At 42.9% G+C, this 72,089-nt stretch overlaps 1 protein-coding gene and 1 long non-coding RNA gene across 2 annotated transcripts; one reads left to right on the top strand and one right to left on the bottom strand.

Moving 5' to 3' along the window:
- Window positions 1-18,213: 18,213 nt before the first annotated feature.
- LOC143986736 (extracellular calcium-sensing receptor-like) lies at window positions 18,214-58,517 on the bottom strand. Its single transcript, XM_077485144.1, has 7 exons — window positions 58,277-58,517; window positions 45,643-45,974; window positions 39,065-39,891; window positions 37,796-37,853; window positions 36,701-36,931; window positions 31,294-31,417; window positions 18,214-19,387 (listed from the first exon to the last, which is right to left on the bottom strand). Exons 1-7 carry the CDS (start codon window positions 58,515-58,517, stop codon window positions 18,477-18,479), a joined length of 2,724 nt encoding a protein of 907 aa, XP_077341270.1. The 3' UTR covers window positions 18,214-18,476.
- LOC143988492 (uncharacterized) lies at window positions 22,368-23,898 on the top strand. The gene is made up of 5 exons (XR_013276873.1): window positions 22,368-22,496; window positions 22,641-22,771; window positions 22,936-23,027; window positions 23,174-23,268; window positions 23,420-23,898. It is a non-coding gene; the product is annotated as an uncharacterized LOC143988492 (long non-coding RNA).
- Window positions 58,518-72,089: the final 13,572 nt, after the last annotated feature.

A 72,089-nucleotide genomic window follows, 5' to 3' on the forward strand; every position in this document is an offset into this window, starting at 1 on the left:
GGCGAAAGCAGAGATCATCTGGGCTGGACAGCTTAAGTAGGCAGGACTGACGAGCAGGATATCATCAACAGGCGTGTCACTGTGGAGAGATAGGAGCTGGCAATTAGCCAACAGCCGAGCAGCTAGCTCAGAGAAGGAAGGGCTGAGCCCAGCCCTGACAACAGGTTAATTAATACAGAAATATTAGCCTCACCTACGGCCATTGACTTACACCATAATAAGGCCAAACCTCAATAAACTTAAACATTAGTAAGAACTGCATCAACACTGAAAGCATTAATGGCACAAAGAAAAAGTCTCATTGTAAAAGGTGTTTCTGAGTGCACTCAGTCCTAAAGTCAGTGGGTGTATGTGTTCCTACCAAAGTGGTACCCCTGGAAGTGACCTTGGGCCTAACTGTCAGTGTTGGCCGACTTTCATTGGGGCCCTTCTTTAGGTGGTGCAAATGTAGCGGTCCCTTTAAGACTGTACACAAGGGATGGCTGATGAGCTGTTAAGTAAGTGTGAGTCTCAGTTGGCATTAACTGTGGGCAGCATGCAAGGGTTTGATAGTTCCGCACATTGTTCTTTGTATGCAATGGATCAGGTCCAATACATTTGGTGGGTAGTTGTCCCATAGGTCTCAGCCCTTAAAGGGATTGTAAAGTTAAAAAATGTTTTTTTTTTTTTAAATAACAAACATGTTATACTTACCTCCACTGTGCAGCTCGTTTTGCACAGAGTGGCCCCGAACCTGCTCTTCTGGGGTCCCTCGGCGGCTGTCTCTGCTTCCTCCCGCAGGTGCTTCTCACGTTCATGCGAGCTCCCTCGCATGGTGAGAAGCATCTGCAGGCGCGCTCCTGTGATACAGCCGGCGGCTATAGTCGCTCGCTGTATCACAGGCCCCGCCGCCCGGCGCTCCGCGTCAGTGGATGTGATTGACAGCAGCGCGAGCCAATGGCTGCGCTGCTTTCCATCCATCCACTCCAGCCAATCAGCGGCCAGGCTGAGTGGTGAAGAGGAAGTCGAGGACGAGCGCAGGACTTTCAAGGGGTGAGGTAAGTAAAACGGGGGGACTGGGGGCGCCGCCACTGTCAGATGTTTTTTCACCTTAATGCATAGAATGCATTAAGGTGAAAAAACATTTACCTTTACAACCCCTTTAAGATCAGGTCCTCACAAGGCTCAGTCTGTCTGCTCCAGTCCCAACACACAAGCAAATTATCTCTCTGCAGCACAGTCTTCAGGCTCCCATGGATACAGAAAAAGCATCCAATTTTTGTACAGACTCTATCCTCTCTGACACAGTGCACAGACCCCAGCAACATGTCTTTACTATATTGTTCTCCATGCTGGTCTGCCAAAATCTCTGGTTATTTGCCTGGGAAAACTGTGTATCTCTCCTCTTCTTGATACAGGGAATCCTGCTTATGGTAGTTCTGCAGTCATTCGCTTGTGTTGTACAGTGCCGCTTTAAGACTACAGTTACCATGATCCTCAGTGTCTGCATAGAAATCCCTCTCTATGCCTTTGATTGGGGGGGGGGGGGTGAGCAGGAGTGAGCAGGGGATGACAGAGCTGCTTCAATGCATTGCCCACACAGCAGGAAAGCTAAGGGTGAGGTGCAGCTTCTGCATCACAGTGACCATGGAGAGAAGGAAGTGAAGTGAGAGGCATATGAAGTTGGCAGCAAACCCGGCTAGTTATAGAAGTGATCATTTCTATGTAAAAGCTGGCAGCATGGAGTAAGACATTTAAACAAACTTATTTACATTTCCTGTGCTGCCTCTGACATAATAGTTACAATGGTGGCAGCAAAAGGATTACAGCCTGGCTTTGAATTGAGACATATTTTTAATTCTTTCTTTCGCACCATTAGGGAGCTTTTTCCGCACTTCCTACCCCTGCACTACCGATACAACAAATGGGGGGATGGAAAAGTCAGCAAAAAAAAAAAAAAAACATTGTTAGGAGTTGTAATGTTTCCTTACTCAACTAAAAATATGTATTTGTTGTTAATTTCTCCGTTGGAGAGATTTCCCATCACTTTCTGCCCTGACAGATCAGGATGAGGGTAGACGTGTTTTATCTATATTTATTTATTAAATGGACTGCGCTAAAGACAAAAGGCAACCGGGATCAAGATCGTACATTTGTCCATGAGCAATTTTAAAGCAAATAAAAAAGTGATATACTGTACAAGCAATTTCCAGTGTCATGTTCAATGCCTCACTTAATGAGGGGAGTAAGAGGGAGGGTAAGGTAGAGTACCGGATAGCAGGAAGATGATGAGAAAGGGAAGGAAGGGGAGGGGGAAGCAGTTTAAGATCAATGAAATAAGGTCCGGTTTTGTGGAAGGGGTCTCCTTTAGTCAAGCAGATAAGTAATGGAAGGGGCAGACGGTATAGTCCACTAAGGCAGCGAGCAGCCACTTGTACCTTCTGGATCAGAGGGTTTCAAGGTTAGAGTGGTGTCATTTTGGAGTGTTATAGTTAAGCCAGGAGGCCTAGATGGTCATATTGGTTTTTAAATGATGCTACTCCAATCAGTTCTGGTTGGTGCCTTAGTTTATTTCCAAAAAGGGGGGGGGGGGGGGGTCAGCTGTTTTATTGTTTTTTTGTGTAAGTATTGATTGTTTTGTAGTCTAATGTCCTACCAGAAAGGGCACATCTGGGGCAATCCATACAAAAATGCAATAGAGACCTCATAGTCTCAGCAGCATAGTAGGGAGAGAGATGGTAGCCAAAAGGGAGGGGACTGATCAATGCGTATAGAGTTTGTAGCAGGTTTCAAAGAATTTTGAGTTGGCTTGATCATTTGTGATATAAACGTTATTCTGAAAAGCTAAGGCTGAAAGGCCTTAACCCAAGTTTTTTTCCCATTCTTTAATGAAGGGTAAGAATCTATTGGGTTTAGCATTGAGGAATATTTTGTACATAAGAGATACTGTCCTAAGAAAAAGGGCCTGATATAGCGGTACTCTTGGCTGCTGTAATCTGTATACCGAGGTTGATACTAAAACTGAAGAGTGCGAAAAGAGTGCGAAATTACAGTGGTACAGCTCTGAATAGAAACCAATCAGCTTCCAGGTTTATTTTGTCAAAGTTTAATCCAACAAAGCTGAAGTTAGAAGCTAATTGGCTGCCATGTAGGGATGAGCCGAACACCCCCCGGTTCGGTTCGCACCAGAACTTGCGAACGACCCCCGCGTTCGGTACGAACGTTAGAACCCCATTGAAGTCTATGGGACTCGAACGTTCGAATTGGAAAGTGCTAATTTTAACGGCTAATATGCAAGATAGTGTCCTAAAAAGGGTTTGGCGACCTGCCTCCTGCCTCAGGGGACATGGGTCACTGCAAAAAAAAGTTTTAAAAACTACCGTTTTGGTGGGAGTACTGATTTTAATGACGATTAAAGTGAAAAAAAAAAAGTGAAATATTCCTTTAAATATGGTGCCTGGTGGGTGTCTGTAGTATGCCTGTGAAGTGCCACGTGTTTCCCGTGTTTAGAACAGTCCCTGCACAAAATGACATTAAGCGGAAATAACACCATTTAAAACTGCTTGCGGTTTTAATGTTATATCTGGTTCCTGCAATATGGTTGAAAATCATTCAGAAAAATGGCATGGGTAGCCCTCCCTGCCCATTACCAGCCTATTTGGGTCTTGTACGCATATTAAGGGGAACCCTGTACCCATATTAAAAAAAGGAAATGCGTGTGGCCCCCAGGCCCTATATACTCAGAACAGCAGTATACAGGCGGTGCAAACAAGACTGGGACTGTGTAGGTTTGTTGTGTTAAGTTGAATCTGTTTGTAATTTTCAACTGGTACATTTTTAAAGTGTAGCTCCAGTCAAAAAAAATATTTTTAAGCTTTTTGGAAAACATAGGGAAGGGTTATCACCCCTGTATAATTTGTTTTGTCGTCCATCTTTTTTCATCTCACTTGCTGTTGTCTCCTTCCGTTTGCAAGTAGGAGATGTTTGTAAGTTGGATGTTTGAAAGTAGGGGCCTGCCCTATATGCTCTGCAGAACAAGGTGTTGGTTTTGCAACAACATTGTAAGCCCTCAAAGTGACTCTTGGTGGGCGCTGGAGCGCCCTGCTGTGAACGATTATATCAAGAATTGTAATTACATGCCATTGTTGAACAGTGGTAGAAAAATTGACCTTTGGTGGTTGTGGTGCTGGTGCCACAACACTATAAGTCCTCACAGTTACTCTGGGTGGGCACAGGAAGGGGCCCTCCTGTGAAATATTATATCAAGAATTGTAATTACATGTCCCTGTTAAACAGGGGCAGAAAAATTGGGCCTTAGGCACTGGTGCCATCACACTGCAACCTCTGCCATACACTCTAGTTTTATTGCAGGAATTAGCCCTGCTGCAAAGCATTGCATCAAAAATTTTACTTAAACGCCCCTGTTAAACAGGGGCAGAAAAATTGGGCCTTAGGCACTGGTGCCATCACACTGCAACCTCTGCCATACACTCTAGTTTTATTGCAGGAATTAGCCCTGCTGCAAAGCATTGCATCAAAAATTTTACTTAAACGCCCCTGTTAAACAGGGGCAGAAAAATTGGGCCTTAGGCACTGGTGCCATCACACTGCAACCTCTGCCATACACTCTAGTTTTATTGCAGGAATTAGCCCTGCTGCAAAGCATTGCATCAAAAATTGTACTTAAACGCCCCTGTTAAACAGGGGCAGAAAAATTGGGCCTTAGGCACTGGTGCCATCACACTGCAACCTCTGCCATACACTCTAGTTTTTTTGCAGGAATTAGCCCTGCTGCAAAGCATTGCATCAAAAATTGTACTTAAACGCCCCTGTTAAACAGGGGCAGAAAAATTGGGCCTTAGGCACTGGTGCCATCACACTGCAACCTCTGCCATACACTCTAGTTTTTTTGCAGGAATTAGCCCTGCTGCAAAGCATTGCATCAAAAATTGTACTTAAACGCCCCTGTTAAACAGGGGCAGAAAAATTGGGCCTTAGGCACTGGTGCCATCACACTGCAACCTCTGCCATACACTCTAGTTTTTTTGCAGGAATTAGCCCTGCTGCAAAGCATTGCATCAAAAATTTTACTTAAACGCCCCTGTTAAACAGGGGCAGAAAAATTGGGCCTTAGGCACTGGTGCCATCACACTGCAACCTCTGCCATACACTCTAGTTTTATTGCAGGAATTAGCCCTGCTGCAAAGCATTGCATCAAAAATTGTACTTAAACGCCCCTGTTAAACAGGGGCAGAAAAATTGGGCCTTAGGCAATGGTGCCATCACACTGCAACCTCTGCCATACACTCTAGTTTTTTTGCAGGAATTAGCCCTGCTGCAAAGCATTGCATCAAAAATTGTACTTAAACGCCCCTGTTAAACAGGGGCAGAAAAATTGGGCCTTAGGCACTGGTGCCATCACACTGCAACCTCTGCCATACACTCTAGTTTTTTTGCAGGAATTAGCCCTGCTGCAAAGCATTGCATCAAAAATTGTACTTAAACGCCCCTGTTAAACAGGGGCAGAAAAATTGGGCCTTAGGCACTGGTGCCATCACACTGCAACCTCTGCCATACACTCTAGTTTTATTGCAGGAATTAGCCCTGCTGCAAAGCATTGCATCAAAAATTTTACTTAAACGCCCCTGTTAAACAGGGGCAGAAAAATTGGGCCTTAGGCACTGGTGCCATCACACTGCAACCTCTGCCATACACTCTAGTTTTATTGCAGGAATTAGCCCTGCTGCAAAGCATTGCATCAAAAATTTTACTTAAACGCCCCTGTTAAACAGGGGCAGAAAAATTGGGCCTTAGGCACTGGTGCCATCACACTGCAACCTCTGCCATACACTCTAGTTTTATTGCAGGAATTAGCCCTGCTGCAAAGCATTGCATCAAAAATTTTACTTAAACGCCCCTGTTAAACAGGGGCAGAAAAATTGGGCCTTAGGCACTGGTGCCATCACACTGCAACCTCTGCCATACACTCTAGTTTTTTTGCAGGAATTAGCCCTGCTGCAAAGCATTGCATCAAAAATTGTACTTAAACGCCCCTGTTAAACAGGGGCAGAAAAATTGGGCCTTAGGCACTGGTGCCATCACACTGCAACCTCTGCCATACACTCTAGTTTTATTGCAGGAATTAGCCCCGCTGCAAAGCATTGCATCAAAAATTGTACTTAAACGCCCCTGTTAAACAGGGGCAGAAAAATTGGGCCTTAGGCACTGGTGCCATCACACTGCAACCTCTGCCATACACTCTAGTTTTTTTGCAGGAATTAGCCCTGCTGCAAAGCATTGCATCAAAAATTGTACTTAAACGCCCCTGTTAAACAGGGGCAGAAAAATTGGGCCTTAGGCACTGGTGCCATCACACTGCAACCTCTGCCATACACTCTAGTTTTTTTGCAGGAATTAGCCCTGCTGCAAAGCATTGCATCAAAAATTTTACTTAAACGCCCCTGTTAAACAGGGGCAGAAAAATTGGGCCTTAGGCACTGGTGCCATCACACTGCAACCTCTGCCATACACTCTAGTTTTTTTGCAGGAATTAGCCCTGCTGCAAAGCATTGCATCAAAAATTGTACTTAAACGCCCCTGTTAAACAGGGGCAGAAAAATTGGGCCTTAGGCACTGGTGCCATCACACTGCAACCTCTGCCATACACTCTAGTTTTTTTGCAGGAATTAGCCCTGCTGCAAAGCATTGCATCAAAAATTGTACTTAAACGCCCCTGTTAAACAGGGGCAGAAAAATTGGGCCTTAGGCACTGGTGCCATCACACTGCAACCTCTGCCATACACTCTAGTTTTTTTGCAGGAATTAGCCCTGCTGCAAAGCATTGCATCAAAAATTGTACTTAAACGCCCCTGTTAAACAGGGGCAGAAAAATTGGGCCTTAGGCACTGGTGCCATCACACTGCAACCTCTGCCATACACTCTAGTTTTTTTGCAGGAATTAGCCCTGCTGCAAAGCATTGCATCAAAAATTGTACTTAAACGCCCCTGTTAAACAGGGGCAGAAAAATTGGGCCTTAGGCACTGGTGCCATCACACTGCAACCTCTGCCATACACTCTAGTTTTTTTGCAGGAATTAGCCCTGCTGCAAAGCATTGCATCAAAAATTGTACTTAAACGCCCCTGTTAAACAGGGGCAGAAAAATTGGGCCTTAGGCACTGGTGCCATCACACTGCAACCTCTGCCATACACTCTAGTTTTTTTGCAGGAATTAGCCCTGCTGCAAAGCATTGCATCAAAAATTGTACTTAAACGCCCCTGTTAAACAGGGGCAGAAAAATTGGGCCTTAGGCACTGGTGCCATCACACTGCAACCTCTGCCATACACTCTAGTTTTTTTGCAGGAATTAGCCCTGCTGCAAAGCATTGCATCAAAAATTGTACTTAAACGCCCCTGTTAAACAGGGGCAGAAAAATTGGGCCTTAGGCACTGGTGCCATCTCACTGCAACCTCTGCCATACACTCTAGTTTTATTGCAGGAATTAGCCCTGCTGCAAAGCATTGCATCAAAAATTTTACTTAAACGCCCCTGTTAAACAGGGGCAGAAAAATTGGGCCTTAGGCACTGGTGCCATCACACTGCAACCTCTGCCATACACTCTAGTTTTATTGCAGGAATTAGCCCTGCTGCAAAGCATTGCATCAAAAATTTTACTTAAACGCCCCTGTTAAACAGGGGCAGAAAAATTGGGCCTTAGGCACTGGTGCCATCACACTGCAACCTCTGCCATACACTCTAGTTTTATTGCAGGAATTAGCCCTGCTGCAAAGCATTGCATCAAAAATTGTACTTAAACGCCCCTGTTAAACAGGGGCAGAAAAATTGGGCCTTAGGCACTGGTGCCATCACACTGCAACCTCTGCCATACACTCTAGTTTTTTTGCAGGAATTAGCCCTGCTGCAAAGCATTGCATCAAAAATTGTACTTAAACGCCCCTGTTAAACAGGGGCAGAAAAATTGGGCCTTAGGCACTGGTGCCATCACACTGCAACCTCTGCCATACACTCTAGTTTTATTGCAGGAATTAGCCCTGCTGCAAAGCATTGCATCAAAAATTTTACTTAAACGCCCCTGTTAAACAGGGGCAGAAAAATTGGGCCTTAGGCACTGGTGCCATCACACTGCAACCTCTGCCATACACTCTATTTTTATTGCAGGAATTAGCCCTGCTGCAAAGCATTGCATCAAAAATTTTACTTAAACGCCCCTGTTAAACAGGGGCAGAAAAATTGGGCCTTAGGCACTGGTGCCATCACACTGCAACCTCTGCCATACACTCTAGTTTTTTTGCAGGAATTAGCCCTGCTGCAAAGCATTGCATCAAAAATTGTACTTAAACGCCCCTGTTAAACAGGGGCAGAAAAATTGGGCCTTAGGCACTGGTGCTGGTGCCACCACACTGCAACCTCTGCCATATACTCTAGTTTTATTGCAGGAATTAGCCCTGCTGCAAAGCATTGCATCAAAAATTGTAATTAAACGCCCCTGTTAAACAGGGGCAGAAAAATTGGGCTGCTGGCATCACCCAGAACCAAAAATGTTCTTCCAACATATCAGCGGAGGAGGAAGAGGATAGACAATCAACATAACAGGACAGTCACTCAGCATCAGCATAGGCAGTCTTGAAGGGATGTGGTATTTCAAAAAAAATTATTCGGTTACATCAGCTTCAGGTGCTTGGTAGCTGTGGGTGATCCAAGACTGATTCATCTTGATGAAGGTCAGTCGATCAACTGATTCGGTGGACAGGCGCACCCTGTGATCGGTAACGAAGCCACCAGCAGCACTGAAGGTGCGTTCCGAAAGAACGCTGGATGCAGGACAGGCCAGTAGCTCAATTGCATACTGTGCAAGCTCTGGCCAGTGATCCATCCTCAAGACCCAGTAAGCCAGAGGATTTTCAGCGGGAAAGGTGTCCAAGTCTGACCTTGCCCCTAGGTATTCCTGCACCATGTAAATTAGACGCTGGCGATGGGTGCTGGAACCAATCATACCTTGGGGCTGCGGACTAAAAAATTGTCTGAAAGCATCAGTCAGACGGCCACCTTCTCCACCGCTCCTTCTGACTGATGCCTCAGCAACACGTTGTCCAGGACCAGGAGTTTGTGACCTCCCAGTCTCTGGGAACGCGTTGCACAGAGCTTTCTGCAAGGCCTCCCGGAGATGTCTCATCCTCTGCTCCCTCTGCGATGGCAAGATAAGGTCGGCAACCTTACCCTTGTACCGTGGATCAAGGAGAGTGGCCAGCCAGTAATGGTCCCTCTCCTTGATCCGAAGAATACGAGGATCCTTCCGCAGGCTTTGCAGGATCAGGGAGGCCATGCAGCGTAGGTTAGCTGAGGCATTCGGTCCGGAGTCCTCTGGGTCACTAAGGACAACATGATCCGCAGCTACCTCCTCCCAGCCACGTACAAGTCCACGTGTTTCTTGGTACTGTAAATCATCCCTATAAGACTGCTGCTGCTGATGCTGAGTGCCAGCCTCCACCTCCATGCTGACACAATCATCCTCCTCCTCCTCTTCCTCCTCCTCACCCTCTTCCTGTGTGATGGGTGGCACAGCAGGAACACTGTCTGGATAAAGGGGGCCTTGAGAGGCAAGGAAGTCCTCCTCTTCCTGCCTCTGTTCTGCCTCAAGTGCCCTGTCCATTATTCCACGCAGCGTATGCTCCAAGAGGTGGACAAGAGGTATAGTGTCACTGATGCATGCACTGTCACTGCTCACCATCCTTGTGGCCTCCTCAAACGGTGACAGGACAGTGCATGCATCCCTGATCATGCCCCACTGGCGTGGTGAGAAAAAACCAAGCTCCCCTGACCCTGTCCTGGTGCCGTAGTCGCACAGGTACTCATTGATGGCCCTCTGCTGCGTGTGCAGCCGCTGCAGCATGGCCAACGTGGAGTTCCACCTGGTGGGCATGTCACATATAAGGCGGTTCTTGGGCAGGTTCAACTCCTTTTGGAGCTCAGCCAGCCGAGCACAGGCATTAAATGATCGGCGGAAATGCACACAGACTCTCCTGGCCTGTTTCAGGACATCCTGTAAGCCGGGGTACCTGCCCAAGAACCGCTGCACCACCAGGTTAAGGACGTGAGCTACACAGGGCACATGGGTCAGTTGTCCCTGTCGGAGGGCGGAGAGGAGGTTGGTGCCATTGTCGCAAACCACCATTCCTGGCTTAAGCTGGCGTGGCGTCAACCACCTCTCGGCCTGCCCCTGCAGAGCTGACAAAACATCCGCCCCAGTGTGGCTCCTGTCCCCCAAACAAACCAGCGCAAGCACGGCATGGCATCGTTTTGCCTGCGTACTTGCGTAGCCCCTGCAACGCCTACGGAGCACCGCTGGTTCTGAGGACAGAGCACTGGAAGAGGCCATGGAGGAAGAAGAAGAGGAGGGGGTGGAGGAGAGAGGTGTGTCACAACCAATAGTAGCATTTTGGAGGCGTGGTGGCGGAACAACCTCCAATACTACTGCACCTTGTCCTGCATCCTTCCCAGCAGCCAGAAGAGTGACCCAATGGGCCGTGAAAGACAGGTAACGTCCCTGTCCATGCCTGCTGGACCATGAGTCAGCGGTAATATGCACCTTACCGCTGACCGCCCTGTCCAGCGAGGCAAGGACATTGCCTTCCACATGCCGGTAGAGAGCCGGAATTGCCTTCCGTGAGAAAAAGTGGCGTTTGGGGACCTGCCACTGAGGAACCGCACATTGTACAAACTCACGGAAGGGGGCCGAGTCTACCAACTGAAAAGGCAGCAGTTGAAGTGCTAGCAATTTAGCCAAGCTAGCATTCAACCGCTGGGCATGTGGATGGCTGGGAGTAAATTTCTTCCGCCGGTCCAGCAGCTGGGGCAGGGACATTTGTCTGCTATAATCGGACGTGGATGTACCACTAGCAGAGTTCCCGGAAGCACTTGGCTGTGACACACCTAATTCTACACCTTCATTCCTCTCAGAGCAGGTTTCAGAGAGGACTGAAGGTCTAGTGGGGTTGGAGATGCCAGCTGATGAGGAGCAAGGAGAGGTCCGCTTTGTTCTTTGGTGTGGGTCTTTGAGGTATGCTTGCCAACGAGCTGCATGGCAGGTCAACATATGTCTGGTCAAGCATGTGGTGCCCAAGCGGCTGATGTTTTGGCCACGTGAGATACGCTTGAGACATATGTTGCAAATAGCAGCGGTGCGATCTGATGCACTCGTCTCAAAAAAGGCCCACACCAAAGAACTTTTAGAATAACGCGCAGAGGAAGCGCTCTGCGCAGAGGAAGCGCTCTGCGCAGGCGGAGCTCTGCGGTATGATTCAGTCGGTGTGCTGCCCCTAAGCTGGCCCCCGGAGGGCATCCTGCCTCGTTGGACATGTGCCTCCTCCTCCTCCTCCTCCTCCTCCTCCTCCCTCCTTCCAGGCACCCACGTGGAGTCAGTGCCCTCATCATCCCCTCCCTCTTCATCGCTGTAGCAAACCTGGCAGTATGCTGCAGCTTGTGGAACATGACTGCCAGATTGCTGTGCTTCTTGAGCATCCCCTCTCTCTGTGCTCACGCTACTGCCTTCCTCTAGCTGAGTGTCATCATCAGAGCCCACCAAACACTGGGCATCCTCCTGGAGCATGTACCCAACACTGTGCTCAAAGAGTTCAGGAGACTCCTCAGGAGGACGTGGTGGGTCTAGGGAAGGAGTCACTGATGATGACATTGAGAGGAGGGACGACGATGTGTTGGCAGCTGCTTTTCTACTACCCTGAGACTGGGTGAGAGAGGATGAGGAGGATGAAGAGGGCTTGGTCATCCACTCTACCAAGTCGTTGGCATGTTGCGGTTCAACATGTCCAGCTGCAGAAAAGAAGGACAAGCATGTCCCATGGCCACGTGCTGATGACAATGCACCGCGTCCACGACCAGCACTGTTGTCTCTAGACACAGAGCCTGCTTGCCCTCTTTTATCGGCTCGCGCCTGTCTGCCTCTCCTTGCTGGCCTTCCAGACATGGTAATGGCCTGAAGGGAGTTGGGTAAAACAGTAGTTGGGTAGTTTATATTGTGCTGGAGGCACACAACACCCACTAACTCCTGCAGATGCCTTTTTTATAGAACAGCAGAGTTAAAGGGGTATATACAGATGTATACTGTGCTGTGCTGGAAGCACACACAACTTCCAATAACTCCAGCAGATGCCAATCGGTCCCAAATAGAGAACAGCTATGTAGGTGGATAATAGCGGTATGTACTGGGTACAGAGCAGGCACACAGCACGCACTATCTCCTGAGTGACACTGCTGACTGCAAGCTCTATTGTTAAAGATGGACCACTAGCTATATAGGTGAGGTGAATATCACGGTGTATACTGCGGTCAGGGCACGCAGACAATAACAAGAAAACAGCAGAGTTAAAGGGGTATATACAGATGTATACTGTGCTGTGCTGGAAGCACACACAACTTCCAATAACTCCAGCAGATGTCAATCGGGCCCAAATAGAGAACAGCTATGTAGGTGGATAATAGCGGTATGTACTGGGTACAGAGCAGGCACACAGCACGCACTATCTCCTGAGTGACACTACTGACTGCAAGCTCTATTGTTAAAGATAGACCACTAGCTATATAGGTGAGGTGAATATCACAGTGTATACTGCGGTCAGGGCACGCAGACAATAACAAGAAAACAGCAGAGTTAAAGGGGTATATACAGATGTATACTGTGCTGTGCTGGAAGCACACACAACTTCCAATAACTCCAGCAGATGTCAATCGGGCCCAAATAGAGAACAGCTATGTAGGTGGATAATAGCGGTATGTACTGGGTACAGAGCAGGCACACAGCACGCACTATCTCCTGAGTGACACTGCTGACTGCAAGCTCTATTGTTAAAGATGGACCACTAGCTATATAGGTGAGGTGAATATCACGGTGTATACTGCGGTCAGGGCACGCAGACAATAACAAGAAAACAGCAGAGTTAAAGGGGTATATACAGATGTATACTGTGCTGTGCTGGAAGCACACACAACTTCCAATAACTCCAGCAGATGTCAATCGGGCCCAAATAGAGAACAGCTATGTAGGTGGATAATAGCGGTATGTACTGGGTACAGAGCAGGCACACAGCACGCACTATCTCCTGAGTGACACTGCTGACTGCAAGCTCTATTGTTAAAGATGGACCACTAGCTATATAGGTGAGGTGAATATCACGGTGTATACTGCGGTCAGGGCACGCAGACAATAACAAGAAAACAGCAGAGTTAAAGGGGTATATACAGATGTATACTGTGCTGTGCTGGAGGCACACACAACTTCCAATAACTCCAGCAAATGACAATCGGGCTCAAATAGAGAACAGCTTTGTAGGTGTATATAGTGGTATGTACTGGGTACAGAGCACGCAGACAGCACGCACTAACACTACTGACTGCAAGCTCTATTATTAAAGCTAGATCACTAGCTATATAGGTGAGGTGAATATAGTGGTGTATACTGCGGTCAGGGCACAGACAGTAACCACTACACAAGAGCAAAATAGTAAATCAGCCAAAAACGATTGGTGTGTAACTGTGTTGAAGGTACACAGAACACCCACTGCTTCAGATGCTAACAAACACTACACGAGGCCGCCTGAAAGGCAGCTTTATATAGTGTGGGGCATGCACTACACAGTCTGAGCTATGATTGGCCACAGGCAGGATGCCTGTGGCCAACCATTGCTCTCCTCGCTACTGGCGCTGCGATTGGCCAAGCATGCGGGGTCACAGTGCATGCTTGGCCAATCGTGAGACAGCAATGCATTGCGCCATCGCAGTGCATTGTGGGCCACACGAATTTTGCCGCGAACGGCCCAAACGTTCGGAATTCGGCGAACGCACGAACGACCGATGTTCGAGTCGAACATGCGTTTGACTCGAACACGAAGCTCATCCCTACTGCCATGCACAACTGCACCAGATTTTGCACTCTCCAGTTTTAGTAAACTAGATACTGTGTATATTTGATGGGAAGATACTTCCTTGTGAAAGCATACAGAGGAACTTGTTTCTTTTTTCTTTTATTCATACCATTTACAGTGCAGCATTGGGGATTAGTGAGAACCTGTCTTGAATTTTCTGAGCCTGTGGTGGGGCATGTGTATGCCTCATTTCTGACTATTAATGGACACAAGGTTTTGTATTACACAATAGTGATCATAATTTTGGCATGATCAGTAGATAGCACTCAGCACTTTATATATTGTAATTTTTATTCCATATATTGCACTTTTACTATCAGAGAATTTGAGGTTTGAGAATGTTTTGCAAGACAAGCAACATTTTTAAATACATTAAATACATTTTGACTTGATATACTAGTGATGTATCCCAACTGAGTATAAAAGAGAAGAGAGCCGCCTCTAAGTGTAGCAATATGGTTACATTTATTGATTGTACAACATTTAGCAACTCACATGGTTGATGATTACAAGAGGCACATCTAAGTATGCAGGCATCCGGGGTAAACACATAGACCATCCCCCACACCACCATTGATGTCTTCCCTTCCAAGCTGCACTCCACAAGCGGTTCAAGCCACGCTTTCAGATCGCTCTACTGTAGGGTACGATTGCAGAATGACAGCGGTGAGAGACGGTGGTGCGGGGGATGGTCTATGTGGACAGCTTTTCCCCAGGATGCCTACATACTTAGATGTGCCTCTTTTAATGATCAACCATGTAAGTTGCTAAATGTTGGACCTTCATTAAATGTAACCATATTGCTACACTTAGAGGCACCTCTTTTCTCTTTTTTACTCTGTAGCTCCTGCTGGATTTTGCTTCAGATCCCGTTGTGGATGGACATTTTATGGTTACACAACCTATAAGATTGCTATAATCTTTTTTTATATGGACTATAAACTGAAGTATTTATAAATAAATGGTTGTGGAACAAATCATTTGAGTTTTCATTATTTCTTATAGGAAAATTTGCTTTGATATAAGAGTGCTTTGGATTACAAGCATGTTTCTGGAACTAATTATGTTCGCAATCCAAGGTTTTACTGTATTGGCTTTAAAAACTTTCACTATTTAGCCTTTGGTATTATACATATGATATAAATCAACTCCACCAGAGGGAGCTCCAACCGTGTATTACCTGCTACAGGGCATTGTAATGAGCTTGTGTAAATCGCTCTTCTTTCTCCTTTATTCAAAGGTGTAGACACATAAAATGTGACTTAATTATATTCAAATAAATATTTATTTATAATAAGTTATATTTATAGCTGTGGCGCCAACTACATATTTCAGATTTGTTTAAAATAATGATGATTTTTCATTTTTATAAATTATTTTTATTTTAATAAGGAGTATATTTTTTGCTTAGTTTGTTGAAGCTGTATTTATGTCAACATCTAATCTTGTGCAGAGGAAATGCCTATTCTTTTTAACCCCTTAGAGATGGACAGTAAAACAAATGTTAATGCCTGAACACAATTTTGCAACTTTGACACGTGTTATTAAATCTGTACATATCATCACAATGACTTTAAGTATCCAGGTGAATTATACCTTGTTTTTTTTTTCAGGACAAATTGGGCCTTCTTTTTGTAGTAGATGGTAACAGATATGTCCTGATTTTTTTATATCAAAAGAAAACTGGCCTAAAATAGTAAAAAAAAAATTTTTTTTTTTTACATTTGGCTGTATGTTTCTTGCTATTACCACAACTAACCATCACCAATAAACAATTCTTCTGTTCCTGATGATCGCAGCGATACCACAAATTTCTCTCCCCCATCTGCTGCAGCAAAAAAAATGCAGTCACTGCCACCCACATGCCCAGCATCTAAATTCAAGCTTGTCAAAGCTGCTGGCTTTACAACTCTTGCCTTTCCCTCTGGTGGATTCTGCCCCTTTCGTGATTTTGCAGAATGTGCTGTACCACAATGACAGGTTCCCAGTCACTATTTCTTTTCACGTAAGGTTATTCCAGCTCTGTACCATTCGCGTGGAAGGCAAAGTTGTGGCATCGTTGGGCAAGGCACTCAGCCACAAGGTCCACATTACTGCTGACATGTGGTCCAGCAAGCATGATCAGGGACGCTATATTTTGTTCATAGCACACTCTGCTTGCAACTCAGAAGAATGCAGGATAGGGCTCAGTGCTGCAGCTTGTTGTACCACCACATCACCATACAGCTACTGGTGATGATGACAGATTTGTCAGCTCCACCCCATCCTCCTCCTCCTCTTCCATGCCCTCCTCTGCCTGCAGGGAAATTTTATTTTTTGGTTTTATAAACTTCATTATTTCTGCAGCAGGTCCTATACACAGTGCAGATGTACCACTTTACAGGCAGACTAAAGGGATTATATGTTTTATAGCAGAAAACAAAATTATAATTTTTAACATTTTCTGTCTTTTTTATTTATATTGCAAGAAATAAAAAACCCAGTGGTGAGCAAATACCACGAAATTAAATCTCTATTTGTGTGGAAAAAAACGTAATATTTATTTGTGTACAGTGTTGCATGACCAAGCAATTGCCAAATTAGGGCATTGCTGAATAGCAAAAAATGCTCTGTTCATGAAGGGGGTAAAATTTTCCGGAGGTCATGTGGTTAATGTTAGATTCTTCACATGACCGCAGTCTCCCCCTGGTCCTGGGCATTGATGAATATGCTCTGTGTGAGTGTTACTCCACATGCACGGGCTAGTAGGCCCTACCCACAAGTATGGCTAGCTTTAGCATAGAGAAAGTAATGGGTTGACCTGTGTGAGCTCCACCAATCAGCAGAAGCCATTGAGAGTATACTGTTTATACGTATCACTACATATTACAATGTATTACCTGGAGTATGTTTTTCTTTCTCAACAAAAGTAGAACTTGGTTTTAATGGCTATATTAAAATATTGATCAGTGTCATGGAGCCCATTCTTGTGTGGCAACCTTTGAGCTACTCAAAAAGCATTGAAGCGAAAGACAGCCAGGCAGCTACCATTTTTTAAAAGGTGTCAGCATGATAGCCCATAGGTTTTTTTCAATACAGGTTTTGTTTAAGTTGGTGGACTTAAACACGCAGCCTGATACATGCAAATGTAACCATTTTGCATATTGCTTGTGATAATCTGGCAATATAAGGTTAAGCTCTAGAGCAGGGGCGTCAAACCCAATTTCATCCTGGGAACACATCAGCATTATGTATCTGTAAGACTAGATATGCAGAGCACCCCAACTCCTCTTACATCAGAGATCAAGAGTCCCTACCATCAGAAGTTAGGAGTCCCCCACCCTCCCTTTCCATCACAGTGCACCCCTTACCTTGTGCTGCTGCCGGAAAAAAAGCTAGGAAACAGAAAGTGCAGGGTCTGGAAGAGCACCACATGGGGGCTGGAGTCAGCTTCCGGAGTCTGCTGAATGCTGAGACCAGGAGAGAGGGAGGTGAAGGGGTGTTGCGGCTGCACAGAGAGGCACAGGGTCTGTAGGAATTCTGTCTTTCTCTTTGCTGCCAACTGCTGGGGGGTCAGAAACGAGCCTCTCTGCAGCTGCGCAGAGAAGGGCAGTATCTGGAGGAGGAGTTCTGTCTTCCTCTCTGCTGCCGACGGCTAAGACAAAGTAGGGGCAGAGACGAGGGAGGCACAGCTGCAGGAGAGATGAAAGGGCCACATTAAGGCTGGATTCACACCTTTGCATTTTTAGTGCTTTTCGCATTTTGCAGATTTGCACTACAGAAATTGTTCCATAGGAAATAATGTTCAATGTTCTGTAGTGCAAATCTGCCAAATGCAAAAAGCACTAAAACTGCATAGGTGTGAATCCAGCCTAACTGGCTCGATGGACCGAATTCAGCCCGTGGTCCTTGCGTTTGACACAAATGCTTTAGAGCAATCAAAGAAAGTGCTATTGTACAACCTTTTGGCAAATATGTCTGAATGTTTAGCAGATGTTCCCCTCTTCTCCATAGCAAAGGAAATGACAATTCAGACTTTGTAACATCAACCATGTAGGAAGGAAAATAGCAGAGGAAAAAACAAAGGTACATACCGTACCTGCTCATGTGTGACCATCACAGTTAGGTCTGTCTAAGCTGCTGGAAGTTTTCTGACAGATTTTAGGAGTTACTGATTTTTGCTCTTTGTATTGATATTATATACTATTAATATAGGTTTTACAATAGAAAAGGGCAAGATATCACACTTTTTACGTAAGCTAAAATCTTTTATTTTTTTGGAAAAGAAGAATATGGTCCTAAATGTACACAAACATATTGCATGTTTTTCTTATTTATGTGAATTTCTATACATATATATTTATTTTTATTTTTTGAGGTGGGGCTTGTTTGTAGTTTACCTAATAATGATAAAGATCATAATCATGATATGCCTATACACTGAAGTCATGTGATATTCTTTCTAAAAATGTGAGTATATGATGACATACAGAAATATATAAATTCTTTATCTGCCATAGATCCAAGACTTATGTATGCTAAAACATTTTCAATATCCTGTATTATTTTTTAAGGTAGGAATGTCCAATGAGGTTTTTCTTAGAGTTCCTAGATGGTTGGAGCAGTATAATGTAACACTTAGGGAAGAAAATACAGACAAGCAGGCCAGTAGCAGATGAGAGGATAGCAAATATCTCCACAGCAGTGACATATTTTCCACTGGTACTCAAATAACCAGGTATGAAGCACACCCAGACCATGACAAAGACCAACAAGCTGAATGTAATAAATTTTGCTTCATTAAAATTGTCAGGAAGATTCCTAGCCAGGAAGGCCAGGGCGAAACAAACCACTGCCAGGAGCCCGATATATCCAATAGCCGTAAGAAATGCCAGTTCAGATTCCTGGTTGCATTCTAGAATTATTTTCGTTATTACAGCATCCCTGTTCTTCTTTATAATAAATGATGTAGATGATAAGAACCCAACACAGATTGCAATCTGAACAGAAGTGGTCAGGCCCACCAGTGCCCTCTGATGAAAGGGCTGGAAGAATTTAATCAAACTCTGGTTGGGCTTTGTTGTTGTGAAGGCAATGATGACAACTAATGTCTTAACTAATATACATGAAATATCCAGGACAAAGCTGATAGCAAACACCATTTGTCTGAGCACACATAAGGTGGTGGAGGGTTCCCCAATGAATGTAAAGGTTCCAATAAAAGACAGCAATAGTGAGATAAGAAGAAGGAAGCTCATTTCTAAGTTCTGGGCTCTCACTATTGGAGTATTCTTGTATTTGATGAACACCAGTGTAACTATAATGGTTTGAAAGATCCCCAGAGTGGCTGCTGTGGAGAATGTGATTGCAAGAGTTTCCCCAAAAGATAGGTAATCCACTTCTTTAGGAATACAAGCAGTTTTATTGTTATTGGACCAGAAGTCTTGGTCACATTTTATACATTCAGTGAAATCTAAAACAAGAAGATATGGGGGGCACACAATATCCATTAATTATGCAAAATATGTATATTTTACTCAAATCATATGTATATTTTAGTAATACAGGTGTTGTATACTATGAATAAAACGAAAAGCTATATGTGAAAAAGTAAGAAAATAATTATCAGCTGTAATATAACAGAATATGTACTTAGCTTCTAGTATGCAGCACGATAGATAGATAGATAGATAGATAGATAGATAGATAGATAGATAGATAGATAGATAGATAGATAGATAGATAGATCCCAGTCTGGGATGACATGTACATGCCATCCAGGTCAGGACCGTTTGTGTGGATAAAGTTTAACTAAAGGCAAAACTTTTTCCTTGTGCCTCCATGGCAGTATACATGTGACAGCAGCGCCGCCTACTTACACCCACAGGACCAGTGCATAGCTATAAAAAGTTTATATTTTGCCACAAGTTTTGGGAAAATTACAATATTTTTTTTTCAGAAAGTAGCCAATAAATGATATATTGCTCAAACATGCCATGGGCATGTGTGAAATTACACCCCAAAATACAATGCTTTTGCTTAGTATGGGGATACCACATGTGTGGGACTTTTTGGCAGTCTAGCTGCATACAGGACCCTGAAAAACAATCACCGCCTTTAGACTTACTAAGGGTGTAAATTCTTGATTTCACTTCTCACTACCTATCACAGTTTCTGAGGCTATGAAATGCCCAGATAGCACAAACCCCCTCCCCCCAAATTACCCAATTTTGGAAACTAGACACCCCAAGCTATTTGCTGAGAGGCATGTTAAATCCATGGAATATTTTATATTTTGCCACAAGTTTCAGGAAAATTACAATACTTTTTTTTTTTTTCACAGAGTTGTCCCTAAATTATATATTGCTCAAACATGCAATGGGAATATGTAAAATATACCCCAAAATACATTCTGCTGCTTCTCCTGTGTACATGGATACCACATGTGTGAGACTTTTTGGCAGTCTAGCCCCGAAATGTGTTTTGACCTGTCCTGGTATTTTATGCACAACATTAGAAGCTTATGCCACATGTCACCCACTCTTCTAACCACTTGATGACAAAGCCCTTTCTGACACTTTTTGTTTACATGGAAAATTATTATTTTTTTAGAACATTACTCTGAACCCCCAAACATTATATATATATATTTTTTTTTTAAAGCAAAGACCCTACAGATTAAAATGGTGGGTGTTTTTTCACACAGTATTTGCACAGCAATTTTTCAAATTTTTGGGAATTTTAATGCACTAAAACACACTATATTGCCCAAATATTTGATCAACTATAAAATATGATCTTATGCTGAGTACATAGATACCAAACATGACATGTTTTAAAATTGCACACAACCATGCACCGGCGACAAACTACATACATTTTTAAAATCCTTCAAAAGCCTATACAGGTTATCACTTTAGACTTACTGGGGTTTTTTTATGATTTATTTTGCTTTTTTATTTTATTTTTAGACTGTTCCTTTCATATTTTTTTTTTTAGTTATTTTTTGTTATCACAGAGAATGTAATGATGGGCATGCATGCACCGTTTTTTGTTTTTTTAACTGTGGTAGTGAAATTACCTCTTACAGCGATGGAGTCGCTGATTTATGTATCGTGGGAGCAAACACTGTTGCTGTCAAGATAAATAAATCAGTGCTGCAGCTGAATGGCATACCTGAAAACAATAAAACACAGTAAACAGTAAAGTATAAAATAATTACATACCTGAAAACAAACATGATAAAACATATTAAACATAGTAAAAAGAGGAGAACAATAGAGAGGGGACAATAGAAAGAGAATAGAGAGAGAGCAATAAAACGACAACTATTTTTGGCTTTTTTATTAAATTTTTTTTTTTTACCCTTTTATTTGTAACTGTAACGGGTTCCAGGTTTGGGTCTCTCAAAATGCGATGGCTTCTTTGGAGACCCTGTGAATGGCTATATCCACGCTTGCTACAGACACGACATCTTCTTTGGGGTGATCGTTGGGTAGGGGTACCAGGGAGAACATACGGAAAATGCCTCTCGTGCAGCTGGCTCACTGCATTTGTGAAGAAAAGAGGGAGGTAAATGGGATTATTGCGGTGCTAATAGTAGTGAAAAGAATAATGTATTTATAAAAAAAAAATATTTTATTAAATATACTAAAAACAACCACGGAGGTACAGTGAGTTCAAAATTTTGAAACTACAAATATTAATATCCATACAGACAGTGTTCACGATCCATCAGTTAGTTTAAATAACAAAATTCTTGGCTATTCAGATGAAATCCCGACATGTTTCGCCTACACAGAGGCTTCTTCAGGGGAGCCAATAATTGATGGAGGAAAATTTTAAAACAACAGATGAGAAAGAAGATTCACTGTGAATAGAGTACAACAAAATTAGTGGATCCGGTTAAAATGAGAAAGCACAGCCCAGACCCTTAACGACGCCCACTTAACTCCAAAGGTTAATAGGTTAAAAGAAGGCCAATGATGTGTGTCATTATGGTGACGCCTACTTGTCTCATAAATAAATAATACAAAAAATCTAGTAAATAGCCGTTTAAATTGTGAGCTGCCAATTTGTATACCAGCTCCAATTGGTTCTGTTACATTATTATCGTTTTTTTCGTTGTTTTTAAGTCCGCCCCTTCAGTGGAGACCCCTTTGGGAGAGCGCGCCTGTTCCCTCCATCTCCGACTATGGTGCCTGTACGGACGCATGGGTCAAGCTATGTGGAAGCTAGACCTATAAATATGCGGACTGTAGTACCAGCATATGCACCCCGCTGTGGCCTTGGATCGGCAGTATCTTGGAGGGTTCTTCTGAACCCCCCTACTGTCCTTCCCACAGTCCCCGCATATGCCTGAGACGGCATTTCAGTCTCCGTGGTTACGGAGACGCCGCCGCAGTGCACTGTGGGGGTTGTAGGCTAACCCGTTCGGGACGCATGCGCAGTCTCGCATTTGTTGTCCGCTCACACCCGGCGTCACTGACGTGACGCCGGATATGTGAGGGAGATAAAAGGCACACTCACAGTGCAGGTGTGTCGGCCCTGCAGAGCATGATTGCGTTGATTCCGCCGTGAAGGTTAGTCTTTAGAGGAGTACATGGTCTGTCCACACAGCCCATGCTTCTTCTCCTACCTTTCAGTTATATCTAGCTTTATCCTCATGATTTACTGGGATCTGTCCGGTTTGTTTTTTTTTTTTTTTTTTTTTTTTTATACTTTAGATCAATCTCTTTAGCTGCTGCACCTGTTGTCCGATCGGTCCACCTGCTGCAGCCTTTTGCCATACAGTGACCCTATGCCTCTATCAGTAAAGCATAGCAACAATTGTTTCTGCTCTCTCTTTGTGCTTATGGTAAGCATCTTTCAGTGACCAAAAAAAACTTTTTTGAGCAAATTGCTATTTTATATTAAAGTGAATCTCTTTTCATCTTTCATCAACACGTTTTATTTATTTACTTTGATATTACCTATCTGCCTCATTCTGAGGAATTCTCTAATTGTCTTATTATAACCTAGGTTATCATATTAACATCAAAACATCCCAAGGACCTGTGTATTTGTAAACTTTAGTTTCTCTTACGTGACATACTCTACACTAAATTGTTCAGGTAGGTTTCCCTCATTTCCAAATTCTACATTTCACCGAAATGAATTTTTCATTCTTTATTTAATGAATAGGTTTATGGGAGCCTTCCTTGGCCCCATGATTCTTTATGAAAATGGACCTTTTGTTTGTTCCATTTGTCTCCTGCAGTCACCTTCTTTGGGGGTCTCGGGGCCCGGCTTGCTCTCCAGGCTTGAGGGGTGTCTTCACTCTAGTGTGCAGGCGGGGCTCTTTTTCAGAGACTGGTAGGTACTATTGTTCATCACCATAATGACACACATCATTGGCCTTCTTTTAACCTATTAACCTTTGGAGATAAGTGGGCGTCGTTAAGGGTCTGGGCTGTGCTTTCTCATTTTGACCGGATCCACTAATTTTGTTGTACTCTATTCACAGTGAATCTTCTTTCTCATCTGTTGTTTTAAAATTTTCCTCCATCAATTATTGGCTCCCCTGAAGAAGCCTCTGTGTAGGCGAAACATGTCGGGATTTCATCTGAATAGCCAAGAATTTTGTTATTTAAACTAACTGATGGATCGTGAACACTGTCTGTATGGATATTAATATTTGTAGTTTCAAAATTTTGAACTCACTGTACCTCCGTGGTTGTTTTTAGTATATTTAATAAAATAATTTTTTTTTATAAATACATTATTCTTTTCACTACTATTAGCACCGCAATAATCCCATTTACCTCCCTCTTTTCTTCTCCGTATTTGTTACAACTGGGATGAGGTGCGCTGTTAGATCCTTGCCTGACCTGGTTCTTTTCACCTCACTGCATTTGTGTTGGGAAGGTGGGGCACAGCACCATCTGGAAACAGAAGGGCTGTGACGATCTCTTCCTGGAATTTAAGGAAGGATCCAGTTCATCCTGAAGCACATAGGCGTTCAGCAGAGCCAATTGGCATAAGTATACAGACACTTTTTTTGTACCAGCATCTGGCCTTACGGGCAATTAGGTACGGTGTCAACAACTGGTCATTGAAGTTATATTTGTGGATACAGAGGGGTTTCTCCACCAATCGCCATAGGAATTTGGACTGTCGTATCTGCGTGAAGGGAGGACAGAACAAAAATATTCAGTGAATCCCTCCATTTCACTGCGAGCAAATTATTACTTCTCAAGCAGGCTCTCTTCTCCAGCCTAAGACTGCAATCTACAAGCCGCTGAGTAAGCCCCGGCAATTAAATTGCACAGTGCCATATGCGCCAATTCCATGATCAAACAAGTGACTAAAAAGTGCCATGCTTGTGTAATAATTGTCCATGTACGAGTGGTACCCCTTTCTGAATAAGGGTGACACCAATTCCCACACAATCTTACCAGAGCTCGCTATGTAGTTTGGGCATTTCTCCAGTTCCACATGATTATCTTTTCTCTAGTAAACCATAAAACTATATGTATAGTCTGTTGCCCTGTCACAGAGCTTATACATCTTGACCCCATATCTGGCACGCTTGCTGGGAAGATACTGTTTGAATGACAAGCGGCCAGAAAACTTAATCAGGGACTCATTAACGCAGACAACTTGATCAAGAGTAAACAAGGCTGCAGACTGTTGGTTGAAGTGGTTTACGAGGGGCCAAATTTTGTGGAGCCAATCATATTCAGAGTCACCCCAAGGACGACAGAGTTGATTGCCATTGAAATGCATGAACTGCAAGATCTGTCGTATCTAGCCCTGGTCATAGAGGCAGAGATTACGGGCATATGGTGAATTGGGTCAGTGGACCAATATGACCTCAACTCACTTTTAAGTTATGCCCATGAGGAGGGATAGGTCCAGAAAGGTCTTAAATTCGGAGACCGTGATAGGTCTCCAATCTCTGACAAGGGTCAACTGGGGATTAGCAGCAATGAATTGACCAGCATACAAATTGCTTTGGTCCTCAATAGATCTATAGAGATCTTTCGTGAAAAACAGCGAATAAAAATCAAGTCATGTAAAATCAACTGTTTCCACCTGAATTCCTATTGGTCAGTGAATGGGGGAAGTACGGTTGCTGCAGAAGTGGTAGGCTCCCAATTAGGATTGGCAAATGCAGCAGGAAGGGCACTATGGGCTCAACAGGCCTGTGTTTGTCTTCTTCTTGGTGGCTGTGGGACACTAGTTGTTCTAGCCACCTCACCAGCTTGAACCGCACTTATGGGACTCACCACGTCACCACGTGATACTGCAGTGCTGGTTTGACTATGACCAGGATGTACTAAGCGCTGGTGCTTGCCAGTTCACCAGAAGGATGACCGGCACTAGTACTGGCTCTCTGCTCTATATGAGACCCCTGTGGTTCTTGCACCTCAACAACAGAAGAAGAACAGGGTCGGGTACGCCTGACCTTAGTAGGGACCACTAATCCGTCATCAGAGCTAACTGTCAGGGTGTGGCTGCTGTCTCCTGGATTGTATTCTGAGCCTGAATCTGACAGATGGGTCACTCTCATCTGTCATGCTTAGAAACGTATATGCCTCCTCACTAGTGTACATTCGATTGGACATTATGGCCTCTAAATTTACTGGTACAACTAGTGAAACTCACAAGAAAAAAGAGCACCTGACTGTCAGCGACTGCTTCAATCGCTACCAAAAAACTGTTAGCGTTTGCAGGAATCAGGCCTGTCTCTGCAAATGCTGCAGTTATGTGTTTTGTAAGTGACAGTAATCGATTGATACTGTACTTGGGTGGGCTGGGCTGGGCGGAGGGGCTAAACGCAGGTGCTAGCAGGTATCTGGGCTGATCCCGCTAACACTGCTTTTTATGAACCCTAAACTACTGGGGACACTAGTATAGATCGGATCAGATCAAAGATAATGATCCGTTCAGATACTATACCACTAAGGGAGGTGTATGGTGCATGCGTGGGTGTTAGCACTAATCTCATACTGCCTGGGGCTACGCAGACCCTAACGGACGCTAAAACCCAACAAGTGATCAGGGGGTTAAACCTTTATTAGGTAATATATGGCATGTACCCTGACACTATAAAAAAACTAACTAACCATCATCACACGTGACACTAATACGGAGATCACTGGTGACAGGGGGTGAAAGGGTTAACTAGGGGGCAATCAGGGGGTTAATTAGGTAATATATGGGGTTACCTGATTCTATAAAAACCTGACGGTGAAAATAATCAACTAACTGGCTAATTAGCATCACCTGTGACACTAATGCCGCGATCAGAAAAAATATCTATTTGTGACACTGAGACAGGGGTAAAAGGGTTAACTGGGGTGTGATCAAGGGAGTAAACCTAACTAACTATACTAACACTGATTAGAGTCACAAATGACACCAATGCAGTGATCAGTGAAAAATTGGAAAACTGCCATTGGTGATACAGTGACAGGGAGTGCAGGGGTTAGCTGGGGGGGGGGGATCGGGGTGTGATAAGTGTGCCTATGTGTACTGTGTCAGTGTAGTATTGGTGCAACTCACTGTAAGACGTCCTCTCTCCTCTCTCTGGAACGGAAAAGAATTACAGGAAGGGGAAGCATTTTCATTCGCCAGAACCGATCAGCAGGTCCAAGCCAGAAATCATTGGCCTGGACCAGAAGACTGATCGGTTCTGCAACAAATCCGATTGCCACAGGCACATACAGGTACGTGGTTTTGCGCAACCGTGCCACTTTGCCAATGTATATCGGCGTGAGTCGGTCGGCAAGTGGTTAAGGGGGTAAATCCTTCTGCGGCTGAAGTGGTTAAGGGCTTGTTCACACTTGACTAAATTTCAAACTCCTAATAAACACTTCCTTAGCATTAATGCACTTTAGTATAGGCGTTAGACTGGCGTTAATGCTCTTTAGTATGGGAGTAAGACTGGTGTTTTACAAGCATTATGCCCTATGCGTGGTTTCGACGCATTTGATGCACGTTAAGACTGCTCCACAAGTGACATTACTGGAAATAAACAATTTGAAGGGTGACTTATCATGCTGAATGTTTCCTGTACATACTCCTTTAGCAGGGAAGGCAGCAGCATGGATTCCTTTACTTTGCTTTATCTCATGTTTGGCTGCCTGCAGATGATGCTGATGTATGAGCAATTGGCTGGGCAGAGGCACATTGATCTCAAACCAGCGTCAAACAGCACAAACAGGAAGTGCTTACAGGACACTCTATCATTACAGAGCATTGTGGGACTAATTATACCGTGCCATAAGCGCCTGCCAATGCGTTTATGGAGTGTTACCATAGATTTGAATAGGAGGTGTTAAAAGGCTGCACACAACATTGGTGTCACTCACGATTCCATATGTACGGAATTCGAAAATCTCCTTTTGCTATGTGTTTACACCCATTATTTAAGGTTGTTCAAGATAAGCCTCTCATGTAAACCTTGTCTTATGTTTTCTGCAGCTCACAGTCATTCATGCTAAGGTACTTTTTTGTATTGACTTTATTTTTGGAACCTGTATGACTTGTTTGTACCTCCCTCGTTATACCCTTTTGTTTGTATGGTTGTACCCCAACGATTTGTATACTCATTTATGTCAAATAAAATTCTTGAATGGAAAAAAAAAAAAAAAAAAAAAAAAAAAAAAAAAAAAAAAAAAAAAAAGGCTGCACACTCCTCCAGACTTGGTATGAGGCTTCAATTTTGAAGCAATGCAGCGCTAACGCTTCATGTTTTGATAATGTGAACACCACTGAGTGCTGTCCATAGTATAATTTGCATATACATTTGAGGGGTGTTAAAAATACCCCTCAAACTCCTGCTTTCAAAGCCAGTGTGAACTTAGCCTAATATTGAGGCTGTGTTCACGCTATCTTCGCTTGCAGCTCACAGCAGGGGTCTCTGTTCACCGTTTTTTGGGCTGAATTCTGACCTGAAACGGACCAAAAGACGCACAGGGCTCCTGTGCAAATCCGCAGTGGAGCCGTAGCAGAGATATGTGAACTGGCTCCATAAGGAACTGGTCAAAATCTCCTGCTATTGCGAATTGGATGCAGGGAACTTGCATCCAATTCCCAATAGTGTGAATCCAGCCTAAAGCTGCAGTCCAAATGTATTGCAACTCTAGAATAACCATCATCACATACACTGCCATGTATGTCAGTGGCATTATATAACCCACTCTCAGGTAAAATATATTCAAAGCATTCTATATTATGGGCCTACATTTAAGCCTTTTCAAGCCCAAATACTGGTTGGATATGAAGAGACACAAAAAAGACCAAATAATGTAAACTAGCTTTCAACAAACTTGCCTGCATCCAACCAGTGCAATCAGGATATACCTGTAGGAGGCATACGCAGACAAAATTTAGGCTGAGTTCACACTAGTGCAAATTGGATGTGGGTTTCTCCGCATTCAATTTGCATGTCAGGAGACTGTGATCGGCTCTCAATAGAGTCGGTTCACACAGCTCCAGGATGGCTGCGGAGCGGTTTGCAGAAGAGCCCTGTGCTTTTTTTTGGTTTGTTTCAACCAAAAATTTCGGTCCTGATTCGTCCCCGAAATGGAGAATGGGGACGCACCGGATACCTGCTGTGAACTACTCCACACAGCAGTGTGAACCGAGCCTTAACGTGAATCAATTAAAGAAAAACACCTGAGAGGTGAAGGGAAATAAGGTGAACAGGAGAAAGTATAGGAAAAGTCCCCTAACAAGCAAAGCCTTATATAGCCATTAGAACAAAGCTTCCACCTCTCTTAACTCCCACCTGTATCTCAAGGTAGAACAAAGGTATATACATAGCCAACATCCTTATACTTCAAAGTCCATCTATTATAGAACATTTTTTTAAAAACTAGCTCAATCATAATATTCAGTTGCAATCTATCCCAATGTATTATTGGCTTATAAAGCTACAGAACCCCACGCTGCTTTTTTGGGCCTGGGTGCCCATAAACATCCTGACAAAACCAGTCTAAATACACCAGTGTCCAAAAAAGATGCTCCTTACTTTGTTTTTGCATTCCAATATGCTGGAAATGGACACCTTCAGTCACCATGACAATGTCAGGTGATTAAAACGCATGGTGCACCTTGTAATTTCATCTGGTAAGCAGGTGCAGCAGTCACAGAGTGGATCCGTAGGACTTCTTGAACAATCCAAAGGCAGACAGGGGAAAATACTTCAGAGGCTTCTGTGGTGGCTCATGTTCCCAAGAAGCTCTCTGAGCTAGGCCCATAAACTAGGGTTGCCACCTCATCCTTTTAAACCCGAAACACATTCATTTCACATAATAAGTCACCAAATGATTTTAATTACCACCTTAATCAGCCACAGAACCTATGTAATTAATATGTGTTCGGTTTTAAAGGGATGAGGTGGCAACCCTACCATAAACCCACCTTAAAGTGTTTGTACACCCTGTACAACCACTTTTACCTACAGGTAAGCCTATATTAAGGCTTACCTGTAGGTGCTGGAAATATCTCCTAAACCACAGAGGTTTATTTACAAAAAAGCAGAGCGCCAATGACTACAGCGCATGCGCACTTTAGAAAGGGCACATGGTGCCGTTTCTAATAGGGGTCGTGTCGTGACTGGTGGCTCATGTGACGTCACATGACTCCAGCCAGTCACAGAGCCAGAGTTCGCGGCCCCGAAAGGAAGAGGGGCGAAGATGGACACTCCCTGCTAGTGGGGGCAATGGTGACATCGCAGGCTTCGGTTTCAGGTAAGTGACACATAATGGGCTACTATTCGATGCATAGTAGCCCATTATGCTTTACCTTTGCAGGGAGATAAAGAGGAAGTAAAACCCACCAGGGTTTACTTCATCTTTAAAGCTGGAGCTTTCTACCCAGAAGATACCTCCAGCAGGTCAGATTTAGGACCAAATAAAACATGGCTGGAGGAGGTGAGAGTGCGGGGTGGCTTATATTCTTCTCTGTTGGTTTCCTGTACGGGTCAGGTGGGAGGAGTAGTCTCTCGGTTGGCTGTCCTAAGAGGAGAGAAGAGGGGAGGAAGAAATTTGGGGCTTCTAGCCAACTATAATTTCCAGAAGCAGAGTTCAGCAATGGCTGCTTCCACATTCTCTAAGTATGGGTTTTATAGTTTGCCTGGTAGAAAAAAAAAGAGGAAATAGGTGCTGAGAACTTCCTCTGCTGGCTTGGAAAAATAAATATGAATATCCCTAAGCAATATTTTTATTTTTTCTGAATTAAAAAAATAATATACATTTCCATTAAAGGGAAATTTAAAGTAATAATATATATATATATATATATATATATATATATATATATATTTATTAAAATGTTATACTTACCTGCTCTGTGCAATGGTTTTGCTATGGGGGAACTGGTGCGTGATCGCTTCCGAGCCTTGTTCTATGGATCAATAAGACACCTAGAGCTGCAGCTCAGTTATGCCCCCTGCTCTCTACTCATTGGCTCACAGGCTGTGATTGAGAGCAGTGAGGGAGAAACTGGACAGCCGAGGCTCTCGTACACATCGCTAGATCGGGATTGGGCTCAGGTGAGTATTAGGGGGGTGGGGAAGAGTGGCACACAGAAGGTTTTTTACCTTCATGCATTCTATGACTGACCAGTCTTTACAACCACTTTAAGTGCCAAAATGAGCAAATTGCTAGGAGTTAGAATTGTTTGGCGGGAGAGACATGCATAGTTCCTTTTTATTTAAAAACATTTTCTCCATGTTTCTAGCAATTGTTTATTTTCTATGTACACTACATGTGCAGAGTACACTGCCATAAAATCCCTGAGATGGAGCAGGGTGCTGGTGACAATGTAGATCAAGTTCAGGAGCTGCATCATCAGAGGCCATCCAATGGCCTGGACATAGCAGCATGAGATATAGCTACAACTGCAAGTCTGGACCTGTCATCACTAAGAGGACACACTAACACTGCTCAGTTACAAAAATGTAGCAAAAATACATATTCATTTTTACTGCGATGTGTTGCGTTTTTATGCATGTTTAATGCATTTATGCTGCATTTTCTTTGCGTTTTTACACTGGACATGTGACTGGACAAAGCATTTCCCACAGATGTGTTGCAATAGTTAGGTGTGTTTTTGCTCTTTTTTATTTACTGCGTGAAAAATGCAATTGAAACGCAATGTACAAATTGAAGAGTTCCATGGGATTTAAAGGGATGCATTTTTCTTCCGCTTTTAATAACTGAAATACTTCTCAAATACTGACCAGTGTGAAACGGCCCTTCATGTGTTGTGCATACTTGCACATTATAGCAAGAGCTTACTCCCACTCAGGAGATTTTAGTTCTGCTCTATGTAATAATATATGTCTATGAATGTCATTTAAGTCACTAAAATTAAGGATATTACCTGTTTCATTCGAGATTTCTCCATCTGGACATGGAATACATGAGAAGCAGCAAGCTGGCTGACCCTGTATTATACTCTTCCTGAATCCAGGCTTACAGCTGGCACTGCACACTGAGACTGGAGGCTGACAGAGATTTGGTTAGTCATGTAATATTTATACACTCAGCACACTCAATTTTGGTATGGTACATTCAACGTCTCCATTATACTTCAATGTATTCTTATATGTCACAAGAAGCATTGTTAGCATACCTCCCAACATTTGGAGAAGGGAATGAGGGACACCAACTAGCAAACGTATGTAGGCATAGGACACACCCCCCGCCACAACCCCTTAAAGGAGAATTAACCAAAACAAAAGGTTAATTAAATCCACAAGTGCTTTTTTTTAACCACTACTATTCCTTTATATTGGCTTTTAAAATTTACACATGCAACAATTTAGAATTTGGATGAAAGGTTTAGCACTGGGAACACTTTTTGAAAGATAAAAGGTGCATTTTATATACAACTATATGGATCAGACCAAAATGAGAGACAAATGAGGAGGAATGAGGGACAGAGGGACATTGCTCCAAATCACGGAGTCCCTCGAAATCAGGGACAGTTGGGAGCTATGTGTTTGTGTTTTCAAAAATAGCAATTGCTGGAGACCTAACAATCATAGAGACAATATTATATCTTCTACAAGCAGAGAAGCCAGGAGTATAAACAATTGGGGCCCTTTTACAGTTTAAACCTCAGTCTTATAAAATCAAAACCTTTTATCGTGAAGAGCGTTTCTGTTAAGATCAGACCGGTTTGATTTTAATGGTCATGTAATGTGGGATTATTTTGTAGATAACAGGTTCCTCATTACTGTTTGGTATCAACAATTTGAAAGGAATCAGTCCCTATCTTTTACATTGCAATCTACCTTACATATTCCCTGAAGAAGTCAGTTGAAAGAAATTGGAACGGATTTTCTATAGATGAATGGATCATTAATCTGGGGGTGAATTTCAACATAGGTATGTTGAGGACATTGGTAAAAATATCTTTTAGCAGATAGCTGTTTCCTAACATCCAGATGCTATGGTATCCAGCAAATAAATGGTAATGTACAGGATTCATAAAAGACAGGTCATATCTCATAAACATGATCAGGATAAAAAACAGATTGATGTAATATATTTTGGATTTTGAAAAAGAATTTGGCTATCAATCCTAATAATGAACTGGAACAAAAGGGTTTCAAGTACTACTAGAGTAAAATGTATGTATGCTGGTAAGGAAAAGGTTAAAGAACAGAAGATAAAGCGTGATGGCCAATGGGACAAATATTCTTTATCTTTTTTTTTGATTATTAAGTAGCTTTTGCTCATCATATATACAATGTCTCTAGTCATAATCACAGGATATGTTATATCCTGATAGAGGCCAGATATATCAGATCATATACAGATGTTTATATTGCGTACATGCACTATTTTTTCTCTTTTGCTTCAGAACACCCTTTGCCTGAAGCATTCAGCAAAACATAAGTTAGGACCCTGGGTGATAACCCTTACAACTTGAGCTCCACTTGTGATTTTCACAGACTCTCTCATTTTTAAATGAAGAGAAGGACAAGAAAAAGAGTTGGGCCCTATAAGACTAAGTTTACAGTGTACCCAAAAGACAAATAAGATAAGGAATATCTGTTCAGAACATTGGCATCTCCTGAGGAAACATACTGTCCAGATACCCACAGTTAGTGTACAGAAGGGCGTGCTTACTTAACGACCTTCTGGTACACAGTGTTATCTCTTGGAGACCCCCCTCAGCTCTCTATAGGTACGGGCATGACCTGCTGTGGGAGCTGTGAGTTCTGCCCCTACATTTTAGAGGGTATTTCTCCACAGCTACCCACAGGGAGACTTTTGAAATGCAGACAAAAGGCCAATTGTTGCACATAGGGGGTAGTATATCTAATCATCTGCTCCTGTAATTAGTTTTATGTGGGCAAGACGATTAGACCTCTACGCAAACAGTTTTAAGAATACATTTATGAAATCAAGACTTACTATCTTAAGGCCCCACTAGCTAGACATGTATGCCTACTGCATGATAGGGACCCTGTAAATGTTGGATTCTCAAAGTTATCCACCAAGACAAAAGGGGGGTAAGTTTGACCAATGGGTCCTCCAGCATGAGGCCCGTTGGATCTGGGAGTTGGAGGCAACAAAGGCCCCTGGTCAAAACGACAGTTCAAGTTTTGTCCCTTTTCTCAAATGTTTATACCTGGGGTTATAATATTTTTTCCCCCTACACAGCTTGCTGTGCATACCTTTGTTTCTAATTTCAGTTCATATCATTTATTGTTCTTTGAAATTTATTCATAAGAATGGGTCCTGTGGCTTCAATGGGATTGTTGGTTTAAGTGGATATGTTCTAACATTTATCTCCCCCCTGTGGACACTTCAAATACATTTTTTCTTTTTCTTTTTCATTCATTGTAAAATGATCCACTGTGTCTGCGTCCCCATGCTTAATGCGGGATGACGCCGTCCAATGTGGGACGTGGTGATGCGGCTATGCACACACTAGCAGGGTCGATGAGTATGTGATATGCCGCAACGCAGGTGTGACGTGCAAGTAAGCACTTACTAGCAGCCATTTAAAGCCCAGGGTCAACCCATGGAGACAGGACCGTTCTCGATTGAGCCTCTGAAGCAGCCGGCGGACACCAGCAAAGCCGGTCAGGCCAACCCATTGACCACCTCCAATGTCGTGACTTTGTCAGCCACACTCTGACACCAATGAATTGACAAACCCTACTAAGAACACTAATTAAGGACATTGACATACCACAGGATCAGATAAGTACTTTTCATACTTTACATATGGAACTGTCTTCTCTTACATGCAATCTTACCCTGGATTACAAAAGGGCCCTGTGGGACCAGACCCAATAACTTTTCATTGTGCCATTAGTTGTGAATCAACCTTACAGTGCAAGGGAGGTAGCTCCAGACACAAAGTGCTTTTCAGCTGACCATGTGGATCCATGTATCCTATGCCATTTAATTCTACTCTTGCTGTCTGCACCTCCTCTGGACCACTGCTACAACTCTCAACACACCTGGTTGTCTCCCCATACGCTTTTGGGCCCTCACATCGTTTACATTGCATGCGCATTTGGGAAGCCAGAATTCAGTCTTCAATCCTTTTAAACACAGGATGCCTGATGCACTCATCTCCTTTGCAGGATTAACTGCCATACACTATGGTGTCACTTCTACCAGTGTTAATTTTGTCGACTAAGAGGACTAAAACATTTTAGTCGACCAAATGAATACTATTTTAGTCTACTAAAATACAACTAAAACTAAAACAATTGAGATGACTAAAATATGACTAAAGCTAAAAGCCATTTTAGTCAAAAGACTATGATTGCAACTAAATTGCAATTACTGAAATGTACTGGATATTTTAGTCGACTAAAACGTAGGACATTTTAGCTGACTAAAATGTACTGGAGATTTAGTTGACTAAATACGACTAACTAAAACTAAAACAATTGCAGAAGACTAAAATGGGACTAAAACTAAAATACCATTTTAGTCCTAAGACTAAAATTAACACTGACTTCTACACACATATATTTGCCCCCCACATGATCCATGTGAGCGAAGAGGCAGTTTAATCTATGTCATTTTGACTATTGCCTTCTTGTTTGATCCACACATCTTTAGGAGATGGTAATGGTGTTTTATCTAAACAATTGCTATTTGGAATGTACAGCGAGCTGTGGTAATTTGTTTATTTAACAGGGATAGTTGAGCTAAATAAGGTTTTTTATTTTTGAGTTGCAAAATCACAATAACTCTTCCACAGCCTACCCTTTCAACCATTTTGTTGTGAGTGAAATATTGGGTGCATGGTTGCCAATCAGCTTATAAATTCAGCTTTTTCAATTAAGTTTTCACAAAAAAATAAAAAAGGAAGCTGACTGGTTGTTATGAAGAGCTGCACCAGATTTTGCACTTTCCAGTTTTAGTAAATCAACCCCACAATGTATATGATTGTTATACATCTGGGTGGCCATATCTATGACTGTTTCCAGAGTAGACAAATGTGACTTATTCTTATGCTGTGGATGGGTCTATATCGGTGGGGTTCTGTTCACAGAGACTAAATGCCATTTATATGCTTTTATTATTTTCTTTGTATTTTAATGCGACCAACCTGATGTCTGGTTAAGTTGTACTAATAATCTTTGGATTTTAATACATTTAATGTACCGTATGTTGATTCTTTGACAGGTGATACACCCTACAAAGTCTCATAAACTCTTTTGCTGTCTTGCAGGACAGATGTGGATTTCTAATAATGACAGGATGTCAAGACTGGTATCTTTGATTGAACCATTGGTAGTGAATGATATAATTCCAAGGAGTTCACATACTGTATATTCCAATCATTAGATGTGGTGGCTGTATTAGTTTTATTTTTTTTTATCCTTTTCCCTCTCTTTTTCCACCTAGTGATTTGGCCAGTAACATACCTCCTGTATTAGAGTGCTCTCACACTGAATAAAGGAGCACAGGGCTCAACCTTGGTCAGCAGCCTTGTCTGTCTGGGGCGTGGCGGGGAGTGTTAGCTCTAATAGCAGATTTAGATACACTAATAAATTGAAGCCAGTCTCCTGCTAACACTATAAGCCCTCATGTACACTGCTGCTGGTAAACGGATGTTCAAAGGCAGTTGGATGTTTTTTTTCAGCTGCCCCTGAACTCATCCAATCTTATCTTATGTGTACATGTACACAGGTTTGTTTAATGGCATTTTTAGAAAGCCAAAAAATGAGTTCAGACGCTAAGTTTAGAGGCATTTCAAGAGCCAAGCGCTTCTAAACGTGATAACTCGTGTTTAGCCGCATTTCGTTAATAGGCATTTTTCATTTTTGGCTATTTAAAAAAAAAAATTTGACTTTTTATGCGTGGGTTACTATCTGTCAAGTTAAATCATTCAGGAAAGGTTTTACTTAAATAAACAAATAAAAGCTGACTACTGTAAGCACCCCTTTCAGCGGTAAATTGTAACCGGTAACTGCTATATATGCAGATCGGCTTGTTCTTTTGTATAACAACAGACTTACTGGCAGGACAACCAGGTTAAAATAAAAGAAAGCAAGCCTAAAAAAGAAACAAATGCAGCCATCACATGGAATTTTAAGATGCAATATAGTAAATGTTTGCTTTTGGGTTTAATACTGCTTTAAGTATAAAAGCAAAAATGTCAAAAACAGAATATGTTGTCATTTTGCCTCTGCTAAAAGTTTTCTATCCTTATTTAATAAATAGTGCCATTTTGAATTAAATTATTTTAAAACTATGACTAGCTAGGCTAGGGATGAGTATACTTTGTATTTTTTAGCACTAACCTGAGACTTGTCTCCATTCCATAAGGTGGTTTCATGTTCGTCCATCAGTAGTTGGTGCCTGTCTGGTGTACTGCCGCTGTAGCTCCCCACCTTTTTATACTGGAGCAGGCCATCATTTCCCATCTGCCAGTTTAACACATCATACATTGGCATTGGATCCCCGTTCTGGTCAAAGTAATGTCGATTTCCACTGTGGTCTGTGAAATTCACTCTTTTTAATGCTCTTACTAACTGCAATTTGGAATGAAATTATGAGATCAATACTGCTGACAATGTTATGCAAACTTTACAATCGGTCACTCGCAATGATAAGGGGCACATAAAATTACGCATGTGCTTTTTATTTAAATATGAAATACAGTTAGTATAGAATGCAGACCATATGAATGATGAGAATAATATCAATGATTTTAATTATTGTTATTTTTATACATCTCTTATCACAGTATTTTAGATTAAATGTAAAGGCACTTGCAAAGTTACAAAATTGTTCTTGCAATGCACAGTCATGGCCTTTGCATCCTCTGGTTCTGACTTTATAGCATAGGAAGTCTTAAGCTAGTCATACATGGATCAAAATTCATGCAGTTCAGCAGGGAACGGTTGAATCTTGATCCATGTATGGGATAGCTAATTATACACAAGTCAATCTACTTATGTACAACTAGCCTATCGGGTTTTTCCCAAATGATCAATGTCACCTGCTATAGCTGGCAAACTGGATCATTGTATTCTGCTGTCAGGGAATCCCCGCTGCCAGCAGAATACAATAGCTCAGTTGGAGTGATTCCCCCATCCACTAAGACCCTTAGCCATAAGGAAAATGAAACCATTTCAAATACCACGTGTATCTAATTTATGAACATCAGGAACATAACAGAATGTCATAGAAAGGTATGCAGTATCTTATGCCAGCCAGTCATAAACTATCATTCATTAGAAAAATTAAGAGTTGCTATATTGTTAACCATGGCACATAAACTGATAGTACCATGTTCTTAAAGCGGAACTCGAGGAATTAAGTCTTTTGCATACTTACATTGGTCCAGCTTGCATCAATATATGTATCCATATCCAATATTCAGATATAAATACAAGGTATTCTCTGTTTGGACGAAATTTAATTTCTGAATTCACCTTCGCTCCTCTTAACCTTGTTCAATTAGAAAATGCTTTATACAAGGCATTCTATGAATGTTATAGATACCAACCACGTGGTTAGTGTGCAGAGGGGAGACCATTCCCAAAGGGTCCATAAGATCATGGCTCTCACTATATGTAGTGGTGACTACTAAATTTACAACATCCCAGCAGCCCTCTATGTATCAGATATGGATACTTATATCGAGCCAAGCTGGCCCAATGTAAGTATGCAAAAATTATAATTCTTGGACTTTGAAGTTAAAATTGAATTTTGGCTTACAGCCCTGGCCGCTCAGTGTTAGCTACTTGTCATGTTTGTAAATGTTCACTTTGCAAAGTAAGTGTTAGTGAATAGGGTGAAGCTATGTTCACTTTCTATAGCCAATCATTTGCTAGAAATCATGTTTTTTTTTTTATTATTTACCTTACTCTTTAAAGTTGAACTCCAGACTCCAATTAAAAAGTCCTAGATCAATTTTCCAATGCACATGAACACTACTGTACAATTTCTGTAATTATTGTCTTAGTTGTGAGAATGTAATGTTTTTATTGTTTGTGATGTCATTAGCTACATCTTAAAATTCTACATTTTCAGGCACTAGGGAGAGGATCCATGCAGGTGAATTAGTGGGACTGCTCTGATGTGGAGGGCATTTATAGGCAAAGGGCTTTCTTTTCTTAATGGCAAATGCTCACATAACCAGCCTCACACCTATGGGCTGGTTGTGACTAGGTGCTGTGCAGTCATACACATCCACAGAAGGAAGCATGGCATAAACACATCACTGTTCTCCTTCTGTTCTCCCAGAGGAAACATACAGTATATATATATCATACATGATGAAAGCACCTGTTGGTACTTAAAGTAGAACTATAGGCAAAACATTTTTTTTTAGATGTTGGATAGAGTAAGGGAGGGTCATAACACCTACCAGTTTATTTTTTGCAGAGATTTCCCTTCACTTCCTATCCCTTAGCCAAAACAAGAAGTGAGAGGAATCTCTTTGGGTCCCCCAGGTTACCAAAACTAGTGTCCCGATTGCAAGATTTCCACTGTATTACTTTTCTGGGGACATCCAAAATTGTGGGTATTTCCTTTACTTTCACTTGCAATAATAATGGTAAGAGCACAAATTGAGAGGATGAATCTCGCTAATGGGGGCACAGACAGCAATAAAAATCTTACAGGGGTTCTAATCCCTCTCCACTCTTTAACCCAACCTGGATTTGAACTCTGAAATGGACATTACCTGCCAAGGCTCTATATCGTGTACTTCTGTGCATGGTTCATTTCTACAGGAAATTAGGCTTTGGAGGGCATTGGCGATGGCATATACAGCATGGTAAACATTACAAGTGATCCTTAGTTGAGACACATCTGTATATGTGTTATTCACAGATGACAAGTCCTCATTGCCAGTACAGATGTTTGTATTGTCCAGGGATTGAGAACGATTAGGCCAGGAACACCTGAACGTGTTTTCCCAGAACAACCTTATTATAGGATCTTCAGGTTCCAGTAGTGGATTCGCCTGAAAGAGAAACTCTTTCAGACCGGAGATTCTTCCTGTGGGTATTGCAAGTCCAAGAGTACCGATAAAAAAATGACTTTGATCTTTTGATAACACAAAAGCAGATGTGCTCCAGCCTTCACTTGCTATCCATGTCCTGCCACTAATGTTCTGTTTGACTACTTCCCAAATTAATGGTATCAAGTTAGTGTCTCCAGAGACCACAATTATAACTTTCGCTGAGGAACGTTTTATTGTGTAAGCAATCTGTTCATATTTTGTTTTGGAGTAAGCTAGAGGAATTGTCTCTGAAAATGCTATGCAGACACCAAGCCGTACAATCTGTTCAGTGAAAAGCTGCACTCCCAGATGTCCATAGTCATTGTCTTCAGCTAAAGTGCCCACCCAAGTCCAACCAAAGTGTTTCACCATGGCAGCCAAAGCGGTGGTTTGAAAGGTATCACTTGGTATGGTCCGGAAAAATGAAGGAAAATCCTGCTTATTACTTAAGATGTTGATAGAGGAAAAATAACTCACCTTAGAAAAAAAAATGGTAATTATAAGCAGATATAAATAAAGTAGCTTGACAAGCTTAATAACCTAAATTAAATGTAGCTAAGTGTGGTATGGGTATTATAATAATTAGATTTACTGTTGATAAAATTTGGACTTGATTTCATTATGGTTTGTGGCTAAAAATCACCAAATACTGAGACAGATTCATTAAAACTGAATTGGAATTTACCATAGTAGAGAATAATGTGTAAAGTGACATGAAAAAATAATACATTAATATGTTTTTAAACCACTTGCTTACTGGGCACTTAAACCCCCCTCCTGCCCAGGCCAATTTTCAGCTTCCAGTGCTGATGCACTTTGAATGACAATTGCGCGAGCATACAACACTGTACCCAAATGAAATTTTTATAATTTTTTTTCCCACAAATAGAGCTTTCTTTTGGTGGTATTTAATTACAGCTGGGAGTTTTATTTTTTGCTAAACAAACAAAAAAAGATGCAAAAAAAAAATCATGTTTAATAGTTTGTTATAAAATTTTGCAAACAGGTAATTTTTCTCCTTCATTGAAGTGCGCTGATGAGGCGGCACTGGTGGGCACTGATAGGCTGCACTGGTGGGCACTGATAGGCTGCCCTGGTTGGCACTGATAGGCTGGACTGGTGGGCACTGATAGGCATAGTTAAGGCGGCACTAATAGGCACAGATAAGGTGACACCTATAGGCACAGATAAGGCAGTACTGATGGACACAGATAAGGCGGCACTGATGGGCAAAGATGGGCACAGATAAGATGGCACGGATGGGTGGCACTAAGGGGCACTGATAGGTACCACTGATAGATGGGACTGATGGGCACTGATAGGTGGCACTGATAGGTGGCTCTGATAGGTGGCACTGCTGGGCACTGGTAGATGACACTGATGGGCACGGATATGTGGCACTAGGGTGCAGCACCGTTGTTGAGGCAGATTGTGGGCACTGATGGGTGACACTGTGGGCACTGATGTGTGGCACTGTGGGCACTGATGGGTGGCACTGATGGGGAGCACTTTTTAATTACTGAGGTGGCCCTGGCAGGGGGCAGGTGGGCACCGGTAAGCTGGCCACGATCGGGACTGATGTCCCCATCACGGCCGCTGGTGATCGGCTCTTTTTTTTCTCCTCGCGCTGTCAGCGCGAGGAGGAAAAAAAGCCGATTACCGGCTTCGTTGTATCACATGATCAGCTGTCATTGGCTGACAGCTGATCACATGGTAAGGGGTCGGGATCGACCCCTTGCTTCGATCCATGATCAGGCGAGTCTCATAGACTCGCTGATCACAGAGCGCGCCGCGCAGGCCGCTCGTGCACGGGACGACGTCAATAGACGTAGTCCCGGCAAAGGAGGTCCACGCTGTAGCCATCATTTGGCTATAGCACGGATCTCTAGTGGTAAGGATTAGTTCACCTTTTGTAAAATGTTACACCCATATGCAGGGTGTTACATGTAACATTTTACAAATGTACCGGCCCCTGGACCCAGGACTGGGACAAGGGGTGGGCAGGAGGGACGGCTGCCCCTGGCGCAATGGTATATTGCAGGGGTAGGGGGCATCCTGAGCCTAACCCTAAGGGAAAGGGGGGGTGCAGTTTGGCATCTTTGCCCTGGGCGCTGGATGACCTTGTCCCGGCACTGCCTGGACCCCCCTCCCCTCAATCCCCTGTTTTGGAAGCAAGTGGGGGACCCCCCCCTCCTGATGCCATAATTTAAAGAAAACCTGGACGTGCAGGGCTCTGCCCAGCCGCGTCATTCATTCAGAGAGTTCTGTAAATGAATAGACTACAAATCTACAACTAATGACAGCCTTTCAACTCTCACAGGGTGCGTCTGCCCATGCACCAAGAAACCTAGGGACGATGCCTAAAAATGTTTAGGACTTTATTAAAGCTGATTTGTTTGATGTGTGTTTTTTTACTTATAGGAAGGGGTAAACTGAGAGATACCTCTCTACCTCAATTTACAATTGAACGCTCTCCTCTTAATGGCTCTGTCTGTACTGCAGTAAACAACTAAAGCAAGTACAAAAAGGAAGCATAGGGGTTCTAATCAACTGATAGAAATCACCCTACTCTATGCTCCTCCATTCAATCTATCACTTCCATTCTTCCTGGACTTAAAAAGTGTTCTGACTGAAATAAAATACTGACTGACTCATGGCAACTGATAACGAAGAGATATAAGAGCAACTTGGAAATAAATCCCCTCCCCACCAACCAAAATACCATATCTAAAAGTGATAGTGCACCCAAACTCACTAAGAAAAGCAAAGTACCCTACATGTTTCACTCTAAGAAAGAACTTCGTCAGGGTGTATAAAATAAAATATTTTTTTTTTTTAAAAGGTGTACTTATCCTTTAAGCAGTACCTTCTATTGTTCTCAGGTTCCTCCAAACCTCTAAATGTATTCATTTTTTCTGCTGTGACCCGAATTCCTGTTAAAGGGTGGCTATGTTTATTCTCCATAGTCCCGCTGCATGTTGAAACGTAGCCATTCTCTCTTGCTCGCTCCGAGATAGACTATGGGACTTGTGGTGTGCATAGAGCAGTGCATATGACCACAACAAACATGCACTGTTCATTTCAAACAAATAGAGGTGAGGGGGTAAGGAGAGGTTTTGCGGCTCACTGATTATGTTACAAAAGAAGCAGAAAAATAAGAGTAACAATTTCATAAAAAATAGATTACAGGATTAGAAAAAGAAAACTGATGCAGCCACCACATCTAATGGTAGGACTACCAATAAGTAGTGAATGTGTATGAATTATTTTTGGAGAATAAGAATAATGTTTAGTGTCACTTTATGCTTTTAATTAATGGAAAAACTAAACAACAACCCAGACTAGTTGCTGTGGACCACCACTTCAGTTCTGTGCTCATTTCCTTTTCTCTAGCCTTAATAAATCATCCCTCCAGTGGGATTTTGGTTTGTGTGAAATTAGTGTTTTTCGGTACATAAATCAGCATAAAGTCCTTTAAAGCTAGAGTAATGCTATATATGAAGTCCATCTGTTCAAAGTGCTGAATTACAAAGTTTGTCTGAGAGTTTAGAAAACAAAGGGGGCAGAGAGCTGAACTTAGACACTGTAGAACACATTGAGGAGAGGTCTGAGAACTGATTGGAGGGAAGGGACACACCCCTTTTAACAGCACACAGGAAAAGAGCTGAAGCTGTCAATCAGCTGGAGCTCCCTTCTCTATTACCTTTTTTCTCTTGGTGTCAGGAAAACTGGTCAGAAGTAATTCATGCTGATAGCAGAGGAATGAAGCAGCAGACAGAAATTACACAGTGTTTTAATTGAGACAATTACACTATAGAGCAGGGGTAAGCAACCTTCTTTCCACTTAAGGGCCAGATTCAATGTATCTGAATGCATAGAGGGCCACATTCACCTGCTAATAAATTAACATAATGTAGCACTAACCCCCGAAGGAGCTGCTGATTTTATTGGGCTTACCGTTACCTACTTGACCTCGTATATATCTAGGGGTTTCCCAAGGTTGATGGCCCAAGAATTGCAGAAACTGACACCAGATCCGCTTTAGGGATTTTTATTTGCAAAAAAAGGAATAAACAAAACACAGTCTCTCAATAAGGACTAGAGGGTTTCAGGTAGAAAGTTCAGGTACTCTTGGAACTTAGTCAAAACAGGTAGTCTCTCACTATAACAATCCAGAGAATAGCCATTCACAACTGGATCCTCACCATTATCAGATAGGCCTCCTCTCACTAGGCCTAGCAGCCGATAGAGTGTTCAGATAAAGCAAAGCCTCCGCCACAAACTTGCATATGGAACGGTTGAATAAAGTCTCTGCCACAGACTTGTTGTAGAACACTTGTAGTAAAGTCTCTGCCACAGACTTGTTGTAGAACACTTGTAATAACTAAAGGACATAGACAAATTTAGAGAGCCCTCATATGACACCAGTATCTTGCAGCCGGCCCGGCGATACCGTACAGGTGTAGATTTACTTGGGATCTTTCAACTAAACCTCCAGGCTCTTTCTGAGAAGCCAGCCTTCAGCCTGGACTTCACCTGAAGAGTCCTCCCCTGGTTGCTTCTTCAGTTGCTGGGCCTCTCCACCTCCGAATCCTCCCTCCAGTTACCTGGCCTTCGAGCTAGCCAGCCCCGAGACTCAGAATTGGATGGTTCCGCAACCCAGGCCATGAGAGCCATGGGGGCTGGTCAGGAGGACCAGAACCAAACAGACAGAAAGATCTTCTGGACCGGAACCCAGAAGCATGTGATATTGATGTCAGTACCTTAAGTACCCTCTCCCAGAATGCACAGCAGGATGATACGCCCACTGAGTTGCTTCTGAGAAAAAGTGGCACTCAATGCACCCAGCTGAACTGCGTTCTCACACCTGCCATCGATGACAGCGCCACCTATGGCTAAGCAGAACACAGTGCAATCCAGCCAGACTGGTACTGAGACCATAATTTGGTATAATTAACCCCAAAACCAAACTGCTGTTTCAGGAATGTTAAATGGAGAAAAACACATAGTGCGTGCTCTTCAGGAGCTAGCGCTACAATAATAATAATCCTAACATAGTAATAATAACAGTACAGGCTTACCTAACTTTACGGTGCTTCACTAATACAAAGCCAGTTCACCCAGAGGAAGCATGCAGGTTCACTCCCTTGAAGCAATGGCATCGCTGCAGGGTTTCCCAACCCCCCCACCTCCCCTGCAGTGATTAGTTTGTTCAACTTACACTCACCTTCTCCATTGTTCTCATGCAGCTCCAGCATGTCTCCGGACCCTTTCCTTGTGACACTCGGCCACTGATGCTGGCATTATAAAGTGAAAACCACCTTACTGCACATAAAGATGGTTTTCACTTTATAGCAGTGCCCTGATCCCTATCCCACTGTATGATAATAATAATCAACAAAATACAAGAAACTTTGAATAACATTTACTTTTAAACATTAATAACAACAATAATTATATGATTAAATATATATATTATATATATAATTTGGACCCCTTTACGTTACACAGGCCCCCTGCACATCGCACCTCCCCTGCATATTACACAGTTCCCTCCTCAACCCCCGCAGGTCTGCCCTTTCCTACATTGCCCCATGCAGAGAGAGGCTCAGAGCAGAGCGGAGCAGGAGCAGGAAGCTGAATGAGAACACGGGAGAGACACACAGCAGCGCTGATAACACAGCGACAGCTTCCGGAGTTCATTTTTCACGAGCTGGTGATTGGTTGCTAGGTCCACCTAGCAACCAATCACCTGGAAAGTTAACACCTGAAGTGTTATTAGCGCTTCTGTGTATTTCTCCCATGTTCTCATTAAGCTTCCGGCTTGCTGCTCCGCTCTGCTCTTACTTAAAATGTCTGCAGGCCGGGTGCACATGAATTCATCATGAGCACTGATGGGCCCGACATTTAGCGGCTGCAGGCGGTGGGCCAACGGGTCGTAGGTCCGACCCCTGCTATAGCGGGATATCCTTTGTTCATATTTCGTGTCTGAGGTTTACCGCCACTTTATTTGGAAGGACATTGTAATGCCTCATTTCCAATTATTTCTGTAGGGAAGACCTTTCCAAGGGTAAAGGAAGACTATTAGCGTTGTTAGTGTTTATATTTATGATATAAAAAGATATGGTTTTGCCATCATAAAAGAAATTAGTTATCATGAGTTATATTACTCCAGCAGACACACTAATAAAACACCTGAGGATAATGATATGTGCCCAAAATCCTTGCCATTGCTATTGATATCAGAGAGGCTGATTCACCAATAACAGCAGTTAGCATAGAGTTCTTTTGACATTGGTAGTTTGGAATATCTCTTGCTTCATTTGACGGTCCAGAAATCAGCTCAAACATCTCTTTTACTGTTTCGGCCATGTTGTCACAAGTGTCATAGATTGCATAGCCAAGTGTCGTATTAGGAAGGAGGTATGCATTATTATTAATTTCTTGGACAGTAAAGATCATTGCCCGAAGCCAGCGGAAGCTCCTAAAATCAAAACTGAGAGAAGGCTTTCTGATTATGATGATGGTGGCATATAATTCAGATATAACTATTACTGTTACTAACATAACAAGACATATAATACAGATATAACTAGCATTGTTACCAGGGCAGGACTTAGGATGGTGGGGGCCCCTGGGCTTGAGTCACTTTCGGGCCCTACCTTCTATACATTACCATATTTATCGGCACATAACACGCGCCGGCGTATAACACGCACCCCAAGTTTAGGAGGGAAGTTTAAGGAAAAAACGTTTTAAATGCCCATCAATGCAGCCTGATCAGTGTCCATCTGGAGCCTTGCCCATCATTTCAGCCTTGTCCAGCGTCATTGCAGCCTTGTCAGTGTCATTTGTAGCCTTGCTCCAGTGTCACTTGCAGCCTTGTAATTGTAGTCTTGAAGTTTAAAAATGGTGCCGCCAAGATACAGAGTCCTGTGTATCTCGGTTGCTCTCGGTGGCTCTCGGTGGCTCTCGGGGGCTCTCGGGCCCAAGAGTAGCCGAGTGTACTTGGCTCGGCTCACAGTCACGCTCAGCCCCTATGTTATGTCCATCATAGGGCGCGACTGAGCGTGACTGTGAGCAGAGCGGAGCCGAGTACACTCGGCTATGTATCTCGGTGGGGCCCCCTATTGGGCGGGGCCCATGGGCTTGAGCCCAGTCAAGCCCAATGGTAAGTCCAGCCCTGATTGTTACTATTAGTGATAAATATGATGGTATACCTCTATCCCTCTTTCTGGTGTGTAAAGTGTATGTTGTAAATAATGAATGTACTGTAGGTGGTAAACTATAAGTACATACAGTTGTGTAGCAAAGCATATATGACAGAAACAAGATACAAAAAGAGAGAGGAACATTGTCATAAAAGCATACAATCTATAAGAATGTATGGTAGAAACAAGAGATAATTAATTGAGTAGGTCATACAAAAAGTTACAGTACAGAGTTGATTTACTATAGAAGCAGAGACTGTTCACTTTGCAAAATGAATAGCCACAGAGTTTAGTAAGTAAAGATACATCCAAATGTGCAAGAAAAAAAATTATTGTTTTAATTTGTCTAGTAGACTTGACTGGGTGTTCAATGTGAACACAACTAATTCTTATTAACTAATCTAAGAGTATTGGGGTTGATTTACTAAACCTGTGGAGCACAAAATTCTGTGCAGCTCTACATAGAAACCCATCCGTTACAGGTTTTCTTTTGTCAAAGCTTAACTGAACAAGCTTATGTAAGAAGCTGATTGGGTACCATGCACAGCTGCCCCAGATTTTGCTATCTCCAGTTTTAGTAAATCAGCCCCATAGTCTCTCTACTTAGTAAATCAACCATTAGCCTGTGTACACACGGTCAGACATTCCTACGGAAAAGGTCCGATCGGACCGTGTTGTCGGATAATCCGACTGTGTGTGGGCTCCATCGGACTGTTTCCGTCGAAATATCCGACCGACAAAGTTTTAGAGCTGGGCTATAAAACTTTCCGACAACATGATCCGATCGGACTTTGTCCGATTGTGTGTAGAGAATTCCGATCGGACAAAGTGCCACGTATGCTCTTAGCTACTGCAAAGCTATTGGCTACTAGCCTGAACGTAGTCCCGTCGTAACTAAATAACGTCATCACGTTACGTATGATCGGATTTTTCCGACAACTTTGTGCGACCATGTGTATGCAACACCAGTTTCAGACAAAATCCGTTGGACAAAATACGACGGATTTTGTTGTCAGAATGTCCGACCATGTGTACAAGGGCTTAGTGTTTTGGCACATAATAGTAGAAAAACCGAATATATTAGACCAGATTACTTGCTTACCTGTAAAGGTAAGTATTAGGGATGCATTTAAAGGTTTGATGGGTCAGTGGGTGGCAGGCTGGCAGCAAACATCTTAAGAAAGGGAACTTCAGAAAAAGGAAGAAGCATGTGCCTACAAAACACTTTTAATTTACCCAAACAGGCCTTCTTCAGTTATCTGCAACTACGGCACTATGCCCAATCGTTTGTGGCCAACCTTTGTTTTTCCCCTTTAACTGAATTCGAAAAAATATGTTTGGAGGGCTCTTCCCCAAAGGGTATGATTTCAAGCACCTATCAGCTTCTGATCGTGTCCCCCTCACCGGACGGGCCACGCCATGCCTATATGGGCAAGTGGGAGCAGGCCCTGGGTGAAACTATACCCCTAAGCACTTGGCAGCGTATCTGGTCGCAGGCTTCCAGAAGCTCCATCTGCACGCTCTACAAGGAGAACCAATACAAGATCTTATTCCATTGGTATCAGACCCCGGACTGACTCCACTACATATACCCACTGACTGACTCCCGTTGCTGGCGGTGCCATAAAGATAGGGGAACGCTATTCCATATCTACTGGATGTGCCCCCTACTTCTCCCATACTGGCTGATGGTGCAATCCTTGCTCCGATCTATCTTCGGCACTGAGGTGCCCTTAGATCCCAAAATGTATCTGTTAGGTCTGCCACCCGTCTCCTTCACTAAAATGTCACAGAAACTATTGTCGCATGTATTAACTGCAGCCCGCTGCCTGGTGGCCCTAAAATGGAAACAGACGGAACCCCCCTCCCTATCTGAACTGCACACCAGGATCAGAGATGTTAAGAGAATGGAATACCTGACAGCCTCCCTGAATGACACCCTTGATAAACATGATAGAATATGGGAGCCTTGGGTCCTATTGGAGAATCCCCCAGCCTTCTGATACACGGCTCTCTTTTCATGGGCCTAATGCTGCCTGAGGTGGCTGTTTTTTGGGACAGTCCTGGGCTCTTGGGGCGGGAGGCTGCCTTAACCCTCTTACACCCTATCTCTATTCTTTCTCTCCTTTTCCTGACTTAGCTTTTCCCTCCTCTAATGCTTTTATTGCTATTTGTGGAAGAGACCTGGCACAGGAGATCCGCTATTGTGGCTCTTTTACTCTATTGTAGCTCACTATGTTGTCAGGGGTCATAAACTTTATGAACCGCCACCTAGTCTTACCCCTAGATGGGATGCTGGATTAACTGGCAATCTGATGTTGTGATTATTATTGTACTATGCATCCTCCTGTGCTCTTTATTGGAAATGCTTTGTTCTCTTTTTTATTTTTTTTCCCCATCTTTTTGTTGATCCCCTCTTGTTTTTGTTCCCCTCTTGTTTTTCTTTTTTGCAATTAATAAAATTGTCAGTTTAAAAAAAAAAAGGAAGAAGCATGTGAGAAGCCTTGAACCAAGAGTGTGTTGTAGAGGAAAGGTGAAGGTTACAAGCAAAGTGGCAGTTGCACTTTTGAGCATACTTTGAACTTAGTGAAAGTACATGTATGAAGGAACCAAGCTAGGGAGAACTTTGTAGCTTAGGGCGTGAGGAATGGAACTTGGGAAATGAGAGAGATAGATCAGGGAGTACAGCCCAGAATAGACTGAAGTAGTGGCAGTTGATTCATTGGTAGACCAGAGAGGATGGACGTACAAGAACAGAATACAATAAAGTCAACTATGGCCTAGAACAGGGATCTGCAATTAGCGGACCTCCAGCTGTTGCAAAACTACAAGTCCCATCATGCCTCTGCCTCTGGGTGTCATGCTTGTGGCTGTCAGAGTCTTGCTATGCCTCATGGGATTTTTAGTTCTGCAACAGCTTGATGGTATCATACATAGGGGGAGGACATGTATGGTGAAAAATGTAAGTTGGAGATAGCAGAGGGCATTTAGCTGTTTGACATAAATGAGAAAGTAAAATTAAGCTAATGCCAAGCAACGAGCATTCAAGCTTAGACCCATTAGGGTGTTAACAATTAGGTTTATTATTCAGGTTCCCCTGGATAATAAATGACTATCAGGAGGTATTTGTAATAAAATTACCCACACCGAAGTGTACGTGGTAAAAATTGTTTTTACATACAGTAAGACATTTGGGAGAGAATGAGTGAAAGCATGTGAAAGGCAGATGTAAGGAATATAATATAATAACCCAGTTTGGAAGATATGCTATATTATAAAATGTTGTCCTGGAATAGTCAGCAATAGCCAACTAAGGTATAAAACCTTTATACAGTATTGCATGTTCAAGTCCCAAGCATAAGCTTAAGGCCTCATGCACACTGGACGTTTATGGACGTTTTTACAACTGCTGTTTTTGGCTTCAGACGTTTTTTTCTACAGTCAATAAACTCTCCAGCATGATAACCTAGGTGTCCATGCACACATAGGCTGTTATCAACTGTTTTTGGCTAGGGCGTTTTCTGGATGTAAAAAAAAAACAAAAAACACAAGTAGTGGGTTCTGAGAGGAAGTTTTCAGCTGTAAAAACCCTCTAACGTCAAAAAAACTTTGAAACCACAGATAAACGCACAGAAACGTGGTTCACCAGCGTTTTTTTAATGTTTATGATCCATTAAAAAAGTAAAATGCTAAAGAACACTAAAAAATTGCAAAAACTTTGAAAAACGTTGAAAAACTCACTGCAAAGCTACTGGCGTTTGTATAATGTCATTACAACTTCCAGTGTACATGAGGTCTAAGTATCAATGATACTTGTAAAAAATATAACCATTTTGTTAACTCTATACATGTATGCTTTTTGACTCGCCTGCTTTGTCATCCCAAACCTTTTGAAGGGGGTCCTTGTGGCAAGCTTCAAGGGACATGTTTTGAACTTATACAGGTAACAAGTGAGTATATCATGATTCCTGAGTTCCCCTTCTTACTGTATTGTAGTTTTCTCATATTGACGGTTGGTATGCTGTGAGCTTGCAAATATGAGTAGACTATGGACCACTGAGGACATGCATGAACATGTTCTTATTAAGGCCGGGTTCACACTGCTGCGGGGGGAGATCCGGATGTGATTCGCACCGCACTGCAGTGCAAATCACATCCGATCTCCATAGCGATGCGAGTTCAGCCATACAGATAGTATGGCTGAATTCGCATCGCTCCCGCAGCAAACTCGCACGGGACCCTTTTTTTGATCCGCAGCAGAATCGGATCGCATGGGTGTTCACACCATGCGATCCGATTCCTGTGCGAGTCTGCAGATCGCGCTGCGATATGCGGACGGATCTGGGGGTGTCATTAACATTTCATTGACACTCCCAGCCGTTCGCATAGGGTAGTGTGAACTGCCGGCGGGAGTCATGCGATGCGGGAAAACGCCACGGATTCGCGGCGTTCCCGCATCGCTGTGGTGTGAACCCAGCCTAAAAGGAGGTTTACAGAGAGGTAAGGAACATCTCAGAGCCAGTCAGCTTTCTAATTCATGTGTCAGCATGGGACAACTACCTAGCGACTAGGGAGAAAAAGTGGTGAAGTCTAACAAATCCTGAACCTCCAGCAGGGGGTTCCTTCTTGATGTCTCACAAAAATCCTAATAAGTCATTAAAAAAGGATTTTAGAAATAAATACTTTATGTCTCCATTTTTATTTTGCATGTTCTCCCTTTTAGAAAATATATTTTCCATAGAGATAGTTAACCTACATAAACTAAAAAGGGCACAACCCGATGCCAGTAACTTTTAATGAGTACAAGGATTGGAACTGATGCCAGTGGTACAGATAACAAACTTAAGCAGAAATAGTTCTAACATAAAAATAATCTAATATTGTGTAAGTTTACCAGCAATTTTAGCAAATGTGTACTGTTGTTTTTCTCTGAGGGCTAAATGAGGTTGTACAGTATGTAACTAAACAAAAAAACACCGAAATGGGCAAGATTGTTGGATTTACTTAGAGCTTGTGAAAATTAGGCATATTTTGCATGAATTCAGATAAACCTTATGCTAGAACCAATCCGTTTGACAGCTAAGATCCTGAGCTGTGTAACACAGCCACACTTTCAGCGCTGATCACTGTAACAGTAGTATAATAATCAGTATTAACTGCAAGGTAAACATTTTGATGCATTGCATTTAGCTGCAGCGAACATGAAAAAGTATTTTTAATTAAAGGTTTTCCAATGCATCCTTCCTTTTCCTATCCTTAGCCCTAGGTGACCCTAAGTAATTCCCTTTACTCACTTCTACACCTAGCAATTATTTTTTGCCCTTTTGTAATATTTCTAGATTCACACATATACATTATTTGTGTTTTTCGGCAATGCCTATTATGCACATTGTTGCCCTGCAGTACCATGCACTGCATTGCTAAAAATAGTGCATGCACCCGTTTGGTGCATTCTGGTGGTGTGTTATTAAGCCCATTCAAATGAATGAACTGTTATATTGCAATGAATGTTAAGGCATGTTAATGCAGGTGAATGTGTATGTGCACCAAAAAAAATGTGAATGAAAACTTAAAATTAGGAAATGTTTTGTAACATTTTGTTTGTTTACCAGAAATGTAATTCATTTCTTGTGGTAGAAATAAAACATTAGGAATAAAATATTTACTTTAAAGTGGTTGTAAAGGCAGAATGTTTTTTTTTACCTTCATGCATTCTATGCATAAAGCTAAAAAACCTTCTGTGTGTAGCAGCCCTCCTCAGCCCCCCTAATACTTACCTGAGCCCATTTCGATCCAGTGATGTGCACGAGTGCCTCAGTCATCCGGGAGTCTTCCTCCTGATTGGCTGAGACACAGCAGTGGTGCAATGGGCTCCCGCTGCTGTGAAAGTCAGTTAACTAATGAGGAGATAGAGGGGCCAAACCGCGGCTGTCTGAATGGACACACAGGGCTGCAGCTCGGCATGCTGAGGAGGCATAGCAAGCTGAGGAACCAGAGGAGAGGAGGAACGGGGCTGCTCTGTGCAAAACCACTGCACAGAGCAAGTAAGTAAAACATGTTTGTTATTTTGAAAGGGAAAAAACAAGACTTTAATATCACTTTAAATGCACAAAAAATGCTAGTCACTTTAAAACTGGTCAAACCAGAGACATGCATTTTTTTTTACCTTTATTTGCCCTTAATTTATTAGAAAAGAAAATAATTCCACCAAAAGATAGCCATGTCTGCAATAAAAAAAAACATGTGTGTGTGTAGCATTTTACTCTGGTAGGTAATGACGAAGTTATATTTTAATCAATAGGTCAATAGCTAAAATGTAAAAAAGGGCTCTGGTCCATGGGATGGAAACAGATGTGAGAGCTGAAATGATGGGTATTGCATGTGGGAGCTATACAGTGATAGGTAGTGTATGTAGGACAGCTATACAGTGATAAGTATTGCATGTGGGAGCTATACAGTGATAGGTAGTGTATGTAGGACAGCTATACAGTGATAAGTATTGCATGTGGGACAGCTATACAGTGATAGGCAGTGTATGTAGGACAGCTATACAGTGATAAGTATTGTATGTAGGACAGCTATACAGTGATAGGTATTGCATGTGGGACAGCTATACAATGAAAATGTACATAGTCTTTTAGTACTCACCTGTCATCACATACTTGGGTGGATGGATTATCAGTAAACATGACATTTGTAAAGCTTTTAGTTCGTTTGATGGGGAATACCCCTCCAATGAGCATATCTCCTCTTTTGAATATTCCGGGGATGACACTCATATCTAGTCTACAAGAGGGAAAAGTTATTTCGCAGATGCATACCTTACAAAGCAGCAAGTGCAGCACATAGCACAGCATCTTGATGTAGTTTAGAAGAGACCCTCTTAGCTCTTATTTATACCCTCCAGATCACTTGTCTCTTCAGGTTTAATTGTCTAGGAAGTTTGCTGTCATGTCCTGTGGGATGTTTCCGATATGGATGCAGACAGTGACATGACTTTAGCTTGTCAGTCCCGATTATGCGTGAAATGTGAGTACAAACATGCCACCGGAGGGATCAATTTACATTAAACAGAATCTAAGACAATTTTGGACTTTTTAAAGATACAGCATAAAGTATATACGTATATTATAAGGAACATAAACATGTAAGAAAATATGATTTCATCATGATGTTAAAGCTAACTTCAATAAGCTGTGATCCTTATTGCACGACACTCAATAGGGGCAAATATTTGCAACAAAGATCACACAAGGCAAGTGGGAACGTTTTAAAAATGAATTAAACAAATTAATTAGTCATTGTATTCCATTGGTTAGTATACATAAAAGAACAAAGTTAAAATGTATACCGTTAAATTCTGGTGTTAAAAAAACAAAAGCAAAAAAAAAAACATTTAAAAAGTGCAAAGAAAAAAGGAATGCAAAAAGAAAGCAATCAGGGCAGTTAAAATAGAATATGAGAAAGACATTGCTACAGCAAGTAAAGCAAATCCCATTTTTTTTAAATATAAAAATTGTAAAAAAGGTTTTGAAAGAACAGATAGGCCCCACAATTAAGTAACGTGGGAAGCTGACTATAAATGAAAGACTAAAAGTTATTTTATTTATTTTTTCTCTTCAGTCTTTACAGATGAAAAAGAGGGCTTGATGGTCCTAGCAGTAATATAAATTATGTTTCACCAAAGGTACCTCTGTGTAGACATGTGCAGAGTAAAATATTTCGTTTCGGAATTTCGTTTTCGTCCGAAAACTTAATTTATTTAGTTACTCCCGAAATTCGTTTTTATTTATTTCGTTTTTCGTTCAAAAATTGCATTCGTCCGAAAATCCACATGAATTACGGTCGAATCTGTCTTTGAAGGTTTATAGTGTCTGTCGAATGTATAAAGAAGATTCGACGGAGCTAGTATATATAGCATACTTTAGAACCCTATTAAAGTCTATGGGACTCCAACGTTCAAAATCTAAAGTGCTAATTTTAAAGGCTAATATGCAAGTTACTGTCCTAAAAAGTGTTTGGGGACCCGGGTCCTGCCCCAGGGGACATGTATCAATGCAAAAAAAAGTTTTAAAAACGGCCGTTTTTTCGGGAGCAGTGATTTTAATAATGATTAAAGTGAAACAATAAAAGTGTAATATTCCTTTAAATTTCGTAGGGGGGGGGGGGTTGTCTATAGTATGCCTGTGAAGGGGCGCATGTTTCCCGTGCTTAGAACAGTCCCTGCACAAAGTGTCATTTATGCAGGAAAAAAAGTCCTTTAAAATCACTCGCAGCTATTATGAATTGTCGGCTCCCGTAATACAGAGAACACTCATTGAAAGTCATTGATAAAAAAATAAATAAATAAATAAATAAAAAAAGCGTGGGGGTCCCCCAAATTCAATTACCAGGCCCTTCAGGTCTGGTATGGATATTAAGGGGAACCCTGCCTCAAATTTAAGAAAAAATTTGACGTGGGGTTCCCCCTAAATATCCATAACCAGACCCTTCTGACGCAAGGGGAAACCCGGGGTTCCCTGTGACGTATGGGTGACCCCGCCCCCTCTGATGTAACGGAAACCTGCCTGTGTTACATCAGAGGGGGGCGGGGTCACCCATACGTCACGGGGAACCCCGGGTTCCCCCTTGCGTCAGAGGGGGGCGGGGTCAGGTGACGGGTGGCCCCGCCCACCGTCTATAAGAAACGTCAAGCCGCCGGAATGTCTGTAGTGTCTCCTCCACGGAGACAGAAGAAGGACGGAGGATTCGCTGCGCTGGATGACATGAGACATCGCTGGAGAGATGACCGTCCGTCGCTGGATAGCAAGAGTGGATTACCGCCGCTGGAATCTTTTTTTTATTTTTTTATTTTTAATAAAGGAATTTTTCAAAAGTGTGTTTGTTTTATTTAACCATTTTTTACACTTTCTTTGTGAAATGGTAGGGGTACTTTTGTACCCCCTTACCATTTCAAACAGGGGGGGGCCGGGATCTGGGGGTCCCCTTGTTAAAGGGGGCTTCCAGATTCTGATAAGCCCCCCGCCCGCAGACCTCCACAACCACCGGCCAGGGTTGTGGAGATGAGGCCCTTGTCCTCATCAACATGGGGACAAGGTGCTTTGAGGGGTCACAGACCCCCAAAGCATCCTCCCAATGTTGAGGGCATGTGGCCTGGTACGGTTCAGGAGGGAGGGGGGGCCGCTCTCTCGTCCCCCCCTCTTTTCCTGCGGCCTGCCAGGTTGCGTGCTCGGATAAAGGGTCTGGTATGGATTTTTAGGGGGAACCCCACGTCAATTTTTTTTTAAATTTGACGCGGGGTTCCCCTTAATATCCATACCAGACCTGAAGGGTCTGGTTATGGATATTTAGGGGGAACCCCACGTCAAATTTTTTCTTAAATTTGAGGCAGGGTTCCCCTTAATATCCATACCAGACCTGAAGGGCCTGGTAATTGAATTTGGGGAACCCTCACGCTTTTTTATTTATTTATTTATTTATTTTTTTATCAATGACTTTCAATGAGTGTTCTCTGTATTACGGGAGCCGACAATTCATAATAGCTGCGAGTGATTTTAAAGGACTTTTTTTCCTGCATAAATGACACTTTGTGCAGGGACTGTTCTAAGCACGGGAAACATGCGCCCCTTCACAGGCATACTATAGACAACCCCCCCCCTACGAAATTTAAAGGAATATTACACTTTTATTGTTTCACTTTAATCATTATTAAAATCACTGCTCCCGAAAAAACGGCCGTTTTTAAAACTTTTTTTTGCATTGATACATGTCCCCTGGGGCAGGACCGGGTCCCCAAACACTTTTTAGGACAGTAACTTGCAGAATCTTTTCTCTCTGTCAAATCTTTTTTCTCTGTCGAATATTTTCTCTATATAATCTTGGACTAATAGAGGTAAGGTTAGGCACATTCGACCACAGGTTCTATAGACACAGATTGTTGTCAGAGTCATGTCGAATCTCCTATTCTATATCGAACTGTTGTAACAATGAAAACGAAAATAAAGCATTTATTTATGTCGGATCTTTCGTTTTTCGGATTTTGTGCTTTCATTATCGTTTGTCAAAACGAAAACGAAAATAGCTGAAATTCGGACGAAAATGCATTCGGACGAAAACGAATGCACATGTCTACCTCTGTGGTTGACTGCAAAATATGTAAGAAAGAGACTAGAGAAACCTAATGTAACCAAATCACCAGAATGGATAATTCCAGCCATCTGGCTAATGATACTTTGGAAGCCTGTCAACTTTTCTTGTTGCCTAAAAAAAGGACAAATAACGAATCTGTATGTCTAATGTCTTTTGTCATTTCTAGATATTTAACAAAATCCTTTTGACATCCAGCATATGAAAAAAGGTCTCCTTCTCCCCTGATGGGTTAGCACAGAAGGTCAGGAGCACAATGTCCTGTGAGCGATTATGTATTGAAGCTACTTTTGGGTTTGTCCTAAAAATAACTCTATCCGGAAATACTGACAGGTAAGGTTCCCTAACTGACAGAGCGTATAGCTCACTGATCCTGAGTGATGCAGTAATGGCATTTAGCAACACAGCTTTAAGAGTGAAACATTTGAGTGACACTTCTTCCAGAGCTTCAAATGGACTCCTTGCTAGGGATTGCAGGACTACCGACAAGGCCCACTTAGGAAAATTCTTGACCGGTGCTGGCCTTGATCTTTCAAGAGCTCTAAAAAAATCTGACTACCAGCGGTTCAGAGGCCACAAATTTTTCTAACACCACCGCTAGAGCAGAAACCTGTACTTTCACAAGGTACTGACTGCTAGTCCATTATCCGCCCCATCTTGCAAGAACTCCAAGATGGAAACAAGACTCCAAGGGTCTTGGGCAGATGAATCGCACCATGAATTATAGAACTTCCAGACTTTAGTATAGATGGCCCTTGCTACCCTTTTCCTACTTGTAGTAATCAGACGGTCAGAAAACCCCTTGCTCTTTAGGAGCTGCTCCTCAGATACCAAGCTGTAAGAGAAAGGCTGACCACTTCGGGATGATCTACTGGAACCTGGATTAGCAGATCCTGCCTGAGAGGTAGATGCCAACAAGGCTTGGTCAACATTCCCAGAACGGTTGAGAACCAGGCCCTTTTCGGCCAAAACGGGTAATTAGGATGACTGGTACCTTTTCCCGTTGGATCTTCTTTAATACCAGTGGGATTAACTGGAATGGGGGGAAAGTGTTGCAAAGGAGAAATCTCAATGGATGTGCCAGAGCATCTGTCCCCAGCAATTAGTCGCAATTGTTTAAGGAAAATAACTGAGGAACCTGTGCATTCTCCTTTGACACAAACAGGTCCACCTCTGGCTGTCCACACATACTGGCAATCATTGCGAAGACCACCGGGTTCAGAGATCACGCTGCTCCTGAATGGGGTACCTGCTGAGGAAATCTGCCACTCTGTTCAGGGTCCCCTTTAGGTGGATTGCTGACAGGGATAGGAAGTTCTTCTCTGCCCACAGAAGTATTTCCGTTGCCAGTGTTTGTATGGACCTGCTCCTTGTGCCCCCCTGTCTGTTTAGATACACTTGAACGTGGTGAAACCAGAGATCTTGCGCGAATACTACTAGAGATAAAGTGATCTCCTTCAGTTCTCTCCAATTTGAGGACCTTGTCGCTTCCTTCTTGGACCAACTTCCTTGAGCGAAGTTTTTCTCCATTCCCAAGAGCTGGCGTCTGTTGTCAGTCTTCTTTCGACTGACAAGGCCCAATCTAGACCCCTTGATAGAATCTTCTGACTCTTCCACCACCATAGTGACCTCTTCACCCATGTTGGAATCTTTACCTTCTTGTCCAGGGATCTTAAGCTGTGATCCCATGACCTCAGGAGAAAAGATTGTAGACACCTGAAGTCTTGCCCACTGAATAGACGGCATTGTTGAGGTCAGTATCCCTAATGCCCCCTAATGCTTACACAACTCTCCTTATCGGCTGGTTTGTTTGCAGCATCGACACAGTGCACTGAACCTTGTCCTTTTTCTCTGGCAGGAGAATAATCTTCTGTTCTATTGAGTTGATTTGATAGCCCAGAAAACTAACCTTCTGTGACGGGTTTAGGAAGGATTTCTGATGGTTTAGAATCCATCCTAGAGATTCCAGATGGTTGCGTCGTTTGGCTAAGTTGTCCTGCAACCTTTCCCTTGAGAGGGTGAAAAATAGTAGGTCAACCAAATAGGGAATCACTGCAATTTCCCGAAGACGAATTGGGGCTAGAGCTTCTGCCATCACTTTGTTAAAGATCCGAGGTGAGGATGACAGCCCAAACGGCAAAGCCTTGAACTGCAGTTGATGAATTACACCTTCCATCTTTACCGCCAACCTGAGATACTTGAGTCTGGGACTGGAGTGAGATCGGAATATGCAGGTATGCATCCCTTAAATCTAATGACGCCATATAACATTCTGGGGTCAGCAGATTTCTGACTGAAAAAATCGAGTCCATCTTGAACTTTCTTTACTTGACGGATTTGTACAGAGGTTTTAGATTGAGAATCAATTGGAATTTCTGTTGGCTTTCTTACCAAGAAAATGTGAGAATAAAAACCCTGTTGCCGCTTGGATCACTACACCCTGCTGCATCAGTTCCCTTAATGAGGACTTCATGGCCAGGGCTTTTACTTTTTGGGGGGGGGGGGGGATTCCATAAACTCTATTATGTAGCCCTGAGAAAGAGTGGTCAGTATAAACTGATTTGATGTTATGCCTGACCACTGCGGAAGGAAATTTTTTAGCCTTGCGCCCACCTGCAGGGTCGAATGTTCGGGATTTTTTGCCTTGCATAGGAGGATGAAAAATGATTCTGCCTTTGCCTTTAGCTTTTTGTGTGGACCAATTTTTTCTCCTCCCCTGGGACTTGAGCAAGAGATCCATACGCTTATCCATTGGATCCCTTAGGACCCCCATGTCTTTAAAGGCCAGGTCGGTGGATCTGGAGACCTGGGAGGCAGCATCCAACCTGGGGACCTTGTTCCATACCACAGAGTAAACGAAAAGCGTCTCCTGTGGGCTCTTGAGAAAAAAGTTTTTTTCTCTGGTTCCTGCCATTCTTTCTTTATAGAGGCCGAAAATGCATAATGAATGGGGAATGTCCTAACTTCAGGCTCACTTAGACTAGCATACATGCTGTCATGCAGTGTTAGTTCCTTTTTTTTCACTTAAACCAAGGGTAACATGTATGGCTTCAAGAAGCCCATCAACTTCTTTAAGGAATAGCTTAAACTTGGAGGGGGCCACTTCAGTCCCTTCACCTTCCTCTTCTGAGTCATCATTGGAAGGTGCGGGGGATTGTTTTTCACTGGTAGAAGGACCTTCAGACAAAGTCTCTAACACCGGGACAGGAAGTGAACCCTGGGAAGACTCTGATGTGGAGGGCTGATTTAGCAGATGGACTAAATAATGAGTCACAGAAAGTCAGAATCGTGGCATATAGTTACTTCTTTACTGAGATAACCAAGTTAGCACAAAAGGAATCAGATTCTTCTATGACCAAAGAAGCAATGCAAGTACTGCATAGGGCTTTTTTCCAATTTTCTCCCATCTTGGCTTTGCATGAAAGGCATCTCTTTTTCCCCAGGTCAGAGCTTTTGGCCTGAGAGAGAAAAAGACAAAAGGAAAAAAAAAACAGGGGAGCCTTAGTGAGACCCAGTCTCCACTTGCGGACCACCCAACAAGGTGCACTAGGGAGAAAATACAGCCTCCAGTGCCCAGACAGACCCTCGCCACCAGGGGCAAAGAAAAAGAGAGACTGGAAAACCCCAGGTAAAGGAAATGGGCAGACTTAATCCACTGCCCCCTACCTGAGCCTTGCTGGTGCCTGTGTCTGTCCCCACCTCTGCAGAAGCCGCGTCCTCCATAGTGGGTGTGCAGTGCTCCACTCGTGGCTTCACACGCCGCTTCCAGACTCCCATAGTGCCACTGCACCGGACCGGAAAAAGGTGCCACCTTCTGCCCTGCCTCCTCCCCCAGCATCCACTGCCAGAAATTACGTTGGGCGATGACCTGCTAATAGGAAGTGTAACTCTCTGGCCAACGCAAAAAGCCATCGTTCCCAGGACACTGGGGCAGATCACTGGATCTTCTGTGGCTCTCCCCGAGCACATAGGGGATAAGGAGAGCCCAAACCTACCGCTGCCAAAGCCCTGGTAAGACGGGAGGGCTGAAGGTCTCTAAAAAGGAGGAAAATAAATAGGAGAGGAGACCCTGTCTCTCAGGAGCACCTAAGAGATCCTGGCTCCCCTCCAAAAGATGTTCCCTCCGGGCCAGAGGAAACACAAAAACTGAGGTGTGGTAGGGAGGCACCTCCCTTTAAAGATCTGGAGGAAGAAGGTGTTTCCTGTGGTCCGGTGGGAGGAGTCACTATCTCTCAGGTCCTGTCCTGAAAGAAGCCTTGGGAAATACACATGCAAATTACCATATTTTTTGCACCATAGGATGCACTTTCCCCCCCAAAAAATGGAGGGGAATATCTGTGTGTCTTATGGAGCGAATATTGACCAGGCTTCCCCCCTGACGCCTCCATGTTACAATACAGGCAGGCGATAGGAGGACAGACATCCCAAGTCTGCCGCAAGCCCGGCGATCTCCTAGCTGGGCATGTCACTCAACCACAGACAGAAGACAGAGCAGCCCCAGCGGCTGAATGGAGTACGGCTGGGACGGCCACTCAGGCTGCTTTGTCTTCCATCTGACAGGCAGATTTGATGATGTGCTCGCCAGGGAATGTCAGTCTGTACGAGGTGGAGGACTGTAACAAAGTCCCGCCTTCTAGATAGATGGAACATGGATCCAATGATACATTAAATCAGTGTGATGTGTATCATAGGAGGCAGGAATTTGTAATAGTGGGTGCTGGAATATTCAAATCTGTGAGCACTGGTAAGGCTGCATTTCATGGGCACTGGTAAAGCTACATTTCATTTGCACAGGTCAGGCTGAATTTCATGGGCACTGGTAAGGCTGCATTTAGTGGGCACTGGTCAGGCTGCATTTCATGGGCACTGGTAAATATTTTAGTACACCATTTGGTTCAGAATAATTTTTTTTCTCGTTTTCCTCCTCTAAAACATAGGTGCATCTTATGGTCAGGTGCGTCTTATGGAGCAAAAAATACGGTGTATATTAGGAGGGGTACCCTGGTAGAATCAGTGATGGAAAAGGATCTGGGGGGCCTTTTAGATCACAGTCTTGGCAATATCATGCAATCAAGCCTCAGCTTCCAAAGCTTGCAAAATACTGTCATGCAAAGTATAAAAAATATATTTTCATTGTCACAATGCAGTACCCTGTCACTGTGTTAAAAGAGTAAGATTTTGTAGAGAGCAGGCACACTGATGGTACAGGTGTGTGCTGGGTTCTTAGGACAGTCAGGGCCACACCAGCCCCCTTGGGTTTATGTTTGTGAACGGGAGCAAATAGGTGCATGCCTGCACCAGAGAGGACAGACAAAGGCCTGAGAGACAGAGCACTGGGGAGCTGCAGGAAAAAGAAAGAGAACTGACAGAGATACAGTGGTTGTGCACGAGCAATGGGAAATTGTGTTCGATGGTCAGGAGGAACAAACCATGAAGCCTGAGCAATGGTGCTGTTAAAAAGAGCCAAGCGCTTTGATGGTGGAAACCCCTGCATGGGAAGCTGATTGCTGTGAACTTTTATTTCTGTTTTAAATAAAAGTGGGCATAAAAAACCCTGAAAAAACATATCTGGCATGAACTGAACTCACTGGTAAGCACTACATTTGAGTTAAACAACCCCCAAATTGTCACAAAATGTACAAGTGTACTAGATAAAAAGGGTTCAAAGAAATTTCCTTGCTGTTGTGTCAGCATTTATTTCAGTTACAGGATTTCCCTAATCTAAATCAGATGTAAATGATGTGTGGCTCTAATTACTCAACTATATCCATTTCTTCTTTAGCCAGGTAATCTCCCCAACATCTATATCCACTTAAAGTAGTATTAAACTAAGGTTACCAGATTTTAAAAATGATGCCCACAAAATTTAAAAATGCCATGCCCACAAAACCACACCTTAATTTGTAGTCACACCAACAAATTGATGTCCTCATTTTTTTTAAATCAGAAAAGTTTTTTTATTAAAGATTGAATTGTTGCATGCCACAGATAATCAAACAATGTCAAAACACAATAAAGCAGTCAACATCGGACCTACATGTTACAGTGGTCCACAAGGGACAATTTTACATTAGATTTACACATTACTAGTGGCAGTGTGAATCAAAAACCAAGTCAAAGAAAAATATAAAACAGAAAACGTAAAAAACGGTCAGAACACATACGGGCTACAGGATACGGTATGTTCCCTGAGCCCCAGATACCTATTACTTTTTGACAGGGTGCACCCCCTTCTTTGTCCACACCCATGAGCAACCGGTAAGTAATAATTCTCCAGACCATAGGTTCTGTCATATCTGGTTTATCCCTGTAATAATCTATATTTGATCATCTGATGAGGTGCCAGTGCCGGAATATCCAGCCAATCCTGCCACTTTGTATAAAATTTTTGTGATGCATTTCTGTGCTGGTAGGCCATCTTTTCCCTTATTTACATTTTGTTTACTTGATTGATCCATTGTTGCCTGGTGGGGACCCTGGGAGTAATCCATAATTGCGCTATTAGTTTCCGGGATACATAAAGTAGTCAGATTATCACTGTGTGGGCGGCTGGAGTCAACGCCTCTTCATCCAGGGCTCCCAACAGGCATACCACGGGATCCTTTGGAATGACGACTGCAAACACTTGAGAAATAACCTCGAGGATCCCATTCCAGTAACGAACCAGTTTTGGACACCTCCATAACATATGTAGGAAGTAGCCAGGGTCCCTCATGCACTTAGGGCATAGGGGTGTATCACGGAGGCCCCAACCATGTAGCTTGGCAGGTGTTCTGTAGACTCTGTGCAGTAAATAGAGATGTGACAGTTTTTGAGAGGCCATCAGTGAGACCAAGGGGGCGGAGGCGGGGCAGAGATTCCGCATCTCTTCATCCATCGGTCCCAGATCTTCCTCCCATTTTCGCCAACATGGTAGTCCGGCAGAGTCCTGACGTGCATTAAGAATAATGCAATACCCTCTAGATATCATATCTTTTTTTTTGCTCTCCATTAGGATCAATTGCACAATGACATGGTCAGTCAGTCGGAGTGGCGTGAGTCAGGACTGCAATTGTAATGCATGCCTTAATTGTAGGTATTTGAAAAAATCATTACGTGGTATGCCAAACTCCGCCTGTATCTCCATAAAGGATTTTAGAACATGTCCGCTGTACAATTGTGACAGGAATTGGATACCCTTCTCCAGGGCTGGATTAACGTAGGGGCTATTGGAGCTGCAGCTCCAGGCCCCTACCTTAATATAGGCCCAGCCACCCAAAAAGGACATGGAAAGCAATGGGCCAACGGGAAGAGATCTCCCCTGACGGGCCCTGCATTCCACATGCACTGCTTGGGCAGGGTGATGGGATTGATAATGGGCACTGCATGAGCAGTCCTAACAGAAGCCTGGGGCACGCCAATGCAGGGCTCTTACAGAAGTCTGGGGCTTCCATAGTGTTAGGCCTGCATTCTTTCAGCTCAGGGTGCACACCAATGCATGGCCCTTACAGAAACTTGGCAAATCAAATGCCAGGCTTCCCTAGTGTTATGCCTGTGTGACTGTGCACTTTTGAATTTGGGTGCACTCTAGCACAGGCTCTTGGAAAGCAGAAGGGTGCCCAGTAAAAGGTCCACCAAAATCCTCAGCACCAAGCACATGATGCTCTTAATCCGGGCCTGCCCTTCTCCTTCCAACTGTTAAACCTCTTAAGCTTTAAAAGCTCGCTAAACTGGGAGCCTATCTTGTCAAACCAGCGCCTAGGAATCCACATCGGGGAGTTATGACAGACTTAAAGTAGATGCGGTGCCCACACCATTTTTATGAGGTTAGCCCTCCCCACTACGGATAGTGGTAGCTTGCACCAGGCTTTGCTTTTCTCTCTAAATTTAGTTAGCAAAGGTAGAAGGTTAAGGGGGATATATTGCGAGACCTCTGGGGACACCTGTACACCCAGATATCGAAAAGAGGGCACTATTTGAATCATAGCAGCGCAGTCAGGAAGAGGTACTGTCAGTGGGATTAAGGGCATCAGCACAGACGATGTCCTCATTTTTTAACAGTGAGACAATTGGTCAAAGACTTTTGGAACAAGAGGCAGGCTTTGGAAGTATAAAGACAAAATACCTTCCATGCCTTGACAAAGTGGAATAACGCAGTGCACGTGTTGGTGGGGGTCACATTGCATTAATAGTGCACAGGGCTAAAAAGTGTATGGTTCGAAAACAAACCTGAACCCAAACTGCTATGGGTCAAGAAACTGTAAAGCGTACAGTGCAGGGGTCAGGAATAAGTAATGCACAGAGTTCAGGGGTCAGAATGAAGTAATGCACAGAGTTCAGGGGTCAGGATTAAGTAACGCACAGAATTCAGGGGTCAGAATTAAGTAACACACAGAATTCAGGAGTCAGGATTAAGTAACACACAGAATTCAGGAGTCAGGATTAAGTAACACACAGAATTCAGGGGTCAGGATTAAAAACAAAAGAAAATTAAATTTAGTATATAATTGGGTTATTTAATACAGGGGTAAAGCCAAGCCAAGTAAACCTGCATTCCCTTTCAAAGCACATCTAAGGGGAAATTTGCCATAATAATTTGATTAGCACATATTTGGATGACTGAGGTGAATACAGATGCACTGAGTGAAGTGAAAATGGTATTGTTTAATAAATGAACCCAAATGACAACAGGTTACATTTTCCTTCAGAAACCATCCACCAGTTGATAATTTCTGCTCAGTGTTGTAATCCACAGGGTTTTATGTGTCACCTTTATACCAAGCTTTCTTCTCCTATTAGTGGAAATTCTTCCGGCTGGAAGAAATAAGTCATTTGATATGTTGCTTTAGTCTCTAAACGCCAAAATCTTGGGGGAGTTCGAGTATCTGGGGAAGGCACATGTGTCATGTGCATTAGCATTCTCTAAAGGATAATGCACTGAATTGGTCTCAAAACCAAACAAGATTGGTAGTGAATTTGAGGTTATATAAAGGTCTAGCCTGTATCAACTGAGTTTAATATTTTCACAGTCCAAAGAGAGACATTTATTTTTCATATCTACAGCAGCCTAAATTGATATTAAACCCAAAACCAAAAATGTATTATAATGTGGCTTACCAATCATTAGATGTGGTGGCTGCATTAGGTTTATTTTAGTTTTCACTTAATGATCTGGACAGTAACACACCTCCTGTATTAGAGCTCCCCCACTTTGGGTGAATGAGCACAGGGGGCACAGCAGACAGTAACACTGTAAGTTTGGGGGGGGGGGGGGGGTAAGAGAGTGTTGGATGCATGAGCAGATTTCAGTTCTGGGAGGGTGTCCCTGGATGTCCTAAGAACACACTTCCCTCACGCTCCCTTGGAGACAGCGGCTCACAAATTGGGGTAAAGGCCCAATCACAGAGACCCTTTCCCCTATATGTACAGTGGGTGGTCCAGAAGCGATTAAAGCAGTATTAAACCCAAAAGCAACCATTTATTTAATTGCAATTTACCAGCTCTCGGATATTATGGCTGCATTCATTTTCTTTTTTAGGCTTTTTCAAGACTGGCAGGGGTGCTTAACCACTTGAATACTGGGCACTTTCCCCCTTCCTGCCCAGGCCAATTTTCAGCTTTTAGCACTGTCACACTTTGAATGACAATTGCGCGGTCATACAAGACTGTGTCTAAATTAAAACTGTGTCCAAATTTTTTTGAGACAGAGTTTTCTTTAGGTGGTATTTAATCCCCACTGGCATTTTTTATTTTTTTGCTATATAAAGAATTCTGAAAAACATTCTTATTAGTTTATTATAAAATTTTACAAATAATTTTTGCAGGATTTTGCAAGGCTTTGTCCCACCCAAGACTCTGATGCCTTTGGACTCTGGACCCAGTGATTACAAAACCCGGGGGAAATCCCAGTCTTCTCCACTCCAGATGCAAAACCTTGAAGCCCCCCAAGCTGTATCTTTGAGAACTGTGTGTTTCTTCTGCCTATACTCACACAGTGGCAGGACATAGCACTGTCACAATGGGGTTTAATTTATAAATGTAAGTAACTCCTGCGGTGTCAAGATGAAGGTGAAGATAGGGGGCTAAATACACTGTAGCAAGCACCTGATTAACTGATCCTAAGCAGAAAATATATATATAAATGTATAGGTGATGGCGTTGCGCTGTGTGGTATACAAATGTTTATCAACTCAATATACAAAATATATAAAATATCATGTGATGAAAAAAAATAAAATTTAGAACAAAATATATGAAATCTATATAACAAAATGTGACATTGAACAAAAAAGTGAACAAATAAATAAACAGTGTGATACAGTCCAACACGCACCACTGAGTGTGCAATAAAGCTGGATAAAACCAATGTAGGCCGGTAGTGAGAGTGATAAAACAAGAAACAAATTCCACTGCAACAGTCTGAAATAATGTTCTACACAAATAGTGAATCCCTCCACAGTGAGCAATCAATCGATCAGTGCCCAGCTAATCTTCTAATGGTGGCACCTCTGTGTGCAAAAGCCTCTCACCTTACTGCCATGTAAGGTATACGGCCTAGAAGGAATTATAGGTGATCTTCGAACGTCCTTTTGACCAGCTCCAGTGAACTTAAACGATCGTGGTCTCAGTATGTGGAGTTTAATAAGTAAATATTGTATCAAAACAATTCATATAACATCAATCTGTTATTGCAATCCGTAGTCTGTGTACACAGTCCATATATCAAATGTTGGTAATCATTATCAAACGCTGTATAAGAAAGTCCATTGCAGACAATTCAGGTGAAAACAAGTGTAGAATGCTGACGCCGACAGAGACCACCTCCACGCATGCACTGATAACAAGGGGGTATGTGAGAGGAGCCCCCCTTTGGTACAGCCCTTACCGGGAAGCAAGCTTCAGTCTGGCATGTAAATCCGCAATTAAACTGCACCAGCCACCATCCCCTTCTTATTCACCTTACGCTTATCTCTCTCAGTGATTAAATAAAGAAAGAAGAATAGTGGACATAGCGTAATCTCACTTTAAAAATTCTTTAGGGCCGGTTCACACTGCGGGCGATGCGAGGCGACACGACTTGCCTCGCCGCGATCTGACAAGTCGCCCCCGTTCTGTACAATGGAACCGTTCTGAGAGGAGCGACTCGAGTCGCTCCGACTCAGAAAAAAGGTTCCTGTACTACTTTTGGGCGACCTCGGGGCGACTTGCATTGACTTCTATACAGAAGTCATTTGCAAATCGCCGCTGAGGTCACGGCAGGTCGCGGCGAGGCAAGTCGGTGTCGCCTCGCATCGCCCCCAGTGTGAACCGGCCCTTAAAGAGGAAGTAAACCCTGATGCGTTTACTTCCTCTTTCATTCCCTGCAAAGGCAAAGCATAATGGACTACTATGCATCACATAGTAGCCCATTATGTGTCACTTACCTGACGCAGGAGCCAGCAAAGTCGCCGCTGTCCCCTGTAGTCCGCCGCATCCATCTTGTTGGTGGGGTCCGCAGCTCCGCCGCTGTCATTCGGCGAAGCCGCGATGACATCACTCCCGCGCATGCGCACGGGAGCCGACACGCGCGGCAGCTCCGCCGCTGAGAATGCCGCGCTCAGTGCGTCTGCGGTGCCCGTTTTCGGGCAAATATCTCCTAAACCATATAGGTTTAGGAGATATTGCTTGGACCTACAGGTAAGCCTTAATCTAGGCTTACTTGTAGGTCAAAGTGGTTTGTAAGGGTTTACAACCACTTTAATACTATTAAAAATCTTCACGAAATACACTCACAAAACATGATTAACTTCATATCGTTGTTCACAAACGTCTGAAGCATCGGATAAGCACAATCACTCCTACCGCTCACCGCCACTGTAGCCGACGGAGGATCCCACTGCCCTCCAAAGTCTCCAGGCGTGATTGCACTAAGCGTATGGCTCCACCTTGACACGTTTTGTCATTCCGATATCATCTGAGGGTGGGGCCATACAGCTCTCACTCTCTTTTATGCCTCTAGAATCAGCTTGTAACAATTTAACTCTTTGATGGCACAAAGCTCCGACCTCAGTCACAGAGACAGAGGCAAAACAGCCATACGTATCGACAGACAGAGCAGCCGCCGCAAGTGCAGTTCACATATCTCACTGCCGACATAGACTCATTAAAGCCAGTCGGTCGCATCAAATCTGCAGACACTTCATACTCAGTGTAATTTATGATAATAATAATAATAATTTAGCTCTAGAACTACTGAATACTTCTTCAGTGTTTACAGGGCTTAAAGTAAATTTGGATAAATCTCTATTGACAAAGGGGCACAAGACACAGCTCCCCCAGATCTACCATTAAAATGGGTATCAGAATTTAAGTATCTATAATAATATCTCGACAGGTCAAAGACTTTAAAATGCTGAATTTAGATCCAGTAATATAGGAGTGTAAGAAAAAGTTAAAGATCTAGGAAGCATTGCCCCTGCTGTTGCTGGGACGTATAAATTTAATAAAGATGAAGATTCTTCCTAAATTTCTGTATTTATTTAGAATTTCTCCGCAGCGGTTGCCTAAGAAGTTTTTTACACATCTACACGGTATGTTTTCTACATTTATATGGAAAGGAAAACCAGCTAGAATTAAACTAAGCGTACTTATGCGTCCGGTGGTACAGGGGGGATTGGCTTTCCCGGATCTTTATAAATATTATATGGCTACACAGTTGGTGACGATAGGTAGATGGCTGAATCCGGATGGATTTGACTCTGCCACAATGGTACAGCCCGCAGTGGTCCAGTCGCGGGAGGCACTGCAGTCATTGCTGTTCCGCGGATTAAAATATAGGTCAGAACTGACTCCCTCGATGATTACGACAGTAAAAATATGGAGAGCAGCCATGGCAAAAGAGGATCATTTAAGAGGGGATTTATCCCCAAACACTCCATTACGGAGAAATTCAGAGCTCCCACATTTGGATTCCATCCAAGATCCAGGGGCATGGACTCGATTTGGGATTAAAAAGCCATCACAAGTTGTACCCGAAGGGAGAATTATTACATTTTCCGAAATAAGGAAATGTTGGAATATACCTGGGAACTACACTTTTATATACATGCAGTTGGTCCATGCTTTATTGGCTCAGTTCCCGGAGGGGATCCCACAATTGATAGAAACAGAATTAGAGCAAATGGTAAGGAAAAAGACCAAACAAAATCAAATTTCAATTTTATATAGCTACTTATCCAAAACTACATTTTCAGATATAAGTAAGCTATGTGAAAGCTGGACAAGAGATGTTCCAACATTAGCAGATAAACACTGGAAGGAGATATGGAGATCTCCACTGCAAATATTAGTATCTCTGCAAGATAAATTAATACAATTTAAAATAATACATAGAAGTTATTATACGCCATACAAATTATACAAAATATTTCCAACAAACTCTCAAAACTGCTGGAGGTGCGCAGGCACCCCAGGAAATTTCATCCACATATTCTGGTCTCGTCCAAAGATAGTGATATTCTGGAGGGAGGTTTTGAGAGTAATTACTATAGTAACATCAGGCTCTTTAACCACTACAATACAGGGCACTTTCTCCCCCTTCCTTCCCAGCCCAATTTTCAGATTTCAGCATTCTCGCAATTCAATGACAATTGCACGGTCATGCTACGCTGTACCCAGATTAAATTGCTATCATTTTGTTTGCACAAATAGAGCTTTATTTTGGTGTTATTTATTAACGACTCCGTTTTTTATTTTTTGTGATATAAGCGAAAAAAGAGTGGAAATTTGTAAAAAAAACATTATTTTCTTCTATTTTAAAAGAAATCCAATAAAATCGAATTTTGTCATAAAATTAAGCCAAAATTTATTCTGCTACATGTCTTTGGTAAAAAAAATTTGGTTAAGTGTATAATAATTGGTTTGTGTGATCACGGACATATGTAGGCAAATGATCATGTACATATGTGTGCAGGTGATCACGGACATATGTGTGCAGATAATCATTGGGACATGTCCCACTAAAATCACATATGTGGGGGTCATGTTTTTATTATTAGGGACATGTGTTTTTATTATTTGGGGAAATGTGTGTTTTGGGGACATATGTGGGGACATTGTGTTTATACTGTGTGGTGTATTGTGTGTTTTACACTAGACTGGTGATCAGTGAGTAAAAAGCTGTAAAAAACAGCTCATACTCATTGATCATCAGCCGGCTGCAGCAATCTGCTCTCCTCTTCTCAGCGATGACTTCCGTGTGAGGAGAGGAGGAGCCGATTGCCTAGTAACCGGCTGTTTGTTTACATCACATGGCTGTGATTGGACACGGCCATCATGTGATCAGGAGAGCCAATCACAGAGCCCTCCTGCCGATCCGAGATGCGCCGTGTCCGGGTGACACGGGTGCTTCGGGATCGCACCGCTGCGCGGGCACGCACGATCCCCCTACTTCTGATGGACGTTCAGGAACGTCCACTCAGAAGTAGAGAGTTCCCACCCGGCCGTATATATGTACATTGGCCGGGTGGGAAGTAGTTAAATCGAGAGGCAGAGATCTGCCTATTAGGACTAGTAGGGAATAATATCATCCCTATAGGAAGGAGAATACAGGTGGGTCTGAAGCTTTTTTTATGCTAGAAAGACAATAGTGCTGAATTGGAAGAAGGCGGAAGCCCCAACGTTAAGACAGTGGAAAAATGTAGTAAATAGTAATCTACTACTATATAGGGAAACATATTGGAGTAGAGGACATGGAGAGAAATATGAGAGAGTATGGGCAAGTTGGATAGAAAATTCCATAACGGCATCAGGATAAAATAAATGTATATATACAATTTTATAGTATTTGAGGACATGACTATGAATGTATTTTATGGAAGCTCATAAGAGAGCGATGAATGTAATCGGTGAAATGTATAATGGATATGTAAAAAAACTAATAAAGAGATATTTAAAAAAGACCTGATAGCTCATCCTGACCAGCCACCTCTGGTCATTCAGGGGAGGATGCATGATTAGGGTCCTCAGAGCCTGAAGGTGATACCTTTGGTCCCTTTTTTGGGATGTTTATAACCCCCTTTTTGGTAGGCATAGTCCTGAGCACAAAAGCAGAGGTACTGGCAGAAAAAAAAAAAACACACCCACTGGTGAGCAATAGTCCAGCCAAACTGATGCTGTGTAAATGTGCCTTGGGAATGCCTGTATCCCAATACTCACATGCCCTAGTCTGCTCCTGTGTCCCTCCGTCAGCCAGATGAAAGCATGGCAATGGAGGCTTTATAACTTTATAGTCCTGCGCCGTGTGGAATGTGACGCCGAGCCACTCCGCTGGCACGCTAAGCCACGCCCCGGTCTACCCAC

The sequence above is a fragment of the Lithobates pipiens genome, unplaced genomic scaffold (assembly GCF_037356315.1).
Source record: "Lithobates pipiens isolate NorthernLeopardFrog02 unplaced genomic scaffold, aLitPip1_a1.2 Scaffold_18, whole genome shotgun sequence".
Taxonomy (NCBI): Eukaryota; Metazoa; Chordata; class Amphibia; order Anura; family Ranidae; genus Lithobates; species Lithobates pipiens.

What these genes read in the sequence shown, in the direction of transcription:
- LOC143986736 (XM_077485144.1), bottom strand. Translation starts at nt 58,517, where the DNA reads ATGCCGTCTATTCAGTGGGCAAGACTTCAGGTGTCTACAATCTTTTCT. An exon ending in CTCTGATATCAATAGCAATG is followed by an intron (nt 39,892 to 45,642) that starts GCAAGGATTTTG and finishes TTTTTTTCTAAG; the next exon opens with GTGAGTTATTTTTCCTCTAT. An exon ending in AGAAATCTCGAATGAAACAG is followed by an intron (nt 19,388 to 31,293) that starts GTAATATCCTTA and finishes TTCTTGTTTTAG; the next exon opens with ATTTCACTGAATGTATAAAA.